Below are 72,089 nucleotides of genomic sequence, written 5' to 3'. Positions count from 1 at the left end.
GCTTGGTGCTCTGGTGGAGCGTGCGAGGTTGGGGGTGGCCTCTGTAGATGACGAAGACAAACAAAAACATGTCAAAAAGGTTTGTGAGGTCGGGCTAGACCGATAGTAGAGGTTAGAGAGGTTGGGCATGCTCACCGGTGAAACAAAACGGCGGTGAACTGCGATGGCTGGGGCGAGATCGGGACAGCGACGGCGCGAGCTATGGTGGGAGTTGGGGTAGAGTTTTTGGGGGGTTCGGAAGAGGAGGTCGAGGGGTTTATATAGGGCATAAGCGTGGGCGAGGGGTCGACTCGGGATCACGATCCTGAGAAGATCGCGGTGTCGGGCACGCTCTACGCGTGCTCCGCTGTGGCGTGTCGTGTGCGAGGGGAAAGAGAAAGGGTGGGGTCCCGGGTCAGTGAGAGGGAGAGAGGAGGCGGCGAGAGGTCCACCGAAGGGAGCGGGCATCGAGCGCTGGGCAGGCCGGCTCGGTCGCTGGTGGGTTGCGGCTCGGTGCTACTGGGCTTGCTAGCTCGGGCGTCGGTTGGGCCGGTTGGCCTGGCTCGCGCCTGGGTCTTTTCCTTTTTTTTATAAAGGCAGAGAGAAAAAGTTAAACTAAGAGAAAACTCTAATATCTTTATATAGGACATATATATATATATATATCAATAAAATCCGAAAAATAAATCCTACATCGTGAACATTTTCCAGAGGCAAAACAGAAACAAAAATAAAAACATTTTTTTGTAGATTCCAAATAAAACCAAATTTGAATTCAAACTTTTTTTGGCAATATTTTTCTTCTGACATTTTTCTTTGGAGTGTCATGTTTACTCCTCTCATACTTTTGCTCAAGTATTTGTCAGGTATTTTTGAAATAAATTTTAATTGCCAAAATCAAATTCAAATTCGAATAAAACTCAAATGCCTCTGAAATTTCCAAATGCCACTCAATTCAAACAAAATGCATAGATGCTTAGCTAATAATTGTAAAACATTCCAAATTGAAAATTTGGGATCTTACAAAGGGCCGAAGCCCATGTACACTCTCAACCCCTAGACAATATATACTCTCCTCCCACCTACGTTTTAGGGTTAGCCTTATGTTAGCTCATTTGTGAGATAGAGCTTCGCTCATCCATCCGGATCTACTCCGTGAGAGAGACCGCGACCCCTCTTCGGAGAAGATCCACTTGGATTCAAGACCCCTTTATGGGAAGATCCCCTTGTGGATTCAAGACCTCCTCACAAAGAAGTCCGGTTACCATTTGTATCGTCCCTTGTTGACTTTGGATCTTGTATCTCCTCTCGTGTTTCGAGGATCTAGCACATGTGTGACTTAATCTTGTTGGTTTGTGTGTTTCTCTTTGTGCCCCTTTGTGATTTCCCCTCGTGTTTCCCCTTGTGTTCTTCGTGTTCATCGCGGGATCCGCTCCTTTCGTGAAAGATCGGCCCCTGGGGTTTCCACCCTACATCAAAAGGGCTCGGGTAAGGGATAACCGAGGCACGCGGAGACGATGATGTATCCCGAAGTGCACACCCTTGTGGATGCTAATCTCTGTTTGCAGCGGTGTGGAGGCACAATGCTCCCCAAGAAGCCACTAGGGCCACCGTAATCTCCTCACACCCTCGCACAATGCAAGATGCCGTGATACCACTAAGGGACCCTTGAGGGTGGTCACCGAACCCGTACAAATGGAAACCCTTGGGGGCAGTCACCGAACCCGTACACTTTGTCAACCCTTGCGGGCGGTCATTGGTACCCGTCAAATTGCTCGAGGTGGTCTCCACAACCTAATTGGAGACCCCGACGCTTGCCCGGAGCTTTACACCACAATGATTGAGCTCCGAACACCACCAACCATCTAGGGCTCCCAAGCAACCAAGAGGAACAAGCTCAAGGGTACCAAGCACCCAAGAGTAATAAGCTTCTCAACTTGTAACTTCCACATATCACCATGGAGAACTCAAACCGATGCACCAAAATGCAATGGCAAGGGCACATAGAGTGCCCAAGTCCTTCTCCCAAATCCCACCAAAGCAACTAATGCTAGGGAGGAAAATGAGAGGAAGAACAAGAAGAAGAACACCAAGAACTCCAAGATCTAGATCCAAGGGGTTCCCCTCCCATAGAGGAGAAAGTGATTGGTGGAAATGTGGATCTAGATCTCCTCTCCCCCCCCCCCCAAAAAAACTAGCAAGAATCAATGGAGGCATTGAGAGATAGAAAGCTCGAAGAAGGTCAACAATGGGGGAAGAACACGAGCTGAAAGGATAAGGTTCATTAGGGAAGAAGACCCCCTTTTATAGGTGGGGAAAAATCCAACCGTTATGCTCACAGCCCGCATAGAGCGGTACTACTGCTCATGGGAGCGGTACTACCGCTAGGGCGGTGGAAGCCCTTTGAATAACAACAGCGAGGAGGCAAAAGGCCGGTAGAACCGCCGGAGCGGTACTACCGCTTGTCCTGATGGTACTACCGCTAGGGGTAGTGGTACTACCGCTAAGGGTAGCGGTACTACTGCTTGCGAGCGGTACAAAAAAATACATCTGTGCCTACCACCGCTAGACTTATGACAAGTTTTTGGTCCAGAGCAGAAGTAGCCACGGAGGTAGCCACGGTAGTAACTGATGCGGAGCATCCCAAGGTCATCCCCATGGACCTACCATCATCTCATCAAGTGCCTAGTGGACCCATGACTCGATCACGTGCAAGAGCTCTTGAAACCGAGGTGACATCTCTCCTCTCACAATTCCACTTCGATGCACATAAAGCATGGCTACTACCTCATATGGATACTTTGTGCATACTCAGGTACAATGGAGAAGCTAAGGGGTAAGGACAAGAAGAAGAGGAAGATGGACGAGAAGACGGAGAAGAAGGAGGGCTGCAGGAAAAGTCCCAGCCACCGGACGACCGGCCGAGACCGGACGTCCGGCGCGTGAAGCATCAGCCGAGTCCCAGCAAGCGGACGTCCGGTCCAGACCGGACGACCGGTGCCCCTGCACCTGAAGCAAATGAGCGGACGTCTGGTTCGGACCGGACGACCGGCGCCCCAGCATCCGAACCAACATCAGCGGAAGTCCGACGTTTCCGCACGTCTGGCACCCCCATCACAGAGCAGAATCAGCGGACGTCCGGAGGACACCGGACGAACAGCCGTTCCTGAGACACCGGACGACCGGCCACCAGCGGACGTCCGGTACCTCGCTACATCCAGATTCGTGCCCGAGGCCCATGTACCCCTACTTTCGCCCCCATTTGCACTTAGACTATAAATAGACCTATCCCACCTCCTTTCTAGGGTTAGAAAATGTTTAGCTCATATTTATGAGCGAGCTTTGCTCATCCACTTGGTTACCTTCTCCTCGGAGATTCGAGCCTCCACCGGAGAAGATCCCCCAAGCGGATTCAAGACCTCCTTGCGGAGAAGATCATCAAGACCCCCTCTTGGGCGGCCCCATCAAGACCTCCTCACGGAGAAGAACCGGTTACCGTGTATCGTCCTTAGTTGTCCGTGGATTCGTGTATCTCTACCTTTGTACTCGACGATCTAGCCCATGTGTCACTTATTCGTGTCGGTTTAGTGATTTCCTCTTATGTTTTCCCCTCCGTTCGTCCCCGTATTCTTCGTGATTTCCCCAGGATCCGCTCCTTTCGTGAAAGATCGGGCGATTAGGGTCTCTACCCTACATCATCTTGGTATCAGAGCAAGGTTGATCACGATTTCGGAGCACCCCTTTTCGTTTTCTAGCTTGATTTTGTTGTTTTTCGTCCTAATCCAAAAATCCCCACAAAAATAGCCCCAAAATTTTTTCTTGTGTTTTGTGAGTGTTGATGATGTTTTGTTGGTTTTGATCCAAGAATTTGTTGTGTTGCAAGTGGATCTAGCCTTCCCCCACCATCTCCACCTCGAAATCCATCCAAAAATCCACGAAATTCATATCAATTCTGCCCCCGACCCACCGGACGACCACAACTTACCGGACGTCCTGCGCCGCTGGAACCACCGGACGTCCGACCTTACCGGACGACCGGAACCTCTAAACCGAGCTGAAATTAGCGGTTCCCGACCCTACCGGACATCTGGCAACCAGACATCCGTCCACTTCCGGACGACCTCTACTTCCACCACATCATCCGCTACATCACCACCGACTTCCACAAACCTTTCCAATATCCCAACCCACACCACCATTTACCCGCTACCTACTCTGACGCTTTTTGTCGCACTTGGTTTTGAGAATCTGAGTTGCGGTACCGTATCCTTTTGTGTTTCAGATATCTAGGTACGGTTCGACATCGACATCACCGCCACTCATTGTCACCACGGACGCGTCATTAACAACGACCACCTCGACTACGACTTGGTATTCGTGCCACCATTTTGACACCATACCGGAAGCAAGACCGGTAACCTCATCTTGGTATTGGACATATCACTCTTGACATTACATTGATAGCCATCATGATGAGGACATCAATACCATTGTTACACCCACAGATCCTACTGTTACATATACTGGACCAATTACTAGAGCTCGCGCACGCCAATTAAATTACCAGGTACTTTCGTTTCTTGGTAATGATTCTAATGTTCATGAGATTATGATGCTGCCTAAATTGGATACATTTGTTTTGCTTACAAATGAAGGGCCTAGCTTGGAGAAGGATGAACATTGGAGCAAGAACACGCATGGAGTTGATGGCATGCGCAAGGGGATCAAGAACGGAGTTACAAGTGACGATTTCAGGACTTTGAAGCCGCCATGAAGAGTGCATGAAGCCTTGGACGAAATATACAAGATGCCACTTCATAATATTCGTCCATAGGCTATTCTAGGTGTTGCGTCACCTTATTAATGGGCCAGGCCCATGTAATTTCGAAATACTTAAGTATAGGCTATTTTTAGAGTCCGTATGTGTGGGGAAACAAGAGTTAGGGTTGGTTTCGGACCCCACCCTCAAGGGCCACGAAATTCCCCCCTCTTCCTCCATATATACAACCCTTAGGGCGTCGTTTAGACTTTGGGTTTTGTTTAGATTAAAAGTTCGCCATAGCTGCAACTTCGCGTACTTCGTTTGTGTCCAACGACCAGACCAAGACGTCACAGAACCCCACCTTGATCAATAAAGCTTTCATCTTATATTCGCAATATCCCGATTGCAATCTCAGTTTCTTGCTTGTTCTTCGTTTGCTCGCAGGAAACAGACCCTCGTGGTCAGGTTGATCATGCTCCGGCGTGGTCAATAACCCTCGGAAGTTGGTTTAGCGATTGCTAAGGCGCGACGTCTCGCACGTTCGTTGTCGGATCGTCAAGGTCGACTCCCACAGAAAACGATAGCCACCATCTCATCGAAACATCGGGACACCTTAGCCTCTATCAAGTGGTATCAGATTTCCAGGTTGCTCGGTGAGATTTTACAGTTTTTCGTTGATTAGATTGAGTCTGTTCTTCATACCTACAGTCCACGAAAAAGCCAGAAAATAAAATTAGGGTTAGTCCATCATATCCGAACCAATCTGAGCCTTTGCATAATCTTTTTAGGGTTTCTGCTTTGTTGAATTTGAGGTTGCATCGTCGTGTCAAGTTGCTGGTCTTAGAGTCTAGTCTTTTAGAGTTTCGAGTTCTGGTCATAAGTTGTCACGCCGCCGCCGCACCATCATCATCGCCCATCTACCACTTTTGCTTATCCGCCACCGCTCTGAATCCATATCCATATACCACCACCAATCTGTATCCATATACCACCACCAATCTGTATCCATATAGCACCACCGCTACCATATACCACCACCGCTGCCATATACCACAACCATATATCCACCACCAATCCGAGTTCTTCTCATATTAGGTTTGTTCTTGAGACCCCCGGGCAGTTTTTAGGCCAAAAATTTCCCTATCCTATTTTTAGGCTTTTCTGAGTCTTTTGAGCCACGTGCCATCATAGTGATTTTTTGTCTCACTTTTTCGTCGTCGCTGCCCTGATTTCCGAAAAAAAAGTGAAAAAAAAATTTCGTGCCCATCCTATCAGGTTGACAAGGGAAGAGTTTTGAGACACTCGCCATTATAGTGATTTTTCGCAAAAAAAAGGAGCGCAAAAAAGAAAAAAAGGAGCGCAAAAAAAGGAGCGCAAAAAAAAAAGAGCGAAAAAAAAAGTTCCAGAGTGTGCTTTTCCCTTATTTACGTGCAGCGCCGTGATTTTGTTAGTGTTCTCGGCTCGCGTCTCTAGCACGGTCTAGCCTAGGACCAGCACAGTACCGTCGTTGAGCGTTTATTCAACTTTGATCTCTGAATTGATTATTGCTGACCCTTTTTGCTACCATACTATAAGCCTTCCCAGCTCTACATACATCTACGTCGTGCGTTTGACTCTCCCTGGCAATCGCTCTATCCAAGCTTTTGAGAGTTTTGACTACAACGGTTGCCGATCACCGCCTGCTGCTGGGTAAGAACTGGTAAGAATTTGAGATTTGCTTGACGGATTTGTGACACCCGCCACCACCACCACTTGTTAGTAGTCTGTAGGATCATATTCTTGTGTGTTTCTATTGCTGCTAACCATGCCAGGATCACAAGTCCGACGAGACTGACTGGGAGAACTTGACGAACAAGGAGCTTCATGATACGTTTCAGCAAATGATGAGTGGACAGGTGCAAGATGTGATAAACAGATTTGAAGAGGCCATGGAGAAGATAGATGGCATGGAGAAGACGTTTGAAACAAAGCTCGATAACAAGTTTGCTGAATTGCTTTCGCGTTTTCCACCACCACCACCGGCTGCTCCTGCCGCACCTCTGCAACAACAGCAACAACATCGACTACCTCCACATCGGGAAACAGCCCTCCGCCGAGCGAGCCGTGTCCCTCTTCAGTCGGGCCAAACTGCTGGTGCTGCTGTTGATACTTCTGTGGCTCCTACTGCTGATGTGGAGGAGGATGATTATGTGGGAGATTATGAGGATGAGGTTGATCAAAATCAGAACTACGTGCCACCACTAGCACAGCAACCACCAGGTCGTCCACATGCAAATAATGGCAATGGTAGGGCTCACCCTCAGGTACGAGATCATGACCATCTCCCTAAACTAAAATTGAATATTCCACCATTTGAGGGTAGATATGTTCCTGATATATATCTTACTTGGGAGTTAGAAACTGAACAACGATTTACATGTTTACAATATCCCGAGGAGAGACGTGTTCCTGCTGCTGTTTGTGCATTCACTAGTTTTGCATGTGTTTGGTGGTCTGAGCATTGTAGATTATATCCTATTCCGGCTACTTGGGCTGCTTTGAAAACTGCTATGCGTACTCGTTGGGTTCCACCATATTATCAACGTGAATTACTTCAAAAATTGCAGCGCTTAAGACAGGGAAAAAATTCTGTAGAAGAATATTATCAGGAATTACAAACTGGCATGATTAGATGTGGTATTGTTGAGGAGAATGAAGCTATGCTTGCACGTTTTATGGGTGGATTAAATAGAGAGATTCAGACGATTCTAGAGTATAAGGAGTATACTAATATCACTCGTTTATTCCATCTTGCTTGTAAAGCTGAACGTGAAGTGCAGGATCGACAGGCATTGGCGCGGACTAACTTTTCTGCAGGTCGACCTTCATCATGGACACCACGTGCATCATCTACTTCCACACGTTCTGCTACACCGGCGCCTCCGTCGGCTGCCACCTCCAACCGTGATACAATAAAGCAGGCACAATCACCACTATCTGCCAAGAGCACACCTTCTGGGCCTGCAAAGAGCTCTTCTTCATCCATGGCATCAACAGGGCAAACACATGATATTATTTGTCGACGTTGCAAGGGTGGAGGTCATTATGCGAGAGAATGCCCATCTAAGCGTGTGATGATTGTTACTGAGGATGGTGGGTATGAGTCCGCTAGTGACTATGATGAGGAGACTTTGGCTCTTATTACACGTGAAGAACACGGTGGAGACGATTCTGATCATGAGACGCAATACATGGCTCCTGAAGATGCTGACAGGTATGAATGTTTAGTTGCTCAACGTGTTTTGAGTGTGCAGGTTACACAAGCTGAGCAAAATCAGAGGCATAATTTGTTCCATACAAAGGGAGTTGTGAAGGAACGTTCTGTTCGCGTGATCATAGATGGAGGGAGCTGCAATAACTTGGCTAGCATGGAGATGGTGGAGAAGCTATCTCTCACCACAAGACCACATCCACATCCTTACTACATCCAATGGTTCAACAACAGCGGCAAGGTTAAGGTAACACGTACTGTTCGTGTGCATTTTAGTATCTCTACATATGCTGATTATGTTGATTGTGATGTGGTACCTATGCAAGCATGTTCCTTATTACTTGGTAGACCATGGCAATTTGATAAAAATTCTGTACACCATGGTAGAAACAATCAGTATACTCTTGTTCATAACGATAAAAATATTACTTTGCTTCCTATGACTCCTGATTCCATTTTGAAAGATGATATTAATAGAGCTAATAAAGCAAAACAGGAGACAAATAAGAGTGAAAATCAGATTGTGGCAAAAGAATTTGAGCACCAAATGAAGCCTAATAATAAACCATCTACTGTTGTTTCTGAAATTAAATTGAAAAGTGCATGTTTACTTGCCACCAAATCTGATATTGATGAGCTAGATTTTAGCAAATCTGTTTGCTATGCTTTTGTGTGCAAAGAGGCATTATTTTCATTCGAGGACGTGCCTTCCTCTTTGCCCCCTGCTGTCACTAACATTTTGCAGGAGTTCGCTGACGTCTTTCCACAAGACGTGCCACCGGGATTACCACCTATTCGAGGGATTGAGCATCAAATTGACTTAATTCCCGGTGCTTCGCTACCCAACCGTGCACCATACCGTACCAATCCAGAGGAGACGAAGGAGATTATGCGTCAAGTACAAGAACTGCTCGACAAAGGTTATATACGCGAATCCCTTAGTCCTTGTGCTGTTCCTATCATTTTAGTGCCGAAAAAGGATGGTACGTCGCGTATGTGCGTTGATTGTAGAGGCATTAATAATATTACTATTCGTTATCGTCATCCTATTCCTAGGCTAGATGATATGCTTGATGAATTGAGTGGCTCTACAATATTCTCCAAAGTTGATTTGCGTAGTGGATACCATCAAATTCGTATGAAATTGGGAGATGAATGGAAAACAGCATTTAAAACTAAGTTTGGATTATATGAGTGGTTAGTCATGCCTTTTGGGTTAACTAATGCACCTAGTACTTTCATGAGGTTAATGAACGAAGTTTTACGTGCTTTCATTGGACGATTTGTGGTAGTTTACTTTGATGACATATTGATTTATAGCAAATCTTTGGAGGAACATTTGGAACATTTACGTGCTGTTTTTATTGCTCTACGTGATGCACGTTTGTTTGGAAACCTTGGAAAGTGCACCTTTTGCACCGACCGAGTATCTTTTCTTGGCTATGTTGTTACTCCACAGGGAATTGAAGTTGATAAAGCCAAGATTGAAGCTATTGAGAGTTGGCCGCAGCCCAAAACGGTCACACAAGTGAGGAGTTTCCTTGGCCTCGCTGGTTTCTATAGGCGTTTTGTGAGAGATTTCAGCACCATTGCTGCACCTCTCAACGAGCTTACAAAGAAGGATGTGCCTTTTGTTTGGGGTACCGCACAGGAAGAAGCCTTCACGGTATTGAAAGATAAGTTGACACATGCTCCTTTACTCCAACTTCCTAATTTCAATAAGACTTTTGAGCTTGAATGTGATGCTAGTGGAATTGGATTAGGAGGTGTGTTATTACAAGATGGAAAACCTGTTGCATACTTTTCTGAAAAATTGAGTGGGCCTAGTCTGAACTATTCTACTTATGATAAAGAATTATATGCTCTTGTTCGGACCTTAGAAACATGGCAACATTATTTATGGCCCAAGGAATTTGTTATACATTCTGATCATGAATCTTTGAAACACATTAAAAGTCAAGCAAAACTGAACCGTAGACATGCTAAATGGGTTGAATTCATTGAGACTTTCCCTTATGTCATTAAACACAAGAAGGGTAAAGAAAATGTTATTGCTGATGCCTTGTCTCGTCGTTATACTATGCTTTCACAACTTGACTTTAAAATATTTGGTTTGGAGACCATCAAAGATCAATATGTTCATGATGCTGAATTTAAAGATGTATTGCAGAATTGTAAGGAAGGGAGAACTTGGAACAAGTTCGTTCTTAACGATGGATTTGTGTTTCGTGCTAACAAGCTATGCATTCCAGCTAGCTCCGTTCGTCTTTTGTTGTTGCAGGAGGCGCATGGAGGAGGATTAATGGGACACTTTGGCGTCAAGAAGACGGAGGATATACTTGCTACACATTTCTTTTGGCCAAAGATGAGACGGGATGTTGAGCGTTTTGTTGCTCGCTGCACTACATGTCAAAGAGCTAAGTCACGACTCAATCCTCATGGTTTATATATGCCTTTGCCTGTACCTAGTGTTCCTTGGGAGGATATATCTATGGACTTTGTTTTAGGTTTACCTCGAACAAAGAAGGGGAGGGATAGCATATTTGTTGTCGTGGATAGGTTCTCGAAAATGGCACACTTTATACCATGTCATAAAAGCGATGATGCTGTTAATGTTGCTGATTTGTTCTTTCGTGAAATTATTCGCTTACATGGTGTGCCAAATACTATTGTTTCAGATCGTGATACTAAATTTCTTAGCCACTTTTGGAGATGTTTATGGGCTAAGTTGGGGACTAAGCTGCTTTTTAGTACTACTTGTCACCCCCAAACTGATGGACAAACTGAAGTAGTCAATAGAACATTGTCTACTATGCTTAGGGCTGTTTTGAAGAATAACAAGAAAATGTGGGAAGAATGCTTGCCTCATATTGAATTTGCTTATAATCGTTCATTGCATTCTACTACTAAGATGTGCCCTTTTGAAATTGTGTATGGTTTCCTACCTCGTGCACCTATTGATTTGTTGCCTCTTCCATCTTCAGAGAAGGTTAATTTTGATGCTAAAGAACGTTCTGAATTGATTTTAAAAATGCATGAGTTAACTAAGGAAAACATTGAGCGTATGAATGCTAAATATAAACTTGCTGGAGATAAGGGTAGAAAACATGTTGTGTTTGCGCCTGGAGATCTTGTTTGGTTACATTTGCGTAAAGATAGATTTCCTAATCTGCGCAAATCAAAGCTAATGCCACGTGCTGATGGTCCTTTTAAGGTGTTAGAGAAAATAAATGATAATGCATATAAACTTGAGCTACCTGTAGATTTTGGGGTTAGTCCCACTTTTAACATTGCAGATTTGAAGCCTTATTTGGGTGAGGAAGATGCGCTTCCGTCGAGGACGACTTCATTTCAAGAAGGGGAGGATGATGAGGACATCAATACCATTGTTACACCCACAGCCCCTACTGTTACATATACTGGACCAATTACTAGAGCTCGCGCACGCCAATTAAATTACCAGGTACTTTCGTTTCTTGGTAATGATTCTAATGTTCATGAGATTATGATGCTGCCTAAATTGGATACATTTGTTTTGCTTACAAATGAAGGGCCTAGCTTGGAGAAGGATGAACATTGGAGCAAGAACACGCATGGAGTTGATGGCATGCGCAAGGGGATCAAGAACGGAGTTACAAGTGATGATTTCAGGACTTTGAAGCCGCCATAAGGAGTGCATGAAGCCTTGGACGAAATATACAAGATGCCACTTCATAATATTCGTCCATAGGCTATTCTAGGTGCTGCGTCACCTTATTAATGGGCCAGGCCCATGTAATTTCGAAATACTTAAGTATAGGCTATTTTTAGAGTCCGTATGTGTGGGGAAACAAGAGTTAGGGTTGGTTTCGGACCCCACCCTCAAGGGCCACGAAATTCCCCCCTCTTCCTCCATATATACAGCCCTTAGGGCGTCGTTTAGACTTTGGGTTTTGTTTAGATTAAAAGTTCGCCATAGCTGCAACTTCGCGTACTTCGTTTGTGTCCAACGACCAGACCAAGACGTCACAGAACCCCACCTTGATCAATAAAGCTTTCATCTTATATTCGCAATATCCCGATTGCAATCTCATTTTCTTGCTTGTTCTTCGTTTGCTCGCAGGAAACAGACCCTCGTGGTCAAGTTGATCGTGCTCCGGCGTGGTCAATAACCCTCGGAAGTTGGTTTAGCGATTGCTAAGGCGCGACGTCTCGCACGTTCATAGTCGGATCGTCAAGGTCGACTCCCACAGAAAACGATAGCCACCATCTCATCGAAACATCGGGACACCTTAGCGTCTATCACATCATAGCCTTACTCCTTTGCGTTGCTTACCTATCGAGACTAGCCATTGAGTATTGCCGGCAACAAGACTTGTGCACATTAGTGATCATACATCAAAGAGCCAACCAAGCTTTCAAGCAAAGAGAAAAGTGCTCAAGCAAAGAGAAAAGAGCCAACCAACTAGCCATTGGTACCATCTCTTGTGTAACAAAGTTGTCATCGCATACTCACTTGCTATCTTGGTTCGTCAAGCATTGCATGAGAAAAGTGCTCAAACATCAAAGAGCCAACCAAGCTTTGAAGCAAAGAGGAAAGATAAGCAAATAGCTTTTAAGCAAGAACCATAGCATCATACAACATTAAGATTGGCATACTCGATCATCTTGGATCATATCATAACAACACCTTGCATAAAACATATTTGGGATAGAAGTCATTGCATTTTGCTAAGTAGGTTGTGCAGAAGTTCTTGTATCCGCCTATCATGCAATCGTGCTAGCGTCTCTCTAGTGTTGTGCAACAAGAGAATTTTTGTGGACTCCCCATTTTGTCTCACCCTTGGTTGCACAACCCCACTTTTTTTTGTGCGTGTGTTTCTGTGTACCTTATATGCTTGGTCTACTTGTTACATTGCATCTTGCGAATCTTCTCCAAATTTATTGAATCTTGCTTACATTCACATTAAAAATTGTGCCACCATCCTAACCGAGCTCCACCATAAGCTTTTACTTGTATAGGTGTGAGAAACCGACGAGAATTCGTACCAATTGGGCTATTTCCTTGTCCTACATTGGAGTGATCATTGATTCACTTTCAACTTCGGTCAAGGTACATTTGGTATTCGTTCTTCTCTTTCTACCACTCACATTTGTCTTGGAATGATGGATAGGCCAGGTACTTCTACCAACCCACTCTTCATGGAGCAAGACGACGACCTGAACTCCTTCATCACCAAGAGTCACCTCTTTGGTGCACAACGTGCTTTGCATCAAGAGCAACAAGCTATGAGTGAACGCATCGACAACCTTGCCGCCGACTTACGACTTTCCGAGCAACGTACAAGGGACTACTTCGACCACAAGCTCGACGATCACAAGCAAGAGAATGACGCAAGGATGGACGAGATTCACGCTTTGTTGCTCAACCGCTCTTCTTCCACTTCAAGAAGGAGCCGTTCAAGTAGACACTCCGACTTCACCCTCTCTGGCTCAAGTACACCGACATCGAACACTCTTCGTCGAGCCGTGTGCACCGACCGTCAAGCAAACCTCAATCCACTTCGAGACACCGACTCGCAAGAACATCGACGAACTCAAACCGAAGAAGCCTTTGCGCTAGCACTAGAACGACAACAACAACGCCAACATGAAGAGGAAGAACGTGCGCGTCTCCACCAACTTGCACAAGATGCCAAGACACAACGTCAAGAACAACAACTCTGTGACGCTCAAGCACTTGAGGCGCAACAAGCTCTACGCGATTCGAGTCGAGCCATTGCCGACCGAGGCCGACAAGCCGATGAACAAGAGGAAGCACTTCACGAAGAAATTCAAGAACGACGATTCCAAGCTTGCATGCATCGTCCAGTTCCTCCTCGAGCTCGACGCGCTCCTCCACAAGCACGCCAAGACCATCAAGTGCATCAAGAGCATGACGACAATGGGAATCCTCCGCGACAAGAGCAACACAAGGTTGACAACCCTCCGCGTCAAGAGCACCACGAGTTGAACAATCATCTACAACATGGGCGTCATCATCCCCGACCCCAACACAATGAAGAGCAACACTACGGCAAGCTCAAGTTCACCATGCCCAAGTTCAACGGAAGCAACGATGCCGAAGAATACCTTTCATGGGCATTGAAAGTTGACAAGATCTTTCGTTTGCACAATTATGAAGAAGAGAAGAAGATCACAATGGCATCCCTTGAGTTCCAAGACTATGTCCTCATTTGGTGGGAACAAATCATAGAGCGCCGCAAGGCAAGAGGTGAACCACCCATCACTACTTGGGCACAAATGAAGGATGTCATGAGAGCACGCTTCGTGCCTACCTACTACAACCGTGACCTCTTCAAGAAACTCCAACAACTCAAGCAAGGAACCAAGAGCGTTGAAGAATACTACAAGGAGATGGAGATTGCAATGATAAGAGCCAATGTGATGGAAGATGATGAGCAAACAATGGCACGTTTCTTGAATGGACTCAATCATCCTATAAAGAAGATCGCCGACTTCGAACCATACTCAAATCTCATCGAGCTAGTGCAACAAGCTACCAAAGCGGAATGCCAAGTGCAAGATGATTTCATGTACGCCAAGTTCTCATCCAAGTCCTACGGCTTCCCCAATAACCAAGCTTCAACGACTCCAACAACGACTACAAGACCCTCTACTTCCAACATCGACAAGTCGACTTCCAAGAAAGCTTCGCCAACTACAAACAATCCTCATACGAGCAACCTCAAGCCGAGAGCTTCATCACCATCAACCCCTACTGATGAGACCGTCAAGACGAGTTCCTTCAAGTGTTTCACTTGCGGCGGCCAAGGCCACAAGTCCTATGAGTGCACCAACAAGCGCACCATGATCTTCAACAACGATGACACTTATGATTCCATGAGCGAAGGGGAAATGGAAGCCCTTGAGCAAGTCGCCATGCACCGCCAAGTGAACAATGAAGAAGAACAAGTGTTTTGTGATGAAGACTCAAGTCCCGCACTTGTTGTCTCCAAAGTCTTGACTCTCCAACATCACCAAGAAGAAGACCAACAGTGCCACATATTCCACACAAAGTCCGGCATCAATGGACGATCCGTCAAGGTTATCATCCATGGAGGGAGTTGTCACAATCTCGCAAGTGAAGAACTTTGCTCCAAGCTCCAATTGCCCAAGACGAAGCATCCACATCCATACAAAGTGCAATGGCTTAGTGACTCCGGCACTATCCAAGTCGAGCACCGAGTACAAGTCTCCTTCAAAATCGGCGCCTACGAAGACACCTTGGAGTGCGACATCATCCCAATGACCGTTTGTCATCTTCTCCTTGGACGGCCATGGCAATTCGATAGAGGAGTCGTCCACAATGGGCGTACCAACCACTATATCTTCAAGATGCAAGGAAAGGAGTTTGTGTTACGCCCTATGTCTCCAAGCCAAGTGATCGCCGATAAGCAACACACCCATCATGGAGAGAATGGTGAGAGAGTGAGCCACCAAAAAGAGAGTGAGCGCCACAAGCCCAAATTGAGTGCCTCCACGATGAGCGAAAACAAGAACCTAGTTCTATTTGCCACCAAATGTGAGATAAGAGAAGTGTGTGAGAACCCATCTAGTGTCCTACACTACGTCCTCGTGTGCAAGGACAATGCACCACAAACGAACACTTCTCACACTCTTCCTCTAGTGTTGTCTTCTCTTTTCCAGGAATTTCAAGATATTTTCCCCGATGAGCTACCTCCCGGACTACCTCCACTACGAGGCATCGAGCACCACATCGACCTCATCCCCGGAGCACCGCTTTCGAACAAAGCTCCCTACCGCGTCAACCCCGAAGAAACCAAAGAAATTCAAAGGCAAGTAAAGCATCTCATAGACCATGGACATGTGCGTGAAAGTTTGAGCCCTTGTGTCGTACCTGATGAGGACATCAATACCATTGTTACACCCACAGCTCCTACTGTTACATATACTGGACCAATTACTAGAGCTCGCGCACGCCAATTAAATTACCAGATACTTTCGTTTCTTGGTAATGATTCTAATGTTCATGAGATTATGATGCTGCCTAAATTGGATACATTTGTTTTGCTTACAAATGAAGGGCCTAGCTTGGAGAAGGATGAACATTGGAGCAAGAACACGCATGGAGTTGATGGCATGCGCAAGGGGATCAAGAACGGAGTTACAAGTGACGATTTCAGGACTTTGAAGCCGCCATAAGGAGTGCATGAAGCCTTGGACGAAATATACAAGATGCCACTTCATAATATTCGTCCATAGGCTATTCTAGGTGCTGCGTCACCTTATTAATGGGCCAGGCCCATGTAATTTCGAAATACTTAAGTAAGTCTATTTTTAGAGTCCGTATGTGTGGGGAAACAAGAGTTAGGGTTGGTTTCGGACCCCACCCTCAAGGGCCACGAAATTCCCCCCTCTTCCTCCATATATACAGCCCTTAGGGTGTCGTTTAGACTTTGGGTTTTGTTTAGATTAAAAGTTCGCCATAGCTGCAACTTCGCGTACTTCGTTTGTGTCCAACGACCAGACCAAGACGTCACAGAACCCCACCTTGATCAATAAAGCTTTCATCTTATATTCGCAATATCCCGATTGCAATCTCAGTTTCTTGCTTGTTCTTCGTTTGCTCGCAGGAAACAGACCCTCGTGGTCAGGTTGATCGTGCTCCGGCGTGGTCAATAACCCTCGGAAGTTGGTTTAGCGATTGCTAAGGCGCGACGTCTCGCACGTTCGTAGTCGGATCGTCAAGGTCGACTCCCACAGAAAACGATAGCCACCATCTCATCGAAACATCGGGACACCTTAGCCTCTATCAAGTGGTATCAGATTTCCAGGTTGATCGGTGAGATTTTACAGTTTTTCGTAGATTAGATCGAGTCTGTTCTTCATACCTACAGTCCACGAAAAAGCCAGAAAAAAAAATTAGGGTTAGTCCATCATATCCGAACCAATCTGAGCCTTTGCATAATCTTTTTAGGGTTTTTGCTTTGTGAATTTGCGGTTGCATCGTCGTGTCAAGTTGCTGGTCTTAGAGTCTAGTCTTTTAGAGTTTCGAGTTCTGGTCATAAGTTGTCACGCCACCGCCGCACCATCATCATCGCCCATCTACCACTTTTGCTTATCCGCCACCACTCTGAATCCATATCCATATACCACCACCAATCCGTATCCATATACCACCACCAATATGTATCCATATACCACCACCGCTACCATATACCACCACCGCTGCCATATACCACAACCATATATCCACCACCAATCCGAGTTCTTCTCATATTAGGTTTGTTCTTGAGGTCAATCTAAATTCCGTTTCGTGTTTCCTTGCCTGCGTAGGTCTCGGAAAAAAAATTAAATTGAAAAGTGCATGTTTACTTGCCACCAAATCTGACATTGATGAGCTAGATTTTAGCAAATCTGTTTGCTATGCTTTTGTGTGCAAAGAGGCACTATTTTCATTTGAGGACGTGCCTTCCTCTTTGCCCCCTGTTGTCACTAACATTTTGCAGGAGTTCGCTGACGTCTTTCCACAAGACGTGCCACCGGGATTACCACCTATTCGAGGGATTGAGCATCAAATTGACTTAATTCCCGGTGCTTCGCTACCCAACCGTGCACCATACCGTACCAATCCAGAGGAGACGAAGCAGATTATGCGTCAAGTACAAGAACTGCTCGACAAAGGTTATATACACGAATCCCTTAGTCCTTGTGCTATTCCTATCATTTTAGTGCCGAAAAAGGATGGTACGTCGCGTATGTGCGTTGATTGTAGAGGCATTAATAATATTACTATTCGTTATCGTCATCCTATTCCTAGGCTAGATGATATGCTTGATGAATTGAGTGGCTCTACAATATTCTTCAAAGTTGATTTGCGTAGTGGATACCATCAAATTCGTATGAAATTGGGTGATGAATGGAAAACAGCATTTAAAACTAAGTTTGGATTATATGAGTGGTTAGTCATGCCTTTTGGGTTAACTAATGCACCTAGTACTTTCATGAGGTTAATGAACGAAGTTTTACGTGCTTTCATTGGATGATTTGTGGTAGTTTACTTTGATGACATATTGATATATAGCAAATCTTTGGAGGAACATTTAGAACATTTACATGCTGTTTTTATTGCTCTACGTGATGCACGTTTGTTTGGAAACCTTGGAAAGTGCACCTTTTGCACCGACCGAGTATCTTTTCTTGGCTATGTTGTTACTCCACAGGGAACTGAAGTTGATAAAGCCAAGATTGAAGCTATTGAGAGTTGGCCGCAGCCCAAAACGGTCACACAAGTGAGGAGTTTCCTTGGCCTCGCTGGTTTCTATAGGCGTTTTGTGAGAGATTTCGGCACCATTGCTGCACCTCTCAACGAGCTTACAAAGAAGGATGTGCCTTTTGTTTGGGGTACCGCACAGGAAGAAGCCTTCACGGTATTGAAAAATAAGTTGACAAATGCTCCTTTACTCCAACTTCCTAATTTTAATAAGACTTTTGAGCTTGAATGTGATGCTAGTGGAATTGGATTTGGAGGTGTGTTATTACAAGATGGAAAACCTGTTGCATACTTTTCTGAAAAATTGAGTGGGCCTAGTCTGAACTATTCTACTTATGATAAAGAATTATATGCTCTTGTTCGGACCTTAGAAACATGGCAACATTATTTATGGCCCAAGGAATTTGTTATACATTCTGATCATGAATCTTTGAAACACATTAAAAGTCAAGCAAAACTGAACCGTAGACATGCTAAATGGGTTGAATTCATTGAGACTTTCCCTTATGTCATTAAACACAAGAAGGGTAAAGAAAATGTTATTGCTGATGCCTTGTCTCGTCGTTATACTATGCTTTCACAACTTGACTTTAAAATATTTGGTTTGGAGACCATCAAAGATCAATATGTTCATGATGCTGAATTTAAAGATGTATTGCAGAATTGTAAGGAAGGTAGAACTTGGAACAAGTTCGTTCTTAACGATGGATTTGTGTTTCGTGCTAACAAGCTATGCATTCCAACTAGCTCCGTTCGTCTTTTGTTGTTGCAGGAGGCGCATGGAGGAGGATTAATGGGACACTTTGGCGTCAAGAAGACGGAGGATATACTTGCTACACATTTCTTTTGGCCAAAGATGAGACGGGATGTTGAGCGTTTTGTTGCTCGCTGCACTACATGTCAAAGAGCTAAGTCACGACTCAATCCTCATGGTTTATATATGCCTTTGCCTGTACCTAGTGTTCCTTGGGAGGATATATCTATGGACTTTGTTTTAGGTTTACCTCGAACAAAGAAGGGGAGGGATAGCATATTTGTTGTCGTGGATAGGTTCTTGAAAATGGCACACTTTATACCATGTCATAAAAGCGATGATGCTGTTAATGTTGCTGATTTGTTCTTTCGTGAAATTATTCGCTTACATGGTGTGCCAAATACTATTGTTTCAGATCATGATACTAAATTTCTTAGCCACTTTTGGAGATGTTTATGGGCTAAGTTGGGGACTAAGCTGCTTTTTAGTACTACTTGTCACCCCCAAACTGATGGACAAACTGAAGTAGTCAATAGAACATTGTCTACTATGCTTAGGGCTGTTTTGAAGAATAAGAAGAAAATGTGGGAAGAATGCTTGCCTCATATTGAATTTGCTTATAGTCGTTATTTGCATTCTACTACTAAGATGTGCCCTTTTGAAATTGTGTATGGTTTCCTACCTCGTGCACCTATTGATTTGTTGCCTCTTCCATCTTCAGAGAAGGTTAATTTTGATGCTAAAGAACGTTCTGAATTGATTGTAAAAATGCATGAGTTAACTAAGGAAAACATTGAGCGTATGAATGCTAAATATAAACTTGCTGGAGATAAGGGTAGAAAACATGTTGTGTTTGCGCCTGGAGATCTTGTTTGGTTACATTTGCGTAAAGATAGATTTCCTAATCTGCGCAAATCAAAGCTAATGCCACGTGCTGATGGTCCTTTTAAGGTGTTAGAGAAAATAAATGATAATGCATATAAACTTGAGCGACCTGTAGATTTTGGGGTTAGTCCCACTTTTAACATTGCAGATATGAAGCCTTATTTGGGTGAGGAAGATGCGCTTCCGTCGAGGACGACTTCATTTCAAGAAGGGGAGGATGATGAGGACATCAATACCATTGTTACACCCACAGCTCCTACTGTTACATATACTGGACCAATTACTAGAGCTCGCGCACGCCAATTAAATTACCAGGTACTTTCGTTTCTTGGTAATGATTCTAATGTTCATGAGATTATGATGCTGCCTAAATTGGATACTTTTGTTTTGCTTACAAATGAAGGGCCTAGCTTGGAGAAGGATGAACATTGGAGCAAGAACACGCATGGAGTTGATGGCATGCGCAAGGGGATCAAGAACGGAGTTACAAGTGACGATTTCAGGACTTTGAAGCCGCCATAAGGAGTGCATGAAGCCTTGGACGAAATATACAAGATGTCACTTCATAATATTCGTCCATAGGCTATTCTAGGTGCTGCGTCACCTTATTAATGGGCCAGGCCCATGTAATTTCGAAATACTTAAGTATAGGCTATTTTTAGAGTCTGTATGTGTGGGGAAACAAGAGTTAGGGTTGGTTTCGGACCCCACCCTCAAGGGCCACGAAATTCCCCCCTCTTCCTCCATATATACAGCCCTTAGGGCGTCGTTTAGACTTTGGGTTTTGTTTAGATTAAAAGTTCGCCATAGCTGCAACTTCGCGTACTTCGTTTGTGTCCAACGACCAGACCAAGACCTCACAGAACCCCACCTTGATCAATAAAGCTTTCATCTTATATTCGCAATATCCCGATTGCAATCTCAGTTTCTTGCTTGTTCTTCATTTGCTCGCAGGAAACAGACCCTCGTGGTCAGGTTGATCGTGCTCCGGCGTGGTCAATAACCCTCGGAAGTTGGTTTAGCGATTTCTAAGGCGCGACGTGTCGCACGTTCGTAGTCGGATCGTCAAGGTCGACTCCCACAGAAAACGATAGCCACCATCTGATGAGGACATGACTACCTTGGATATGACCAAAAATATTGCATATATGCATATTTGTCAGGTGATTTCTAGTGCAAACTATTCAATAATCTATTTATGTTATCCAGAACAAAAATACTTCACACACTTTTGTGTTTTGTCTAATTGCAGGTGTATGGGACATTTGTACAATCCACATATGAAGATAAGGAAGAAAGAGATGTTTATTTGCTGTCCAAAAAGTTCTCTCATGTCACTTTTGGCCCAAGAGAAGATAGAGTCCAAGTCTCTCACGTTCTGGATTCAGATTCGGACTGCACAGACATACCTGACTCAAAACGCACACAAGTTTTTCATACGGACTCCAAATTGGGTGATTCTTTTTTTGTTGGAAACTAGATTTCGTGCACTTTCCAACCCAATTGGAATCACCTTCAAATTCGTCCGGAGCGTTGAGTTGTGGACGAAACAATCTCATGCTGCAGCAGAATCCGAGTCAAACTACAAGTCCAAAGGTGTTACATCACCTCCACTTGGGCCCATTGGCCTTGTACGACCTAGATTTAGTTTTAGGCTGCCTTGGGACGTCTTCCCACCTCCTTGGCCGTCACCCCTTGCTCCTATATAAGTAGATCCATCTAGTAGCTTTTCCTTGGGATTTGTTTAGTTAAAAGTTAGCCATTGCAACTTCGTGTACTTTGTTTGTGTCCAACGACCAGACCAAGACCGTTTACGGATCCCCACCATTATCAATACCTCATATATATTTGCAATATTCAGATTGCTTTATCATATTCTTGCTCGTTCTTCAATTGCTTGCAGGAATAGACCTTCGTGGTCAGGTTGACCGTGCTTCCGGCATCGTCAGTAACCTCAGGAGATTGGTTTAGCGATTGCTAAGGCGCAACGTCGTGCACGTTTGTAGTCGGATTGACAAAGTCGTCTCCACCAAATCGATAGTTATCATCTCATCGAAAGATCGGGATCCCCGCCTCTATCACCATCTCATCGTAACATCGGGACACCTTAGCCTCTATCAGTACCGGTCATTCTTGTGCCAAAACGTGACGGTAGTTTTCGCATGTGCTCCGACTGTAGACCTATCAATGCTATCACCATTCGTTATAGGTATCCAATTCCACGCCTAGATGATATGCTAGATGAGCTTAGTGGTGCCACTATATTTTCCAAAATTGATCTTAAGAGTGGTCACTATCAAATCCGCATATAAGAGGGTGATGAATGGAAAACCGCATTCAAAACCAAGTTTGGTTTGTATGAGTGGTTAGTCATGCCTATGGGTCTCTCGGAAGCACCGGGCACTTTTATGCACCTTATGCATCATGTCTTTCGTCCTTATATTGGTGAGTTTGTTGTGGTTTACTTGGATGACATTCTTGTGTTTAGCAAATCTATCAAAGAGCATGTCACCCATGTTCGCACCGTTTTGCAAACTCTTCAAAAAGAGCGCGTCTATGCTAATATGGAGAAATTCCTTTTTGGTGTTGATAAGCTCGTTTTCTTGGGTTTTGTCGTTTCTTCTAAGGGTGTTCATGTAGATGAGTCCAAGATCAATGCTATTAAGACTTGGCCGCAACCAACCAACTTGCATCAAGTGCGTAGTTTCCTTAGTCTTGCGGGTTTCTATCGTCGTTTTGTGAAGGATTTTAGCACCATTGCTTCGCCTTTGCATGCTTTGAGCAAGAAGAAGGCGCTGTTTATTTGGGGACCATCCCAAGATACCACATTTAATGAGCTTAAGAATTTGCTTACTCATGCTCCCGTGCTTGCTTTACCCAACTTCGACAAGCCTTTTGAGATCCATTGCGATGCTAGCGGTAATGGCATAGGAGGTGTGTTAACGCAAGAGAAGCGCCCCATAGCTTACTTTAGTGAGAAACTTTCCGGAGCGCAACTAAACTATCCCATCTATGACAAAAAGCTATATGCTTTAGTCCGCGTTTTACATGAATGGGAACATTACCTTCGTCCCCATGAGTTTATCATTCATACCGATCATGAGACTCTCAAGTATCTTAAGGGTCAAACTAAGTTGAACAAGCGTCATGCTAAATGGAGTGAATTCATTGAGTCTTTTCCCTATGTCATCAAGTACATCAAGGGTAAAGAAAACATCATAGCGGATGCTCTTTCCCGCATATGCATGCTAGTCACACAACTTGAGTTAGATGTCATTGGCTTCGAGCATATCAAAGAATTGTATGAGCATGATGAAACTTTTGCCACTCCTTATGCCAAGTGTTTGTCGAACACATCTTGGGAACGCTATTACATCAAAGATGGCTATCTTATGAGAGCTAACAAACTTTGCATCCCCAAGTCGTCCCTTCATTTGTTGCTTTTGCAGGAATCACATGGAAGAGGCTTAATGGGACATTTTGGACCCGACAAGACGTTCGCCACGCTCTCGAAGAGCTACTTCTGGCCAAAGATGTTTCGAGACGTCAATCACTTCACCAACCGATGTTCGACATGCCACAAAGCTAAGTCCAAAGGTCAATCTCATGGCCTCTACATGCCTCTACCGATTCCATACCAACCATGGGAAGACATTAGCATGGACTTTGTACTTGGTTTGCATAGGACTCGCAATGGGAAAGATTTCATATTTGTCGTTGTGGACCGTTTCTCCAAAAATGGCACATTTTATTCCTTGTCACAAGATAGACGATGCTTCACATATTGCTAATCTCTTTTGTAGGGAAATATTGCGTGACGTCAAGTTCCTTAGCTACTTTTGGAAGACCCTATGTGCCAAGCTCGGAATCAAGCTACTCTTCTCCACGGCGTACCATCCTCAAACCGACGGCCAAACGGAGGTGACAAACCGCACACTCTCCGCTCTACTTCGAGTACTCATCAAGAAGAACATCAAGGAGTGGGAGGAGTGCCTACCTATCGCCGAGTTCGCCTACAACCGAGCAAGACACTCAACAACCGGCAAGTCTCCTTTCGAGGTCGTTTACGGATTCAACCCATTGTCACCATTGGACATTCTTCCTCTACCACTCCAAGAGCGCATCAATTTGGACGCAAGTGCGCGTGTGACACATCTCAAGAAGATGCATGAAGATACAAGAAACACCATCGAGCGCCAAGTTCAACGCCTTGCTACCAAGATCAACTTCAACAAGCAACCTATGGTCTTCAACATTGGTGATCGAGTGTGGCTACACCTTCGCAAGGACCGCTTCCCACAAGAACGCAAATCCAAGCTTCGACCACGAGCGGATGGACCCTTCAAGGTGCTTGCACGCTACAACGACAACGCTTACAAGATCGACCTCCCGCGCGACAAGTACACCGTGAGCGACATCTTCAACGTCAAAGAACTCTCTCCCTTCCATGGTGATGAAGAATTTGATCCCAGGTCGGATCTTCCTCAAGGGAGGGGAGATGATGCGGAGCATCCCAAGGTCATCCCCATGGACCTACCATCGTCTCACCAAGTGCCTAGTGGACCCATGACTCGATCACGTGCAAGAGATCTTGAAACCGAGGTGACATCTCTCCTCTCACAATTCCACTTCGATGCACATGAAGCATGGCTACTACCTCATATGGATACTTTGTGCATACTCAGGTACAATGGAGAAGCTAAGGAGCAAGGACAAGAAGAAGAGGAAGATGGACGAGAAGACGGAGAAGAAGGAGGGCTGAAGGAAAAGTCCCAGCCACCGGACGACCGGCCGGGACCGGACGTTCGGCGCCTGAAGCATCAACCGAGTCCCAGCGAGCGGACGTCCGGTCCAGACCGGACGACCGGTGCCCCTACACCCGAAGCAAACGAGCGAACGTTCGGTCCGGACCGGACGACCGGCGCCCCTGCATCCGAACCAACATCAGCAGAAGTCCGATGTTTCCGGACGTCTGGCAACCCCATCACAGAGCAGAATCAGCGGACGTCCGGAGGACACCGGACGACCGGCCGTTCCTGAGACACCGGACGACCGGCCACCAGCGGACCTCCGGTACCTGGCTGTGTCCAGATTCGGGCCCGAGGCCCATGTACCCCTACTTTCGCCCCCATTTGCACTTAGACTATAAATAGACCTCTCCCACCTCCTTTCTAGGGTTAGCAAATGTTTAGCTCATATTTGTGAGAGAGCTTTGCTCATCCACTTGGTTACCGTCTCCTTGGAGATACGAGCCTCCACCGGAGAAGATCCCCCAAGCGGATTCAAGACCTCCTTGCGGAGAAGATCATCAAGACCCCCTCTTGGGCGGCCCCATCAAGACCACCTCACGGAGAAGAACCGGTTACCGTGTATCGTCCTTAGTTGTCCGTGGATTCGTGTATCTCTACCTTTGTACTTGAGGATCTAGCCCATGTGTGACTTATTCGTGTCGGTTTAGTGATTTGCTCTTGTGTTTTCCCCTCCGTTCTTCCCCGTGTTCTTCGTGATTTCCCCGGGATCCGCTCCTTTCGTGAAAGATCGGGCAATTAGGGTCTCTACCCTACATCAGTAATGCTCCTAAGAGCGCTAGTAAAAAATTACATCCCCTCCAAGCGGTAGTACCGCTCCCATGGGCGGTAGTACTGCTGCAGCCTTTTTAAGGACACCAAAAAGGACACAACTTCTGCAAACGGACTCCGAATTCAACAAAACCCAGTTTGTTGGAAAGCTAGTGACAAGGGATAACACAATCTTGATAGAAATAACAATAAGAAGGAAATTAAAAGTCCCAAGATAAAATGGTGAGAACCCTTCCTTGAATAAGACCGATAAAACCTCCAACACCGAAAATGCAATAGAAGAAGCATGAGAACTCCGTTTTCGATGAACTCGAGCTTGTCATCAAGATGACCATAAGCTCTAAAACTCACAAAGAGAACCAAACAAGAACCAAGAAATATGATGCAAGGATGCAATGGTTTGAGCTCTTTGCGAATGATACGATCAAGCTACTCATCAAGATCCCTCCTTGATAGTACGGCAATCGGTCCTATAACCCTGTCTCCCAACTACCACCACGGGACCGGTAAAATAGAAAACCTATCAAGGGCAAACCTTTGCCTTTCACAAAGTCCACTTGAGCTAGATATAGACGATCTTGACTTCCTCAACTTGGACCACCTTTCTTGATTGCGTTGGCTTGGTGAAGACTAGTAGATTGCTCCCCCATACTCCCACTATGGGTGAGCGACTCTTCGGCACATCTTCACAAGTCCATTGTCACCAGAATGGACGGAAAGCTTCAAGCACTTGACCTCTTCGTGATGCATCACTTGAGCTTGCACACGGCAAGCTAACCCCACAAAGAACTCTCACGAAGACCATGGGTTAGTACACAAAGTGTAATTGACAATGCCTACCATACCATGGGATCACTTGGTCCCTCTCGGTACATCTTCTATGCTTTGTGTGTCGATCAACTTGATTCACTCTTTGATTTAGTCTTGATCAACCTCTCACAAGACCAATCTTTAGGTAATTCCTTGAATAGCACCTTGGTCGACGCAAACTCTCCTGGAAACCAACACATGTACTACAAGAAAAGCCTATGAACAAAACCTTCAAATATAACTCAAGGCAACCATTAGTCCATAGAGATTGACATCAATTACCAAAACCAAACATGGGGGCACCGCATGTTCTTTCAGTAGGGCTGTGTGATTTGACAGCGAGCTACTACTGGACAGGTGGGGCCCTGTGATTTGACTTGCCATTACCATTTTAACTGCGGTGCTACGACCGACGTGAGTCTCCTGATTCCTGACCACCTCCATGGTATACAGGTGCCTCTTCCAGTGCTCCACCATGTAGAGCATGGTTAATAGCATAGCCAGCTGTTGGCTATATAAACATGCCATGTCATCAAAAGTTAGTATTATTTATTAGTCATACAATAGGGTTGGCTATAAGGATACAACTTTTTCTCACTTTCTCTCTATTTGTGTCCTTGTATTAAATGCTTTCGTCTAGGAGCACGTGTAGTGGCTGGTTCTTGCATAAGAGCCCACTCCTTCACTTTTTCCTTGCCTCTCTCCTCCACATATGCAAAAATGCCATGTAAGCGGGCTTATAGCCCACTATTGTACTTGCTCGTACATGTGCTAAGCCTGCCACGTAGGCATAAAGTCTGATGTGGCAAGTTAATTAAGAGGAGAGAGACTAGTTTGGACCCCAGGAAGAAATGGTACTAAGTACGTGTACCTAGGTGAAAAGACAATTTTGAGTCTATAGCTAATTAAATGAAGCAAGCTTAGCAACAAAAAAACTAAGCACCTATGCATTGGGGACTTGAGTTGGTAAGCCATTTAATGCCCATAACACCTCATCTAAGCACCATTTCATTGGAAGAGGTCACTCCTTGGCAAATGCAATAAATACTACGAAGAAAGAGATTGAGATAAGTAAAAAAAATACTCTCTATAGCCAACCTTATAGCTAACCTTGTTGTATGAGTGACTATGTGATGACTATGTATGACACGCCAACATCAGATAGCCTAACGCACCTAGAGGGAGGAAGTAGTTTCATGCATGCGAAGTAGGAAAAAAATGCTCATTTATAGTTGTCTGAAATCTCCAAGGGCGGGACCGCGCGAGCGAGGCAACGGTCGTGGTAGGCGCTCCCATGATACGGGCTGCTGACAGCCCTTGGATCTGAGATCGAACGGTCGCATGCTAAGCTGCTGAAACTTCGCAGAATAACCCTCCAGGATAGGAGATTCACCCATAGGTCTAGAATCACGCCATGTAACCATTCGATCTCATATCCAAGGGCTCTCGGAAGCCCGTATCATGGGAGCATGGAAAGCTTTGTATCACCTGTAATTTTCAAGACGCTTGACGTGCGAACACGCAGATGCATGAAGCCATTTAATTGGGCATCTAGTATAGACATGACATCTAATTGGGCCCCCATAGTACTGTGCATGAATCCATTTATCCACCGGGCAAGCCACTACTCTGCCGTTCGCATGCCTCACTCAACATTTTTACAATCGGAAAACCGCTAGTTGTTCGCTTCTACTCGTCCCCAGCCGTCCTTTAACATGATGGCAGTTCGCTCCTAGTCGTCCCGTCCTTTCACATTACAACAGTTCCACTAATCCTAACCCTCCCTCAAGTAGCGGTGGCAAAGACATGAGCTTCGGTTGCTCTGGAGGCATCGGGTGGGCGTCGGATGGCGTCCTGGAGCTCTGCAGGGTACCTCGAGGTGTCAAAGAAACGGGCAACTGAGTGGGCGTTCTAGCGGAACAAGCGGCGCAATCTGGGACGTCCTTACAGTGACAGAAACGGCCGGCGAAGAAGACGGACTTGGAGCTCCTCCGGGGAGATCCAAACAAGCTCGGGCAAGGCGTGAGGCAGCAACAGGGGTCGGGAAGGGGTTGCGGGGTCTCCCCTAGGGCTTTGCCTCACGTGCGGTGTCCCTGGTGCAGACGGGGTGGACTAGGAGCACGAGGTTGATCTGGCTCGGCCTCGGATGGGCGTGCGGGGCGCGTGCGGTCCGACTAGAGGAAGGGGATGGGTGTGGTACGGGTCCCGCTGGCAGAGGCAGAGGCGGCGGCAGGTTACAAGCACAAGTCGGGCGCTGTTGCAGTGTGGCTGATGGTGTACCGCTTCGCTGGCTACTGGGCCACGGGTGAGAGTTGGCCTACTAGCTGCCCGACCGGCTAGTTTTTTTTAACAAAAACAACAGCAGTAAAATAACTAAAGTAAAAACAAATGAATAAAATCTAAAGAAATATATATAAACACACGGTAAAAATAACCCTACTTATATAAACTACAGGAACTCTAACTCCACCTATAATGCAATTTTGAAAAGATAGTTTTTATGCAATAGGCCACATAAACAACAACAAAACACTCGAATAATTTTTTTTGGAGATTATGAAAAATACCAGAACATATCAGATAAACTGGAAATAATATTATGTACATTACGAACATTTTTAAAACAAGGGAGAAGTCATGTTATCTCCGCTCCAATAAATTACCTTTAGTTGCATAATGATTTGAATATTTTAGAAAAACAATTAATGCAATAAAAATATGAGATGCATATGAACAATCTATTAACATCCTAATTTAGGAAAATTGGGATGTTACACTATAGTGTGGTATTTATTCATAATTTGGTTGCCAAATTTGATGCGTGCAATGCACGGGTACTTTACAAGTACTTTCAGTATGTGCAAAACACGTAAATTAGAATTGAATGGCATGCTACACAGTATCTCTCCCTTTTTCAGTTCATGAAGCTATGTGGCACATGTGGAGGCGTTGTCGCGACCTCCTTGTGTGGATTGATCCCCATGACATGTTGCTGGCTCCAGAAGAATGTACTCGTCCTCTCTCACGCACACGGCTAGTACATGCACGAAGCGAAGATGTGCACACGCACACTCATTCCCTCGCACGCACACGCAGGTACACGGTGGGACGCATTTTTGTATGAAGATCCACCCCATGTGATAATTTGACACGTGTAAAGTCCTTCACTTCATTGATGGTCAATTAATACAGAGCATGCAAATTGAGTGGACGTGAGGGAGGAAGTAGTTGAGTAAGACACTACTACTCCACTGCATGCATGCGAGCAGTTAAATCATGTGTTGCTACTTCCATTGGTCTCCTTCGTATTTTGTGCCAATTTTTGACCATATTTTTAAGTAACATAATATTTATGCATGTCATAGAAAGTGGCACAAAAAATAGGGGCCAATAAACCAGGTGACGTGGAGCATCCTACGATCATCCCCATGTAAACTCAAGCATATGCCTTTGGACCTAAGGTGAGCTTGCTCCTTTCTGAATCTTCCCTTTCCGCATGTAAGACATGGATGCTACTTCAAGCGCGGACCTTGTGCATACTCAGGTACACCCGAGGAGTCCAAGAAGAGCCCAAGGACCAAGGCCAAGCGTGCGTGGGAGCGAAAGAAGGAGAAGGAAGAAGAGTCTGCTGCTACAGCAGCTGGACATCCGGCCATGGCCCAGACATCCGGCCCTTCACGAGTCGCCGGACATCCGGCCCAGGTCCCAGAAATCCGGACACCGCCGAACCCGAGAGCAACAAGACCAACCCCGCCAACCCGGACATCCGACCCCTCCAGCCCGGACATCTGGCCCTCCGCGAACGCCCGGACATCCGGCCTTCCCTGCCTGCGTGCAGTGCATCTGGGCCGAGGCCCATGTACCCCTTCGCCCCTTAGACTATATATACTCCCCCTCCACGTTTTAGGGTTAGCATTGGTTTAGCTCATTTGAGAGATAGAGCTACGCTCATCCATATCGGATCTACTCCATGAGAGAGACCGCGGCCTCTACGGAGAAGATCCACCTTGGATTCAAGACCTCCTTGCGGAGAAGATCATCAAGACCCCCTCTTGGGCGGCCCCCTCAAGACCTCCTCACAGAGAAGACCATTACCTCTTGTATCGTCCGTTGTTGACTTTGGATCTTGTATCCCTCTTTGTGTTTCGAGGATCTAGCACATGTGTGATCATTCTTGTTTGTTTTAGTGTTTCTCTCGTGTTTCCCCTCGCGATTCCCCTCGCTTTCCCCTTGTGTTCCTCATGTTCTTCGCGGGATCCGCTCCTTTCGTGAAAGATCGGGTGACTAGGGTTCTACCCTACATCACCAGGACGCAGGCAGCATGATCAATTTTTGCCTGGGCTACTCTTGGTGGCCTTTGTATTTAATTATGGGCGGAGTGGAGTAGTACTATCTTTGTCTTAACCCCGTAGGGCTCTCCTAGTGCCTAGGCTAGCCTCCCTGCCTCGCCCACCGGATCCCGCCATGGATAATCCCTTGGATCCCAGGATCCCGCGGGCTGCCCTCTCGCTGCGGCCCGCAGCACTGCCACCTTTGAGCGAAACCCACATGTGTTTCAGAGGGGATACATTGCTCTGGAATCACAGATCGGTGGCGTCGGAGGACATGCCAGGGCTGCGATTCAGGTGGTTGGAAGCAATGGCAAATCAGATCGAGGAAGCATCACATCAATTGGAGAGAAGTTTGAAGGAGCTACGCCTAGCGCAGCACAAGGTGGAGGCGCAAGTCGATCTCAGGGGAGAGATGCTGAGGGATGTCAACATCTGGCAATGTCGCGTTGATTTCGAGCTAGGGCTAATGGCAGAGATCTTATTCACAGAGTCAACTGTGGAGGAAAGAATGTGCATGCCTGCGGAATGGCATGAGCAACCGGTGCAATTGTTCAAATGGCCGATAGGAGAGGCCAAATCGCGGGATCAGCGGCAGCGACGCCACTGGGCATGCATCATAGGCGAGGTGAGCTGCCCTCCTTCTCCGCCAGTGATGCAATGACCTACTCGGTTGCTGCTGCTGTGAACTTGTGGCGCCATGGCGGTTTGGAACCATGACAATCACTACTCTATATGTATTGTATTACTGTGAAAATACTTCGTCGTTTGGAAAAAGATGGTAATTGATTTATCACTAGTTTTTGAATGCTTGGTCGTGACAATCACCCGAAGCCATAACCAGAAGTCTCCATCGCGTAATACTTACCGTCGGTCGCACCAATAGACGAACGGTCGGACCCGTGACACGCATCGGCTTGGTCTGACATGTACGACCAGTTACATCACTGACTTGTGCGACTGCATTTGAGCAGTAGTACTTGAAATTTGTGTTCTAGGAAACTCATTGGGAGCCGTTCCGGGCCTCGAAACCAAAACCATCAATTAATCTTTAGCTTGTTCCCATCACATTCCAAAGTGTATAGTATAATTAAGTGCAAACCTTCTCAAACCTAGTACGTATCAAACCTGAACGTGTTCCCACTATGCGGGTTTTAGTACTAGTGCTAGTACTAGGTTATAAAAAGGGGAACTAGTACCTACCCGAAAATCACTCTACCTCTTCCTCCTCATAAGTCTTTCTTGTTCGTCCATCCTTGCCATGGCCGGTGTGTAGAGCTCTAGGTCGAGAACAACTCGTAACAAGGGAGTGGAAACCAAGGCCGCGGAAAAAATAAAGAGCTCGCCGCCTGGCATAGACCTCGAAAGATCTCTCATAGGCAGGCGAGGGCTCCCAGGAGTGCCCTAGCCATGGAGGCGAGTGCTCCCAGGAGCGCCCTAGCCGCGAAGGCCAGGGCTCCCAGGAGCGCCCTACCGCGGAGGCGAACATGCCGAGCTGGCGGCGCTGGAGTCATTATCCCTCGACGACATGCCCAATCAGCTCATTAAGTAGGAGGAGTTCATCGACGGCTTGGTGGAGCTGCTGAAGGAGAGCCTCGAAGACATGCCCACTAAGATCAATGAGCAGGGGGAGTTGACCGCCGGCTTGGTGATGCTGCTGAAGAAGAGCACTACCTAGGATAAGAAGGCGACCGGCGAAATCCTGCAACTTTAGGAGGACAAGGCGAAGCTCTGCCATGAGCTCGACCTGCTGAAGGAGGAGAACGCCGGCTGGAAGAAGCTACATGAGAAGTGTAGTTCCTTGATGAAGATGCTGCAGGCCCTCGTCATGGACTAGAAGGAGTTGGGGAAGCTCCACATCAAGCACCCGGCTGCTGTCAAGGTACGTAATGCAGTCGTGGAACAGATGATGAAGGCTCGCGTCGTGAAATCCCGCGTCATGGACAGAATGAAGAAGATGGCAGAGGAGAGGTGCAAGGAGATGGAGGTCGTGGAGGCAATGAAGAAGTAGTTACAACTCCGCGGGCAATAACCCTTCCTGTAGTAGAGGGCAGCGCCCTAGACTTGTGTGTGCGTCTTCCTTCTTTTGGGGGGGGGGGATAATCTTCCTTCTTGTTTTGCTCATGTGTTTCTTCTTTTGCTTCGGCCATTTCGCCACATGTGTCATGTTCTCTACGAGACATGAATAGAACAATGCTAGCGATGAGCGGCGTCGTGGGATCGACGACTAGCAAATTAGATCATTTTTTATCGCCATATCGCACTTGGCTGCCGTGTTTCGTGCTCCTCCGTCGTACTAGTACTCTAGTGGAAAACTTGAGTATACCGCATGGTTCTTTGCTCCACCTCAGGTCGTCGGCAACATTTATACGAGCAGTCAAATCACAAGGCCCCACCTTCCAACAGTAATGAGTTGTCAAATCACAAAGGCCCTCGCCTCTCGTGAAACCGACCAAGCGAGACTGCCCCGCCCTCTAGCCTTTTAAATGTATACTTTTGTATATGATGCGGAGCATCCCAAGGTCACTCCCATGGACCTACCATCATCTCATCAAGTGCCTAGTGGACCCATGACTCGATCACGTGCAAGAGCTCTTGAAACCGATGAGACATCTCTCCTCTCACAATTCCACTTCGATGCACATGAAGCATGGCTACTACCTCATATGGATACTTTGTGCATACTCAGGTACAATGGAGATGCTAAGGAGCAAGGACAAGAAGAAGAGGAAGATGGACGAGAAGACGGAGAAGAAGGAGGGCTGAAGGAAAAGTCCCAGCCACCGGATGACCGGCCGGGACCGGACGTCCGGTGCCTGAAGCATCAGCCGAGCCCCAGCGAGCGGATGTCCGGTCCAGACCAGACGATCGGTGCCCCTGCACCTGAAGCAAACGAGCGGACGTCCGGTCCGGACCGGACGACCGGCGCCCCTGGATCCGAACGAACATCAGTGGACACCCGACGTCTCCGGATGTCCGGCACCCCCATCACAGAGCAGAATCAGCGGACGTCCGGAGGACACCGGACGACAGGCCGTTCCCGAGACACCGGACGACCGGCCACCAGCGGACGTCCGGTACCTGGCTGTGTCCAGATTCGGGCCCGAGGCCCATGTACCCCTACTTTCGCCCCCATTTGCACTTAGACTATAAATAGACCTTTCCCACCTCCTTTGTAGGGTTAGCAAATGTTTAGCTCATATTTGTGAGAGGGCTTTGCTCATCCACTTGGTTACCTTCTCCTCGGAGATTCGACCCTCCATCGGAGAAGATCCCCCAAGCGGATTCAAGACCTCCTTGCGGAGAAGATCATCAAGACCCCCTCTCGGGCGGCCCCATCAAGACCTCCTCACGGAGATGAACCGGTTACTGTGTATCATCCTTAGTTGTCCGTGGATTCGTGTATCGTTCTATGTACTCGAGGATCTAGCCCATGTGTGACTTATTCGTGTCGGTTTAGTGATTTCCTCTTGTGTTTTTCCTTCGTTCGTCCCCGTGTTCTTCGTGATTTCCCCGGGATCCGCTCCTTTTGTGAAAGATAGGGCAATTAGGGTCTCTACCCTACATCATCTTGGTATCTAGAGCAAGGTTGGTCACGATTTCGGAGCCCCCTCTTTGTTTTCTAGCTTGATTTTGTTGTTTTTCGTCCTAATCCGAAAATCCCCACAAAAATAGCCCCAATTTTTTTGTGTGTTGTGAGTTTTGATGATGTTTTGTTGGTTTTGATCCGTGAATTTGTTGTGTTGCAAGTGGATCTAGCCTTCCCCCACCATCTCCACCTTGAAATCCATCCAAAAATCCACGAAATTCATATCAATTTTGCCCCCGACCCACCGGACGACCGCAACGTTCAGACGTCCGGCGCCGCTAGAACCACCAGACGTCGGACCAATACCGGACGACCGGAACCTCTAACCCGAGCTGCACTTAGCGGATTTCCGACCCTACCGGACGTCCGGCGACCGGATTTCCGTCCACTTCCGGACGACTGCTACTTCCACCACCTCATCCGCTACACCACCTCCGACTTCCACAAACCGTTCCAATATCCCAACCCACACCACCACTCACCCGCTACCTAATCCGACGCTTTTTGTCGCATTTGGTTTTGAGAATTTGAGTTGTGGTACCGTATCCTTTCGTGTTTCGGCTATCTAGGTACGGTTCGACATCGCCATCACCGCCGCTCATTTTCGCCATGGACGCGTCATCAACAACGACCACCTCGACTATGACTTGGTATTCGTGCCACCATTTTGACACCATACCAGAAGCAAGACCGGTAACCTCATCTTGGTATTGGACATATCACTCTTGCCATTACATTGATAGCCATCATAGCCTTACTCCTTTGTGTTGCTTACCCATCGAGACTAGCCATTGAGTATTGCCCGCAATGAGACTTGTGCACATTAGTGATCATACTTCCCATAGCATACATACATACATCATTGTTTCCTATATTGGTATCATCTCTTGTGTCACAAAGTTGTCATCGCATACTCACTTGTTATCTTGGTTCGTCAAGCATTGCATGAGAAAAGAGCTCAAACATCAAAGAGCCAACCAAGCTTTTAAGCAAAGAGGAAAGATAAGCAAAGAGATTTTAAGCAAGAACCATAACATCATACAACATTAAGATTGTCATACTCAATCATCTTGGATCATATCATAGCAACACCTTGCATAAAACATATTTGGGATAGAAGTCGTTGCATTTTTGCTAAGTAGGTTGTGCACAAGTTCTTGTATCCGCCTATCGTGCAATCGTGCTAGCGTCTCTCTAGTGTTGTGCAACAAGAGCATTTTTGTGGATTCCACATTTTGGCTCACCCTTGGTTGCACAACCCCACTTATCTTTTTGCGCGTGTGTTTCCGTGTACCTTATATGCTTGGTCTACTTGTTACATTGCATCTTGTGAATCTTCTCCAACATTATTGAATCTTGCTTACATTCACATTAAAAATTGTGCCACTATCCTAACCAAGCTCCACCATAAGCTTCTATTTGTGTAGGTGTGAGAAACCGACGAGAATTCGTACCAATTGGGTTATTTCCTTGTCCTACATTGGAGTGATCATCGATTCACTTTCAACTTCGGTCAAGGTACATTTGGTATTCGTTCTTCTCTTTCTACCACTCACAATTGTCTTGGAATGATGGATAGGCCAAGTACTTCTACCAACCCACTCTTCATGGAGCAAGACGACGATATGAACTCCTTCATCACCAAGAGTCATCTCTTTGGTGCACAACGTGCTTTGCATCAAGAGCAACAAGCTATGAGTGAACACATCGACAACCTTGCTGCCGACTTGTGACTTTCCGAGCAACGTACAAGGGACTACTTCGACCACTAGCTCAATGATCACAAGTAAGAGAATGATGCAAGGATGGACGAGATTCGCGCTTTGTTGCTCAACCGCTCTTCTTCCACTTCAAGAAGGAGTCGTTCAAGTCGCCACTCCGACTTCACCCTCTCCAGCTCAAGTACACCGACATCGAACACTCTTTGTCGAGCCACGCGCACCGACCGTCAAGCAAACCTCAATCCACTTCGAGACACCGACTCTCAAGAACATCGACGACGTCAAGCCGAAGAAGCATTTGCACTAGCACGAGAACGGCAACAACAACGCCAACATGAAGAGGAAGAACGTGCGCGTCTCCACCAACTTGCACAAGATGCCGAGACACAACGTCGAGAACAACAACTCCGTGACGCTCAAGCTCTGGCGGCGCAACAAGCTCTACGTGATTCGAGTCGAGCCGTTGCCGACCGAGGCCGACAAGCCCGTGAACAAGAGGAAGCACTTCGCGAAGAAATTCAAGAACGACGATTTCAAGCTCGCATGCATCGTCCAATTCCTCCTCAAGCTCGACGCGCGCCTCCACAAGCTCGCCAAGACCATCATGTTCATCAAGAGCATGACGACAATGGGAAACCTCCGCGACAAGAGCAACATGAGGTTGACAACCCTCCGCGTCATGAACACCACGAGTTGAACAATCATCTACAACATGGGCGTCGTCATCCCCGACCCCAACACAATGAAGAGCAACGCTACGGCAAGCTCAAGTTCACCATGCCCAAGTTCAATGGAAGCAACGATCCCGAAGAATACCTTTCATGGGCATTGAAAGTTGACAAGATCTTCCGTTTGCACAATTATGAAGAAGAGAAGAAGATCACAATGGCATCCCTTGAGTTCCAAGACTATGTCCTCATTTGGTGGGAACAAATCATAGAGCGCCGCGAGGCAAGAGGTGAACCACCCATCACTACTTGGGCACAAATGAAGGATGTCATGAGAGCACGCTTCGTGCCTACCTACTACAACCGCGACCTCTTCAAGAAACTCCAACAACTCAAGCAAGGAACCAAGAGCGTTGAAGAATACTACAAGGAGATGGAGATTGCAATGATAAGAGCCAACGTGACGGAAGATGATGAGCAAACAATGGCACGTTTCTTGAATGGACTCAATCATCCTATCAAGAAGATCGCCGACTTCCAACCATACTCAAATCTCATCGAGCTAGTGCACCAAGCTACCAAAGCGGAACGCCAAGTGCAAGATGATTTCAAGTATGCCAAGTTCTCATCCAAGTCCTACGGCTTCTCCAATAACCAAGCTTCAACGACTCCAACACCGACTACAAGACCCTCTACTTCCAACATCGACAAGTCGACTTCCAAGAAAGCTTCGCCAACTACAAGCAATCCTAATACGAGCAACTTCAAGCCGAGAGCTTCATCATCATCAACCCCTACCGATGAGACCGTCAAGACGAGTTCCTTCAAGTGTTTCACTTGCGGCGGCCGAGGCCACAAGTCCTATGAGTGCACCAACAAGCGCACCATGATCTTCAACGACGATGGCACTTATGATTCCATGAGCGAAGGAGAAATGGAAGCCCTTGAGCAAGTCGCCATGCACCGCCAAGTGAACAATGAAGAAGAACAAGTCTTTTGTGATGAAGACTCAAGTCCCGCACTTGTTGTCTCCAAAGTCTTGACTCTCCAACATCACCAAGAAGAAGACCAACGATGCCACATATTCCACACCAAGGCCGGCATCAATGGACGATCCGTCAAGGTCATCATCAATGGAGGGAGTTGTCACAATCTCGCAAGTGAAGAACTTTGCTCCAAGCTCCAATTGCCCAAGACGAAGCATCCACATCCATACAAAGTGCAATGGCTTAGTGACTCCGGCACTATCCAAGTCGAGCACCGAGTACAAGTATCCTTCAAAATGGGCACCTATGAAGACACCTTGGAGTGCGACGTCATCCCAATGACCGTTTGTCATCTTCTCCTTGGACGGCCATGGCAATTCGATAGAGGAGTCGTCCACAATGGGCGTACCAACCACTATAGCTTCAAGATGCAAGGAAAGGAGTTTGTGTTACGCACTATGTCTCCAAGCCAAGTGATTGCCGATAAGCAAGCCACCCATCGTGGATAGAATGGTGAGAGAGTGAGCCACCAAAAAGAGAGTGAGCGCCACAAGCCCAAATTGAGTGCCTCCACGATGAGCGAAAACAAGAACCTAGTTCTATTTGCCACCAAACGTGAGATGAGAGAAGTGTGTGAGAACCCATCTAGTGTCCTACACTACGTCCTCGTGTGCAAGGACAATGCACCACAAACTAACACTTCTCACACTCTTCCTCTAGTGTTGTCTTCTCTTTTGCAGAAATTTCAAGATGTTTTCCCCGATGAGCTACCTCCGGGACTACCTCCACTACGAGGCATTGAGCACTGCATCGACGTCATCCCCGGAGCACCGCTTCTGAACAAAGCTCCCTACCACGTCAACCCCGAAGAAACCAAAGAAATTCAATGGCAAGTAAAGCATCTCATAGACCATGGACATGTGCGTGAAAGTTTGAACCCTTGTGCCATACCAGTCATTCTTGTGCCAAAACGTGACGGTAGTTTTCGCATGTGCTCCAATTGTAGACCTATCAATGCTATCACCGTTCGCTATAGGTATCCCATTCCACGCCTACATGATATGCTAGATGCGCTTAGTGGTGCCACTATATTTTCCAAAATTGATCTTAAGAGTGGTTACTATCAAATCCTCATACAAGAGGGTGATGAATGGAAAACCGCACTCAAAACCAAGTTTGGTTTGTATGAGCGGTTAGTCATGCCTATGGGTCTCTCGGAAGCACCGGGCACTTTTATGCGCCTTATGCATCATGTCTTTCGCCCTTATATTGGTGAGTTTGTTGTGGTTTACTTCGATGACATTCTTGTGTTTAGCAAATCTATCAAAGAGCATGTCACCCATGTCCGCACCATTTTGCAAACTCTTCGAAAAGAGCGCCTCTATGCTAATATGGAGAAATGCCTTTTTGGTGTTGATAAGCTCGTTTTCTTGGGTTTTATTGTTTCTTATAAGGGTGTTCATGTAGATGAGTCCAAGATCAATGCTATTAAGACTTGGCCGCAACCAACCAACTTGCATCAAGTGCGTAGTTTTCTTGGTCTTGCGGGTTTCTATTGTCACTTTGTGAAGGATTTTAGCACCATTGCTTCACCTTTGCATGCTTTGAGCAAGAAGAATGCGCCGTTTGTTTGGGGACCATCCCAAGATACCACATTCAATGAGCTTAAGAATTTGCTTACTCATGCTCCCGTGCTTGCTTTACCCAACTTCGACAAGCCTTTTGAGATTCATTGCGATGCTAGCGGTATGGGATAGGAGGTGTGTTAACGCAAGAGAAGTGCCCCATAGCTTACTTTAGTGAGAAACTTTCCGGAGCGCAACTCAATTATCCCATCTATGACAAAGAGCTATATGCTTTAGTCCGTGTTTTACATGAATGGGAACATTACCTTCGTCCCCATGAGTTTATCATTCATACCGATCATGAGACTCTGAAGTATCTTAAGGGTCAAATTAAGTTGAACAAGAGTCATGCAAAATGGAGTGAATTCATTGAGTCTTTTCCCTATGTCATCAAGTACATCAAGGGTAAAGACAACATCGTCGCGGATGCTCTTTCCCGCATATGCATGCTAGTCACACAACTTGAGTTAGACATCATTGGCTTCGAGCATATCAAAGAATTGTATCCGCACGATGAAACTTTTGCCGCTCCTTATGCCAAGTGTTTGTCGAATACATCGTGGTAACACTATTACATCAAAGACGGCTATCTTATGAGAGCTAACAAACTTTGCATCCCTAAGTCGTCCCTTTGTTTGTTGCTTTTGCAGGAATCACATGGAGGAGGCTTAATGGGACATTTCAGACGAGACAAGATGTTCGCCACACTCTCGAAGAGCTACTTTTGGCCAAAGATGTTTCGGGATGTCAATCGCTTCACCAACCGATGTTCGACATGCCGCAAAGCTAAGTCCAAAGCTCAATCTCATGGCCTTTATATGCCTCTTCCGATTCCATACCAACCATGGGAAGACATTAGCATGGACTTTGTACTTGGTTTGCCTAGAACTCGCAATGGGAAAGATTCTATATTTGTCGTTGTGGACCGTTTCTCCAAAATGGCACATTTTATTCCTTGTCACAAGATAGACGATGCTTCACATGTTGCTAATCTCTTTTGTAGGGAAATATTTCCTCTCCATGGTGTGCCAAAGACAATTGTCTCGGACCGCGACGTCAAGGTCCTTAGCTACTTTTGGAAGACCCTATGCGCCAAGCTCGGAATCAAGCTACTCTTCTCCACGGCATACCATCCTCAAACCGATGGCCAAACGGAGGTGACAAACCGCACACTCTCCGCTCTACTTCGAGTACTCATCAAGAAGAATATCAAGGAGTGGGAGGAGTGCCTACCTATCGCCGAGTTCGCCTACAACCGAGCAAGACACTCAACAACCGGCAAGTCGCCTTTCAAGGTCGTTTACGGATTCAACCCATTGTCACCATTGGACATTCTTCCTCTACCACTCCAAGAGCGCATCAATTTGGACGCAAGTGCGCATGTGACACATCTCAAGAAGATGCATGAAGATATAAGAAACACCATCGAGCGCCAAGTTCAACGCCTTGCGACCAAGCTCAACTTCAACAAGCAACCTATGGTCTTCAACATTGGTGATCGAGTGTGGCTACACCTTCGCAAGGACCGCTTCCCACAAGAACGCAAATCCAAGCTTCGACCACGAGCGGATGGACCCTTCAAGGTGCTTGCACGCTACAACGACAACGCTTACAAGATCGACCTCCCGCACGACAAGTACAACGTGAGCGACATCTTCAACGTCAAAGATCTCTCTCCCTTCCATGGTGATGAAGAATTTGATCCGAGGATGGATCTTCCCCAAGGGAGGGGCGATGATGCGGAGCATCCCAAGGTCATCCCCATGGACCTACCATCGTCTCATCAAGTGCCTAGTGGACCCATGACTCGATCACGTGCAAGAGCTCTTGAAACCGAGGTGACATCTCTCCTCTCACAATTCCACCTCGATGCACATGAAGCATGGCTACTCAGGTACAATGGAGAAGCTAAGGAGCAAGGACAAGAAGAAGAGGAAGATGGACGAGAAGACGGAGAAGAAGGAGGGCTGAAGGAAAAGTCCAAGCCACCGGACGACCGGTCGGGACCGGACGTCCGGCGCCTGAAGCATCAGCCGAGCCCCAACGAGCGGACGACCGGTCAGGACCGGACGACCGGTGATGAGGACATCAATACCATTGTTACACCCACAGCCCCTACTGCTACATATACGGGACCAATTAGTAGAGCTCGCGCACGCCAATTAAATTATCAGGTACTTCCGTTTCTTGGTAATGATTCTAATGTTCATGAGAATATGATGCTGCCTAAATTGGATACATTTGTTTTGCTTACAAATGAAGGGCCTAGCTTGGAAAAGGATGAACATTGGAGCAAGAACAAGCATGGAGATGATGCCATGCGCAAGGGGAACAAGAACGGAGTTACAAGTGATGATTTCAGGACTTTGAAGCCACCATAATGGGTGCATGAAGCCTTGGATGAAATATACAAGATGCCACTTCATATATTTCGTCCCGAGGCTATTATAGGTGCTGCGTCACCTTTTTATTGGGCCGGGCCCATGTAATTTCGAAATACATAGGTATAGGCTATTTTTAGAGTCCGTATGTGTGGGGAAACAAGAGATAGGGTTGATTTCGGACCCCTCCACCAAGGGCCACGAAATTCCCCCTCTCTTCCTCCATATATACAACCCTTAGGGCACCGTTTAGACTTTGGGTTTTGTTTAGATTAAAAGTTCGCCATAGCTGCAACTTCGCGTACTTCGTTTGCGTTCAACGACCAGACAAAGGCGTCACAGAACCCCACCTTGATCAATAAAGCTTTCATCTTATATTCGCAATATCCAGATTGCAATCTTAGTTTGTTGCTTGTTCTTTGTTTGCTCGCAGGAAACAGACCCTCGTGGTCAGGTTGATCGTGCTCCGGCGTGGTCAATAACCTCTCGGAGTTGGTTTAGCAATTGCTAAGGCGCGACGTCCTCGCATGTTCGTAGTCGGATCGTCGAAGTCGACTTCCACCAAAGCGATATCCATCATCTCATCGAAAGACGGGACACCTTTGCCTCTATCAAGTGGTATCAGATTTCCAGGTTGCTCAGTGAGATTTTACAGTTTTTCGTAGTTTAGATCGAGTCTGTTCTTCATACCTATAGTCCACGAAAAAGCCAAAAAAAATTAGGGTTAGTTCATCCCATCCGAACCAATCTGAGCCTTGCATAATCTTTTCTGTATTTGCTTTGTTGAATTTGCGGTTGCATCATGGTGTCCAGTTGCTGGTCTTAGCGTCTAGTCTTTTAGAGTTTCGAGTTCTGTTCACAAGTTGTCACGTCGCCGCTGCCATATATCACCACCGCATCATCATCGTCGCTGTTCCTTCCGTCGAGCAAGCCGTGTTCCTCTTGCGTTTGGCCAAACTGTTGGTGCTGCTGTTGATACTTCTGTGGCTCCTGCTGCTGATGCGGAGGAGGATGATTATGTGGGAGATTATGAGGATGAGGTTGATCAAAATCAGCACTACGTGCAGCCACTTGTACCACCACCAGCAGGTCGACCTCAGGTATATATTCGTAATGGTAGGCCTGCACCACCACCTCAGGTACGAGATGATGTCCATATTCCTAAACTGAAATTGAATATTCCACCATTTGAGGGTAGATATGTTCCTGATATATATCTTACTTGGGAGTTAGAAAGTGAACAACGATTTACATGTTTACAATATCCTGAGGAGAGACGAGTTGCTGCTGCTGTTTGTGCTTTCACTAGTTTTGCATGTGTATGGTGGTCTGAACATTGTAGATTATATCCTATTCCAACTACTTGGGCTGCTTTGAAAACTGCTATGCGTACGCGTTGGGTTCCACCATATTATCAACGTGAATTGCTTCAAAAATTGCAGCGTTTAAGACAAGGGAAAAATTCTGTAGAAGAATATTATCAGGAATTACAAACTGGCATGATTAGATGTGGTATTGTTGAGGAGAATGAAGCTATGCTTGCACGTTTTCTGGGTGGATTAAATAGAGAGATTCAGACCATTCTAGACTATAAGGAGTATACTAATATCACTCGTTTATTCCATCTTGCTTGTAAAGCTGAACGTGAAGTGCAGGATCGACAAGCATTGGGGCGAACTAACTTTTCTGCAGGCCGACCTTCATCATGGACACCACGTGCATCTTCTACTTCAACTGCACCAGCACCTCCATCCGGTGCCACCTCCAGCCGTGATACAAGAAAACAGGCACAACCACCATTATCTGCCAAGAGCGCACCTGCGGGGCCTGCACAGCGTTCTTCTTCTTCCATGGCATCAACAGGGCACACAAGTGGTATTATTTGTCATCATTGTAAGGGAGGAGGTCATTATGCGAGAGAATGCAAATCTCCGCGTGTGATGATTGCTACCGCGGATGGTGGATATGAGTCTGCTAGTGACTATGATGAGGAGACTTTGGCTCTTATTACACGTGAAGAACATGGTGGAGATGATTCTGATCATGAGACGCAATACATGGCTCCTGAAGACGCTGACAGGTATGAATGTTTAGTTGCTCAACGTGTTTTGAGTGTGCAGATCACACAAGCTGAGCAAAATCAGAGGCACAATTTGTTCCATACCAAGGGAGTTGTGAAGGAACGTTCTGTGCGCGTCATCATAGACGGAGGGAGCTGCAACAACTTGGCTAGCATGGAGATGGTGGAGAAGCTTTCTCTCACCACAAGACCACATCCACATCCTTACTACATCCAATGGTTCAACAACAGCGGCAAGGTTAAGGTAACACGTACTGTTCGTGTGCATTTTAGTATCTGTACATATGCTGATTATGTTGATTGTGATGTGGTACCTATGCAAGCATGTTCCTTATTACTTGGTAGACCATGGCAATTTGATAAAAATTCTGTACACCATGGTAGAAACAATCACTATACTCTTGTTCATAAGGATAAAAATATTACTTTGCTTCCTATGACTCCTGATTCCATTTTGAAAGATGATATTAATAGAGCTAATAAAGCAAAACAGGAGACGAATAAGAGTGAAAATCAGATTGTGGCAAAAGAATTTGAGCAACAAATGAAGCCTAATAATAAACCATCTAGTGTTGCTTCTGAAATTAAATTGAAAAGCGCATGTTTATTTGCCACCAAATCTGATATTGATGAGCTAGATTTCAGCAAATCTGTTTGCTATGCTTTTGTGTGCAAAGAGGCATTATTTTCATTCGAGGACGTGCCTTCCTCTTTGCCTCCTGCTGTCACTAACATTTTGCAGGAGTTCGCTGACGTCTTTCCACAAGACGTGCCACCGGGATTACCGCCTATTCGAGGGATTGAGCATCAGATTGACTTAATTCCCGGTGCTTCACTGCCAAACCGTGCACCATACCGTACCAATCCAGAGGAGACGAAGGAGATTATGCGTCAAGTACAAGAGCTTCTCGACAAAGGTTATATACGCGAATCCCTTAGTCCTTGTGCTGTTCCTATTATTCTAGTGCCGAAAAAGGATGGTACATCACGTATGTGCGTTGATTGTAGAGGCATTAATAATATTTCTATTCGTTATCGTCATCCTATTCCTAGGCTAGATGGTATGCTTGATGAATTGAGTGGCTCTACAATATTCTCCAAAGTTGATTTGCGTAGTGGATACCATCAAATTCGTATGAAATTGGGAGATGAATGGAAAACAGCATTCAAAACTAAGTTTGGATTATATGAGTGGTTAGTCATGCCTTTTGGGTTAACTAATGCACCTAGTACTTTCATGAGATTGATGAACGAAGTTTTACGTGCTTTCATTGGACGATTTGTGGTAGTTTACTTTGATGACATATTGATTTATAGCAGATCTTTGGAAGAACATTTGGAACATTTACGTGCTGTTTTTATTGCTCTACGTGATGCACGTTTGTTTGGTAACCTTGGGAAGTGCACCTTTTGCACCGACCGAGTATCTTTTCTTGGCTATGTTGTTACTCCACAGGGAATTGAAGTTGATAAAGCCAAGATTGAAGCTATTGAGAGTTGGCCGCAACCCAAAACGGTCACACAAGTGAGGAGTTTTCTTGGCCTCGCTGGATTCTATAGGCGTTTTGCGAGAGATTTCAGCACCATTGCTGCACCTCTCAATGAGCTTACAAAGAAAGATGTGCCTTTTCTTTGGGGTACCACACAGGAAGAAGCCTTCTCGGTATTGAAAGATAAGTTGACACATGCTCCTTTACTCCAACTTCCTGATTTTAATAAGACTTTTGAGCTTGAATGTGATGCTAGTGGAATTGGATTAGGCGGTGTGTTATTACAAGATGGCAAACCTGTTGCATACTTTTCTGAAAAATTGAGTGGGCCTAGTCTGAATTATTCTACTTATGATAAAGAATTATATGCTCTTGCTCGGACTTTAGAAACATGGCAACATTATTTATGGCCCAAAGAATTTGTTATACATTCTGATCATGAATCTTTGAAACATATTAAAAGTCAAGCTAAACTGAATCGTAGACATGCTAAATGGGTTGAATTCATTGAGACTTTTCCTTATGTCATTAAACACAAGAAGGGAAAAGAAAATGTTATTGCTGATGCATTGTCTCGCCGCTATACTATGCTTTCACAACTTGACTTCAAAATATTTGGTTTGGAGACCATCAAAGATCAATATGTGCATGATGCTGATTTTAAAGATGTAATGCAGAATTGTAAAGAAGGAAGAATGTGGAACAAGTTCGTCGTTAACGATGGATTTGTGTTTCGTGCTAACAAGCTATGCATTCCAGCTAGCTCCGTTCGTCTTTTGTTGTTGCAGGAGGCGCATGGAGGAGGATTAATGGGACACTTTGGCGTGAAGAAGACGGAGGACGTACTTGCTACACATTTCTTTTGGCCAAAGATGAGACGGGATGTTGAGCGTTTTATTGCTCGATGCACTACATGTCAAAAAGCTAAGTCACGACTCAATCCTCATGGTTTATACATGCCTTTGCCTGTACCTAGTGTTCCTTGGGAGGATATATCTATGGACTTTGTTTTAGGTTTACCTCGAACAAAGAAGGGGAGGGATTGCATATTTGTTGTCGTGGATAGATTCTCGAAAATGGCACACATTATACCATGTCATAAAAGCGATGATGTTGTTAATGTTGCTGATTTGTTCTTTCGTGAAATTATTCGCTTGCATGGTGTGCCAAATACTATTGTTTCAGATCATGATACTAAATTTCTTAGCCACTTTTGGAGATGTTTATGGGCTAAGTTGGGGACTAAACTGCTTTTTAGTACTACTTGTCACCCCCAAACTGATGGACAAACTGAAGTAGTCGATAGAACGTTGTCTACTATGCTTATGGTTGTTTTGAAGAATAATAAGAAAATGTGGGAGGAATGCTTGCCTCATATTGAATTTGCTTATAATCGTTCATTGCATTCTACTACTAAGATGTGCCCTTTTGAAGTTGTGTATGGTTTCCTACCTCGTGCACCTCTTGATTTGTTGCCTCTTCCATCTTCGGAGAAGGTTAATTTTGATGCTAAACAACATGCTGAATTGATTTTAAAAATGCATGACTTAACTAAGGAAAACATTGAGCGTATGAATGCTAAAAATAAACTTGCTAGAGATAAGGGTAGAAAACATGTTGTGTTTGCACCTTGAGATCTTGTTTGGTTACATTTACGTAAGGATAGATTTCCTGATTTGCGCAAATCAAAGCTAATGCCACGTGCTGATGGTCCCTTTAAGGTGTTAGAGAAAATAAATGATAATGCATATAAACTTGAGCTGCCTACAGATTTTGGGGTTAGTCCCACTTTTAACATTGCAGATTTGAAGCCTTATTTGGGTGAGGAAGATGAGTTTCCGTCGAGGACGACTTCATTTCAAGAAGGGGAGGATGATGAGGACATCAATACCATTGTTACACCCACAGCCCCTACTGCTACATATACGGGACCAATTACTAGAGCTCGCACACGCCAATTAAATTATCAGGTACTTCCGTTTCTTGGTAATGATTCTAATGTTCATGAGAATATGATGCTGCCTAAATTGGATACATTTGTTTTGCTTACAAATGAAGGGCCTAGCTTGGAGAAGGATGAACATTGGAGCAAGAACAAGCATGGAGATGATGCCATGCACAAGGGGAACAAGAACGGAGTTACAAGTGATGATTTCAGGACTTTGAAGCCACCATAATGGCTGCATGAAGCCTTGGACAAAATATACAAGATGCCACTTCATGAATTTCGTCCCGAGGCTATTATAGGTGCTGCGTCACCTTTTTATTGGGCCAGGCCCATGTAATTTCGAAATACATAGGTATAGGCTATTTTTAGAGTCCGTATGTGTGGGGAAACAAGAGATAGGGTTGATTTCGGACCCCTCCACCAAGGGCCACGAAATTCCCCCTCTCTTCCTCCATATATACAACCCTTAGGGCACCGTTTAGGCTTTGGGTTTTGTTTAGATTAAAAGTTCGCCATAGCTGCATGATGAGGACATCAATACAATTGTTACACCCACAGCCCCTGCTGCTATACATACTGGACCAATTACTAGAGCTCGTGCACGCCAACTAAATTACCAGGTACTTTTGTTTCTTGGTAATGATTCTAATGTTCATGAGAATATGATGCTGCCTAAATTGGATACATTTGTTTTGCTTACAAATGAAGGGCCTAGCTTGGAGAAGGATGAACATTGGAGCAAGAACAAGCATGGAGATGATGGCATGCGCAAGGGGAACAAGAACGGAGTTACAAGTGATGATTTCAGGACTTTGAAGCCACCATAATGGGTGCATGAAGCCTTGGACTAAATATACAAGATGCCACTTCATAAATTTCGTCCCGAGGCTATTTTAGGTGCTGCGTCACCTTATTATTGGGCCAGGCCCATGTAATTTCGAAATACATAAGTATAGGCTATTTTTAGAGTCCGTATGTGTGGGGAAACAAGAGATAGGGTTGATTTCGGACTCCTCCACCAAGGGCCACGAAATTCCCCCTCTTCCTCCATATATACAGCCCTTAGGGCATCGTTTAGACTTTGGGTTTTGTTTAGATTAAAAGTTCGCCATAGCTGCAACTTCGCGTACTTCGTTTGTGTTCAACGACCAGACAAAGGCGTCACAGAACCCCACCTTGATCAATAAAGCTTTCATCTTATATTCGCAATATCCAGATTGCAATCTTAGTTTCTTGCTTGTTCTTCGTTTGCTCGCAGGAAACAGACCCTCGTGGTCAGGTTGATCGTGCTCCGGCGTGGTCAATAACCTCTCGGAGTTGGTTTAGCGATTGCTAAGGCGCGACGTCCTCGCACGTTCGTAGTCGGATCGTCAAAGTCGACTTCCACCAAAGCGAAATCCACCATCTCATCGAAAGACGGGACACCTTTGCCTTTATCAAGTGGTATCAGATTTCCAGGTTGCTCGGTGAGATTTTACAGTTTTTTAGTAGTTTAGATCGAGTTTGTTCTTCATACCTATAGTCCACGAAAAAGCCACAAAAAAAATTAGGGTTAGTTCATCATATCTGAACCAATCTGAGCCTTGCATAATCTTTTTAGGGTTTTGCTTTGTTGAATTTGCGGTTGCATCGTCGTGTCTAGTTGCTGGTCTTAGAGTCTAGTCTTTTAGAGTTTCGAGTTCTGGTCATAAGTTGTCACGCCGCCGCCGCACCATCATCATCGCCCCTGCCATCTACCACCACCGCTCCGAATCCGCATCCATATACCACCACCAATCCGTGTCCATATACCACCACCGATCCATATCCATATACTACCACCGCTACCACCACTGCTGCCATATACCACCACCATATATCCACCACCAATCCGAGTTCCTTGCTTATTAGGTTTGTTTTCGGGATCCATCTAGATTCCGATTCGTGTTTCCTTACCGGAGTAGGTTTCGGAAAAAAAAAAAAGAGTCGGGTAGCCACGCTCCGTTTAGGCCCAAAATTTTTCGAAAACGCATTTTTCGAAAAAATTTCTGGCTATCCTATTTTTAGGTGTTTCTGAGTGTTTTGAGACAGGTGCCATTATAGGAAGTTTTTTTTGACCCGTTTCCAGTTTTTGGGTCCGGGCAGTCGAAAAAAAAAAATTGGTCGAAAAAATTTCGTGCCCATCCTGTCAGTTTGAGCTAGGAAGAGTTTTGAGACACTCGCCATTATAGTGATTTTTCGCAAAAAAAAAGCAGCGCAAAAAAAAGAGCGCAAAAAAAAAAAAAGAGCGAAAAAAAAATTCAGAGTGTGCTTTTCCCTTGTTTACGTGCCGCGCCGTGATTTTGTTAGTGTTCTAGGCTCGCGTCTCTAGCACAGTCTAGCCTAGGACCAGCACAGTACCGTCGTTGAGCGTTTATTCAACTTTGCATCTCTGAATTGATTATTGCTGACCCTTTTTGCTACCATATTATAAGCCTTCCCAGCTCCACATACATCTACGTCGTGCGTTTGACTCTCCCTGGTAATCGCTCTATCCAAGCTTTGAGAGTTTTTGACTACAACGGTTGCCGATCACCGCCTGCTGCTGGGTAAGAACTGGTAAGAATTTGAGATTTGCTTGACGGATTTGTGACACCCACCACCACCACTTGTTCGTAGTCTGTAGGATCATATTCTTGTGTGTTTCTATTGCTGCTAACCATGCCAGGATCACAAGCCGACGAGATTGACTGGGAGAATTTATCGAACAAGGAGCTTCATGATAAGTTTCAGCAAATGATGACTGAACAGGTGCAAGATGTGCTGAACAATTTTGAAGAGGCCATGGAGAAGATCACTGGCCTTGAGAAGACGTTCGAAACAAAGCTCGATAACAAGTTTAATGAATTGCTCGCGCGTCTTCCACCACCACCACCCGCTGCACCTAACGCACCTCTCCAACAACAACAACAACGACTACCTCCACGTCGCGAAGCAGACCTCCGCCGAGCAAGCCGTGTTCCTCTTGCGTTTGGCCAAACTGTTGGTGCTGCTGTTGATACTTCTGTGGCTCCTGCTGCTGATGCGGAGGAGGATGATTATGTGGGAGATTATGAGGATGAGGTTGATCAAAATCAACACTACGTGCAGCCACCTGTACCACCACCAGCAGGTCGACCTCAGGTATATATTCGTAATGGTAGGCCTGCACCACCACCTCAGGTACGAGATGATGTCCATATTCCTAAACTGAAATTGAATATTCCACCATTTGAGGGTAGATATGTTCCTGATATATATCTTACTTGGGAGTTAGAAACTGAACAACGATTTACATGTTTACAATATCCTGAGGAGAGACGAGTTGCTGCTGCTGTTTGTGCTTTCACTAGTTTTGCATGTGTATGGTGGTCTGAACATTGTAGATTATATCCTATTCCAACTACTTGGGCTGCTTTGAAAACTGCTATGCGTACGCGTTGGGTTCCACCATATTATCAACGTGAATTGCTTCAAAAATTGCAGCGTTTAAGACAAGGGAAAAATTCTGTAGAAGAATATTATCAGGAATTACAAACTGGCATGATTAGATGTGGTATTGTTGAGGAGAATGAAGCTATGCTTGCACGTTTTCTGGGTGGATTAAATAGAGAGATTCAGACCATTCTAGACTATAAGGAGTATACTAATATCACTCGTTTATTCCATCTTGCTTGTAAAGCTGAACGTGAAGTGCAGGATCGACAAGCATTGGGGCGAACTAACTTTTCTGCAGGCCGACCTTCATCATGGACACCACGTGCATCTTCTACTTCAACTGCACCAGCACCTCCATCCGGTGCCACCTCCAGCCGTGATACAAGAAAACAGGCACAACCACCATTATCTGCCAAGAGCGCACCTGCGGGGCCTGCACAGCGTTCTTCTTCTTCCATGGCATCAACAGGGCACACAAGTGATATTATTTGTCGTCGTTGTAAGGGAGGAGGTCATTATGCGAGAGAATGCAAATCTCCGCGTGTGATGATTGCTACCGCGGATGGTGGATATGAGTCCGCTAGTGACTATGATGAGGAGACTTTGGCTCTTATTACACGTGAAGAACATGGTGGAGATGATTCTGATCATGAGACGCAATACATGGCTCCTGAAGACGCTGACAGGTATGAATGTTTAGTTGCTCAACGTGTTTTGAGTGTGCAGGTCACACAAGCTGAGCAAAATCAGAGGCACAATTTGTTCCATACCAAGGGAGTTGTGAAGGAACGTTCTGTGCGCGTCATAATAGACGGAGGGAGCTGCAACAACTTGGCTAGCATGGAGATGGTGGAGAAGCTTTCTCTCACCACAAGACCACATCCACATCCTTACTACATCCAATGGTTCAACAACAGCGGCAAGGTTAAGGTAACACGTACTGTTCGTGTGCATTTTAGTATCTCTACATATGCTGATTATGTTGATTGTGATGTGGTACCTATGCAAGCATGTTCCTTATTACTTGGTAGACCATGGCAATTTGATAAAAATTCTGTACACCATGGTAGAAACAATCACTATACTCTTGTTCATAAGGATAAAAATATTACTTTGCTTCCTATGACTCCTGATTCCATTTTGAAAGATGATATTAATAGAGCTAATAAAGCAAAACAGGAGACGAATAAGAGTGAAAATCAGATTGTGGCAAAAGAATTTGAGCAACAAATGAAGCCTAATAATAAACCATCTAGTGTTGCTTCTGAAATTAAATTGAAAAGTGCATGTTTATTTGCCACCAAATCTGATATTGATGAGCTAGATTTCAGCAAATCTGTTTGCTATGCTTTTGTGTGCAAAGAGGCATTATTTTCATTCGAGGACGTGCCTTCCTCTTTGCCTCCTGCTGTCACTAACATTTTGCAGGAGTTCGCTGACGTCTTTCCACAAGACGTGCCACCGGGATTACCGCCTATTCGAGGGATTGAGCATCAGATTGACTTAATTCCCGGTGCTTCACTGCCAAACCGTGCACCATACCGTACCAATCCAGAGGAGACGAAGGAGATTATGCGTCAAGTACAAGAGCTTCTCGACAAAGGTTATATACGCGAATCCCTTAGTCCTTGTGCTGTTCCTATTATTCTAGTGCCGAAAAAGGATGGTACATCACGTATGTGTGTTGATTGTAGAGGCATTAATAATATTACTATTCGTTATCGTCATCCTATTCCTAGGCTAGATGATATGCTTGATGAATTGAGTGGCTCTACAATATTCTCCAAAGTTGATTTGCGTAGTGGATACCATCAAATTCGTATGAAATTGGGAGATGAATGGAAAACAGCATTTAAAACTAAGTTTGGATTATATGAGTGGTTAGTCATGCCTTTTGGGTTAACTAATGCGCCTAGTACTTTCATGAGACTAATGAACGAAGTTTTACGTGCTTTCATTGGACGATTTGTGGTAGTCTATTTTGATGATATACTGATTTATAGCAGATCTTTGGAAGAACATTTGGAACATTTACGTGCTGTTTTTATTGCTCTACGTGATGCACGTTTGTTTGGTAACCTTGGGAAGTGCACCTTTTGCACCGACCGAGTATCTTTTCTTGGCTATGTTGTTACTCCACAGGGAATTGAAGTTGACAAAGCCAAGATTGAAGCTATTGAGAGTTGGCCGCAGCCCAAAACGGTCACACAAGTGAGGAGTTTTCTTGGCCTCGCTGGATTCTATAGGCGTTTTGTGAGAGATTTCAGCACCATTGCTGCACCTCTCAACGAGCTTACAAAGAAGGATGTGCCTTTTGTTTGGGGTACCGCACAGGAAGAAGCCTTCACGGTATTGAAAGATAAGTTGACACATGCTCCTTTACTCCAACTTCCTGATTTTAATAAGACTTTTGAGCTTGAATGTGATGCTAGTGGAATTGGATTAGGAGGTGTGTTATTACAAGATGGCAAACCTGTTGCATACTTTTCTGAAAAATTGAGTGGGCCTAGTCTGAATTATTCTACTTATGATAAAGAATTATATGCTCTTGTTCGGACTTTAGAAACATGGCAACATTATTTATGGCCCAAAGAATTTGTTATACATTCTGATCATGAATCTTTGAAACATATTAAAAGTCAAGCTAAACTGAATCGTAGACATGCTAAATGGGTTGAATTCATTGAGACTTTCCCTTATGTCATTAAACACAAGAAGGGAAAAGAAAATGTTATTGCTGATGCATTGTCTCGTCGCTATACTATGCTTTCACAACTTGACTTCAAAATATTTGGTTTGGAGACCATCAAAGATCAATATGTGCATGATGCTGATTTTAAAGATGTAATGCAGAATTGTAAAGAAGGAAGAATGTGGAACAAGTTTGTCGTTAACGATGGATTTGTGTTTCGTGCTAACAAGCTATGCATTCCAGCTAGCTCCGTTCGTCTTTTGTTGTTGCAGGAAGGCGCATGGAGGAGGATTAATGGGACACTTTGGCGTGAAGAAGACGGAGGACGTACTTGCTACACATTTCTTTTGGCCAAAGATGAGACGGGATGTTGAGCGTTTTATTGCTCGATGCACTACATGTCAAAAAGCTAAGTCACGACTCAATCCTCATGGTTTATATATGCCTTTGCCTGTACCTAGTGTTCCTTGGGAGGATATATCTATGGACTTTGTTTTAGGTTTACCTCGAACAAAGAAGGGGAGGGATAGCATATTTGTTGTCGTGGATAGATTCTCGAAAATGGCACACTTTATACCATGTCATAAAAGCGATGATGCTGTTAATGTTGCTGATTTGTTCTTTCGTGAAATTATTCGCTTGCATGGTGTGCCAAATACTATTGTTTCAGATCGTGATACTAAATTTCTTAGCCACTTTTGGAGATGTTTATGGGCTAAGTTGGGGACTAAACTGCTTTTTAGTACTACTTGTCACCCCCAAACTGATGGACAAACTGAAGTAGTCAATAGAACGTTGTCTACTATGCTTAGGGCTGTTTTGAAGAATAATAAGAAAATGTGGGAGGAATGCTTGCCTCATATTGAATTTGCTTATAATCGTTCATTGCATTCTACTACTAAGATGTGCCCTTTTGAAGTTGTGTATGGTTTCCTACCTCGTGCACCTATTGATTTGTTGCCTCTTCCATCTTCGGAGAAGGTTAATTTTGATGCTAAACAACGTGCTGAATTGATTTTAAAAATGCATGAGTTAACTAAGGAAAACATTGAGCGTATGAATGCTAAATATAAACTTGCTGGAGATAAGGGTAGAAAACATGTTGTGTTTGCACCTGGAGATCTTGTTTGGTTACATTTGCGTAAGGATAGATTTCCTGATTTGCGCAAATCAAAGCTAATGCCACGTGCTGATGGTCCCTTTAAGGTGTTAGAGAAAATAAATGATAATGCATATAAACTTGAGCTGCCTGCAGATTTTGGGGTTAGTCCCACTTTTAACATTGCAGATTTGAAGCCTTATTTGGGTGAGGAAGATGAACTTCCGTCGAGGACGACTTCATTTCAAGAAGGGGAGGATGATGAGGACATCAATACAATTGTTACACCCACAGCCCCTGCTGCTATACATACTGGACCAATTACTAGAGCTCGTGCACGCCAACTAAATTACCAGGTACTTTCGTTTCTTGGTAATGATTCTAATGTTCATGAGAATATGATGCTGCCTAAATTGGATACATTTGTTTTGCTTACAAATGAAGGGCCTAGCTTGGAGAAGGATGAACATTGGAGCAAGAACAAGCATGGAGATGATGGCATGCGCAAGGGGAACAAGAACGGAGTTACAAGTGATGATTTCAGGACTTTGAAGCCACCATAATGGGTGCATGAAGCCTTGGACGAAATATACAAGATGCCACTTCATAAATTTCGTCCCGAGGCTATTTTAGGTGCTGCGTCACCTTATTATTGGGCCAGGCCCATGTAATTTCGAAATACATAAGTATAGGCTATTTTTAGAGTCCGTATGTGTGGGGAAACAAGAGATAGGGTTGATTTCGGACCCCTCCACCAAGGGCCACGAAATTCCCCCCTCTTCCTCCATATATACAGCCCTTAGGGCATCGTTTAGACTTTGGGTTTTGTTTAGATTAAAAGTTCGCCATAGCTGCAACTTCGCGTACTTCATTTGTGTTCAACGACCAGACAAAGGCGTCACAGAACCCCACCTTGATCAATAAAGCTTTCATCTTATATTCGCAATATCCAGATTGCAATCTTAGTTTCTTGCTTGTTCTTCGTTTGCTCGCAGGAAACAGACCCTCGTGGTCAGGTTGATCATGCTCCGGCGTGGTCAATAACCTCTCGGAGTTGGTTTAGCGATTGCTAAGGCGCGACGTCCTCGCACGTTCGTAGTCGGATCGTCAAAGTCGACTTCCACCAAAGCGAAATCCACCATCTCATCGAAAGACGGGACACCTTTGCCTTTATCACTGCAACTTCGCGTACTTCGTTTGTGTTCAACGACCAGACAAAGGCATCACAGAACCCCACCTTGATCAATAAAGCTTTCATCTTATATTCGCAATATCTAGATTGCAATCTTAGTTTCTTGCTTGTTCTTCGTTTGCTCGCAGGAAACAGACCCTCGTGGTCAAGTTGATCGTGCCCCGGTGTGGTCAATAACCTCTCGGAGTTGGTTTAGCGATTGCTAAGGCGCGACGTGCTCCCACGTTCGTAGTCGGATCGTCAAAGTCGACTTCCACCAAAGTGATCCATCATCTCATCGAAAGACGGGACACCTTTGCCTCTATCAACCGGTGCCCCTGTACCTGAAGCAAACGAGCGGACGTCCGGTCCGGACCGGACGACCGGCGCCCCTGTATCCGAACCAACATTAGCAGACGTCCGGCACCCCCATCACAGAGCAGAATCAGCGGATGTCCGGAGGACACCGGACGACCGGCCGTTCCTGAGACATCGGACGACCGGCCACCAGCGTGATAGAGGCAAAGGTGTCCCGTCTTTCGATGAGATGATGGATATCGCTTTGGTGGAAGTCGACTTTGACGATCCGACTACGAACGTGCGAGGACGTCGCGCCTTAGCAATCGCTAAACCAATTCCGAGAGGTTATTGACCACGCTGGAGCACGATCAACCTGACCACGAGGGTCCTGTTTCCTGCGAGCAAACGAAGAACAAGCAAGAAACTAAGATTGCAATCTGGATATTGCGAATATAAGATGAAAGCTTTATTGATCAAGGTGGGGTTCTGTGACGCCTTTGTCTGGTCGTTGAACACAAACGAAGTACGCGAAGTTGCAGCTATGGCGAACTTTTAATCTAAACAAAACCCAAAGTCTAAACGATGCCCTAAGGGCTGTATATATGGAGGAAGAGGGGGGGAATTTCGTGGCCCTTGGTGGAGGGGTCCGAAATCAACCCTATCTCTTGTTTCCCCACACATACGGACTCTAAAAATAGCCTATACTTATGTATTTCGAAATTACATGGGCCTGGCCCAATAATAAGGTGACGCAGCACCTAAAATAGCCTCGGGACGAAATTTATGAAGTGGCATCTTGTATATTTCGTCCAAGGCTTCATGCACCCATTATGGTGGCTTCAAAGTCCTGAAATCATCACTTGTAACTCCGTTCTTGTTCCCCTTGCGCATGCCATCATCTCCATGCTTGTTCTTGCTCCAATGTTCATCCTTCTCCAAGCTAGGCCCTTCATTTGTAAGCAAAACAAATGTATCCAATTTAGGCAGCATCATATTCTCATGAACATTAGAATCATTACCAAGAAACGAAAGTACCTGGTAATTTAGTTGGCGTGCACGAGCTCTAGTAATTGGTCCAGTATGTATAGCAGCAGGGGCTGTGGGTGTAACAATTGTATTGATGTCCTCATCATCCTCCCCTTCTTGAAATGAAGTCGTCCTCGACGGAAGTTCATCTTCCTCACCCAAATAAGGCTTCAAATCTGCAATGTTAAAAGTGGGACTAACCCCAAAATCTGCAGGCAGCTCAAGTTTATATGCATTATCATTTATTTTCTCTAACACCTTAAAGGGACCATCAGCACGTGGCATTAACTTTGATTTGCGCAAATCAGGAAATCTATCCTTACGCAAATGTAACCAAACAAGATCTCCAGGTGCAAACACAACATGTTTTCTACCCTTATCTCCAGCAAGTTTATATTTAGCATTCATGCGCTCAATGTTTTCCTTAGTTAACTCATGCATTTTTAAAATCAATTCAGCACGTTGTTTAGCATCAAAATTAACCTTCTCCGAAGATGGAAGAGGCAACAAATCAATAGGTGCACGAGGTAGGAAACCATACACAACTTCAAAAGGGCACATCTTAGTAGTAGAATGCAATGAACGATTATAAGCAAATTCAATATGAGGCAAGCATTCCTCCCACATTTTCTTATTATTCTTCAAAACAGCCCTAAGCATAGTAGACAACGTTCTATTGACTACTTCAGTTTGTCCATCAGTTTGGGGGTGACAAGTAGTACTAAAAAGCAGTTTAGTCCCCAACTTAGCCCATAAACATCTCCAAAAGTGGCTAAGAAATTTAGTATCACGATCTGAAACAATAGTATTTGGCACACCATGCAAGCGAATAATTTCACGAAAGAACAAATCAGCAACATTAACAGCATCATCGCTTTTATGACATGGTATAAAGTGTGCCATTTTCGAGAATCTATCCACGACAACAAATATGCTATCCCTCCCCTTCTTTGTTCGAGGTAAACCTAAAACAAAGTCCATAGATATATCCTCCCAAGGAACACTAGGTACAGGCAAAGGCATATATAAACCATGAGGATTGAGTCGTGACTTAGCTTTTTGACATGTAGTGCAGCGAGCAATAAAACGCTCAACATCCCGTCTCATCTTTGGCCAAAAGAAATGTGTAGCAAGTACGTCCTCCGTCTTCTTCACGCCAAAGTGTCCCATTAATCCTCCTCCATGCGCCTCCTGCAACAACAAAAGACGAACGGAGCTAGCTGGAATGCATAGCTTGTTAGCACGAAACACAAATCCATCGTTAACAACAAACTTGTTCCACATTCTTCCTTCTTTACAATTCTGCATTACATCTTTAAAATCAGCATCATGCACATATTGATCTTTGATGGTCTCCAAACCAAATATTTTGAAGTCAAGTTGTGAAAGCATAGTATAGCGACGAGACAATGCATCAGCAATAACATTTTCTTTTCCCTTCTTGTGTTTAATGACATAAGGGAAAGTCTCAATGAATTCAACCCATTTAGCATGTCTACGATTCAGTTTAGCTTGACTTTTAATATGTTTCAAAGATTCATGATCAGAATGTATAACAAATTCTTTGGGCCATAAATAATGTTGCCATGTTTCTAAAGTCCGAACAAGAGCATATAATTCTTTATCATAAGTAGAATAATTCAGACTAGGCCCACTCAATTTTTCAGAAAAGTATGCAACAGGTTTGCCATCTTGTAATAACACACCTCCTAATCCAATTCCACTAGCATCACATTCAAGCTCAAAAGTCTTATTAAAATCAGGAAGTTGGAGTAAAGGAGCATGTGTCAACTTATCTTTCAATACCGTGAAGGCTTCTTCCTGTGCGGTACCCCAAAGAAAAGGCACATCTTTCTTTGTAAGCTCATTGAGAGGTGCAGCAATGGTGCTGAAATCTCTCACAAAACGCCTATAGAATCCAGCGAGGCCAAGAAAACTCCTCACTTGTGTGACCGTTTTGGGCTGCGGCCAACTCTCAATAGCTTCAATCTTGGCTTTATCAACTTCAATTCCCTGTGGAGTAACAACATAGCCAAGAAAAGATACTCGGTCGGTGCAAAAGGTGCACTTCCCAAGGTTACCAAACAAACGTGCATCACGTAGAGCAATAAAAACAGCACGTAAATGTTCCAAATGTTCTTCCAAAGATCTGCTATAAATCAATATGTCATCAAAGTAAACTACCACAAATCGTCCAATGAAAGCACGTAAAACTTCGTTCATTAATCTCATGAAAGTACTAGGTGCATTAGTTAACCCAAAAGGCATGACTAACCACTCATATAATCCAAACTTAGTTTTAAATGCTGTTTTCCATTCATCTCCCAATTTCATACGAATTTGATGGTAGCCACTACGCAAATCAACTTTGGAGAATATTGTAGAGCCACTCAATTCATCAAGCATATCATCTAGCCTAGGAATAGGATGACGATAACGAATAGTAATATTATTAATGCCTCTACAATCAACACACATACGTGATGTACCATCCTTTTTCGGCACTAGAATAATAGGAACAGCACAAGGACTAAGGGATTCGCGTATATAACCTTTGTCGAGAAGCTCTTGTACTTGACGCATAATCTCCTTCGTCTCCTCTGGATTGGTACGGTATGGTGCACGGTTTGGCAGTGAAGCACCGGGAATTAAGTCAATCTGATGCTCAATCCCTCGAATAGGCGGTAATCCCGGTGGCACGTCTTGTGGAAAAACGTCAGCGAACTCCTGCAAAATGTTAGTGACAGCAGGAGGCAAAGAGGAAGGCACGTCCTCGAATGAAAATAATGCCTCTTTGCACACAAAAGCATAGCAAACAGATTTGCTGAAATCTAGCTCATCAATATCAGATTTGGTGGCAAATAAACATGCACTTTTCAATTTAATTTCAGAAGCAACACTAGATGGTTTATTATTAGGCTTCATTTGTTGCTCAAATTCTTTTGCCACAATCTGATTTTCACTCTTATTCTTCTCCTGTTGTGCTTTATTAGCTCTATTAATATCATCTTTCAAAATGGAATCAGGAGTCATAGGAAGCAAAGTAATATTTTTATCCTTATGAACAAGAGTATAGTGATTGTTTCTACCATGGTGTACAGAATTTTTATCAAATTGCCATGGTCTACCAAGTAATAAGGAACATGCTTGCATAGGTACCACATCACAATCAACATAATCAGCATATGTAGAGATACTAAAATGCACACGAACAGTACGTGTTACCTTAACCTTGCCGCTGTTGTTGAACCATTGGATGTAGTAAGGATGTGGATGTGGTCTTGTGGTGAGAGAAAGCTTCTCCACCATCTCCATGCTAGCCAAGTTGTTGCAGCTCCCTCCGTCTATGATGACGCGCACAGAACGTTCCTTCACAACTCCCTTGGTATGGAACAAATTGTGCCTCTGATTTTGCTCAGCTTGTGTGACCTGCACACTCAAAACACGTTGAGCAACTAAACATTCATACCTGTCAGCGTCTTCAGGAGCCATGTATTGCGTCTCATGATCAGAATCATCTCCACCATGTTCTTCACGTGTAATAAGAGCCAAAGTCTCCTCATCATAGTCACTAGCGGACTCATATCCACCATCCGCGGTAGCAATCATCACACGCGGAGATTTGCATTCTCTCGCATAATGACCTCCTCCCTTACAACGACGACAAATAATATCACTTGTGTGCCCTGTTGATGCCATGGAAGAAGAAGAACGCTGTGCAGGCCCCGCAGGTGCGCTCTTGGCAGATAATGGTGGTTGTGCCTGTTTTCTTGTATCACGGCTGGAGGTGGCACCGGATGGAGGTGCTGGTGCAGTTGAAGTAGAAGATGCACGTGGTGTCCATGATGAAGGTCGGCCTGCAGAAAAGTTAGTTCGCCCCAATGCTTGTCGATCCTGCACTTCACGTTCAGCTTTACAAGCAAGATGGAATAAACGAGTGATATTAGTATACTCCTTATAGTCTAGAATGGTCTGAATCTCTCTATTTAATCCACCCAGAAAACGTGCAAGCATAGCTTCATTCTCCTCAACAATACCACATCTAATCATGCCAGTTTGTAATTCCTGATAATATTCTTCTACAGAATTTTTCCCTTGTCTTAAACGCTGCAATTTTTGAAGCAATTCACGTTGATAATATGGTGGAACCCAACGCGTACGCATAGCAGTTTTCAAAGCAGCCCAAGTAGTTGGAATAGGATATAATCTACAATGTTCAGACCACCATACACATGCAAAACTAGTGAAAGCACAAACAGCAGCAGCAACTCGTCTCTCCTCAGGATATTGTAAACATGTAAATCGTTGTTCAGTTTCTAACTCCCAAGTAAGATATATATCAGGAACATATCTACCCTCAAATGGTGGAATATTCAATTTCAGTTTAGGAATATGGACATCATCTCGTACCTGAGGTGGTGGTGCAGGCCTACCATTACGAATATATACCTGAGGTCGACCTGCTGGTGGTGGTACAGGTGGCTGCACGTAGTGTTGATTTTGATCAACCTCATCCTCATAATCTCCCACATAATCATCCTCCTCCGCATCAGCAGCAGGAGCCACAGAAGTATCAACAGCAGCACCAACAGTTTGGCCAAACGCAAGAGGAACACGGCTTGCTCGGCGGAGGTCTGCTTCGCGACGTGGAGGTAGTCGTTGTTGTTGTTGTTGTTGGAGAGGTGCGTTAGCTGCAGCGGGTGGTGGTGGTGGAAGACGCGCGAGCAATTCATTAAACTTGTTATCGAGCTTTGTTTCGAACGTCTTCTCAAAGCCAGTGATCTTCTCCATGGCCTCTTCAAAATTGTTCAGCACATCTTGCACCTGTTCAGTCATCATTTGCTGAAACTTATCATGAAGCTCCTTGTTCGATAAATTCTCCCAGTCAATCTCGTCGGCTTGTGATCCTGGCATGGTTAGCAGCAATAGAAACACACAAGAATATGATCCTACAGACTACGAACAAGTGGTGGTGGTGGGTGTCACAAATCCGTCAAGCAAATCTCAAATTCTTACCAGTTCTTACCCAGCAGCAGGCGGTGATCGGCAACCGTTGTAGTCAAAAACTCTCAAAGCTTGGATAGAGCGATTACCAGGGAGAGTCAAACGCACGACGTAGATGTATGTGGAGCTGGGAAGGCTTATAATATGGTAGCAAAAAGGGTCAGCAATAATCAATTCAGAGATGCAAAGTTGAATAAACGCTCAACGACGGTACTGTGCTGGTCCTAGGCTAGACTGTGCTAGAGACGCGAGCCTAGAACACTAACAAAATCACGGCGCGGCACGTAAACAAGGGAAAAGCACACTCTGGAATTTTTTTTTCGCTCTTTTTTTTTGCGCTCTTTTTTTTGCGCTGCTTTTTTTTTTTGCGAAAAATCACTATAATGGCGAGTGTCTCAAAACTCTTCTTAGCTCAAACTGACAGGATGGGCACGAAATTTTTTTGACCAATTTTTTTTTTTGACTGCCCGGACCCAAAAACTGGAAACGGGTCAAAAAAAACTTCCTATAATGGCACCTGTCTCAAAACACTCAGAAACACCTAAAAATAGGATAGCCAGAAAATTTTTCGAAAAATGCGTTTTCGAAAAATTTTGGGCCTAAACGGAGTGTGGCTACCCGACTCCGAATAAATGCGTTTTTTTTTCCGAAACCTACTCCGGCAAGGAAACACGAATCGGAATCTAGATGGATCTCGAAAACAAACCTAATATGACAAGAACTCGGATTGGTGGTGGATATATGGTGGTAGATGGCAGCGGTGGTGGTATATGACAGCTGTGGTGGTATATGGATACGGATTCGAAGCGGTGGCGGATAAGCGGTGGTGGTAGATGGCAGGGGTGATGATGATGGTGCGGCGGCGGCGTGACAACTTATGACCAGAACTCGAAACTCTAAAAGACTAGACTCTAAGACCAGCAACTAGACACGACGATGCAACCGCAAATTCAACAAAGCAAAACCCTAAAAAGATTATGCAAAGGCTCAGATTGGTTCGGATATGATGAACTAACCCTAATTTTTTTTGTGGCTTTTTCGTGGACTGTAGGTATGAAGAACAGACTCGATCTAAACTACGAAAAACTGTAAAATCTCACCGAGCAACCTGGAAATCTGATACCACTTGATAGAGGCAAAGGTGTCCCGTCTTTCGATGAGATGATGGATATCGCTTTGGTGGAAGTCGACTTTGACGATCCGACTACGAACGTGCGAGGACGTCGCGCCTTAGCAATCGCTAAACCAACTCCGAGAGGTTATTGACCACGCCGGAGCACGATCAACCTGACCACGAGGGTCTGTTTCCTGCGAGCAAACGAAGAACAAGCAAGAAACTAAGATTGCAATCTGGATATTGCGAATATAAGATGAAAGCTTTATTGATCAAGGTGGGGTTCTGTGACGCCTTTGTCTGGTCGTTGAACACAAACGAGTACGCGAAGTTGCAGCTATGGCGAACTTTAATCTAAACAAAACCCAAAGTCTAAACGATGCCTAAGGGCTGTATATATGAGGAAGAGGGGGGGAATTTCGTGCCCTTGGTGGAGGGGTCCGAAATCACCCTATCTCTTGTTTCCCCACACATACGGACTCTAAAAATAGCCTATACTTATGTATTTCGAAATTACATGGGCCTGGCCCAATAATAAGGTGACGCAGCACCTAAATAGCCTCGGGACGAAATTTATGAAGTGGCATCTTGATAGAGGCAAAGGTGTCCCGTCTTTCGATGAGATGGTGGATTTCGCTTTGGTGGAAGTCGACTTTGACGATCCGACTACGAACGTGCGAGGACGTCGCGCCTTAGCTATCGCTAAACCAACTCCGAGAGGTTTTGACCACGCTGGAGCAGATCAACCTGACCACGAGGGTCTGTTTCCTGCGAGCAAACGAAGAACAAGCAAGAAACTAAGATTGCAATCTGGATATTGCGAATATAAGATGAAAGCTTTATTGATCAAGGTGGGGTTCTGTGACGCCTTTGTCTGGTCGTTGAACACAAACGAAGTACGCGAAGTTGCAGCTATGGCGAACTTTTAATCTAAACAAAACCCAAGGAAAAGCTACTAGATGGATCTACTTATATAGGAGCAAGGGGTGGCGGCCAAGGAGGTGGGAGGACGTCCCAAGGCAGCCTAAAACTAAATCTAGGTCGTACAAGGCCAATGGGCCCAAGTGGAGGTGATGTAACACTTTGGACTTGTAGTTTGACTCGGATTCTGCTGCAGCATCAGATTGTTTCGTCCACAACTCAACGCTCCGGACGAATTTGAAGGTGATTCCAATTGGGTTGGAAAGTTCACGAAATCTAGTTTCCAACAAAAAAAAGAATCACCCAATTCGGAGTCCGTATGAAAAACTTGTGTGCGTTTGAGTCAGGTGTGTCTGTGAGTCCGAATCTGAATCCAGAACGTGAGAGACTTGGACTCTATCTTCTCTTGGGCCAAAAGTGACGTGAGAGAACTTTTTGGACAGCAAATAAACATCTCTTTCTTCCTTATCTTCATATGTGGATTGTACAAATGTCCCATACACCTGCAATTAGACAAAACACAAAAGTGTGTGAAGTATTTTTGTTCTGGATAACATAAATAGATTATTGAATAGTTTGCACTAGAAATCACCTGACAAATATGCATATATGCAATATTTTTGGTCATATCCAAGGTAGTCATGTCCTCATCATCCTCCCCTTCTTGAAAATAAAGCCGTCCTCGGCGTTGCTTAATCTGAAATGTGGCTAACAAAAGAGACAAGGTGTACATGTTGTATATGTATATGTCATCCATTTTTACTTCCCTTGATTTTTGCATATATGACACATGAATAGATGAGTAACTTGCATAGTTCATAAAATCTAAAGCCAAAAAATTAGCACAAGAAGTAGAAGGCATGAAAATATTGCAACTCAGTTTGCACATATAAGTGAAGCTCTTATTCATTTCAAAAGATTGACAATGTTCATCATTAAACCATCCCAACATTGGTGAATAAACCTTACTTGCATCAAATTTACATGCTACAACATGCTTAAATAAGCAAACATGCAATAAGTCATTCAACACAGAATCATCACCAAGATTAGAGGTCATATCAAAATGATTAAACATTGGTTCTTTTGCATCAATAGTTAATTCAATGGGTGCACTCAAAATTGTTGGTATTTCAGTTGTTTGATCACATGGCAAAGTCAAATTATCAACGTAGTCCTCTAAAATAGGTGGTGTGATCAAAGTAGTGGGTAGCTCATCAGATGGTGCATTCAAATTGACAAGGCATTCATCATTCTCATGTAGAGATGGAAGATCAGTACCTTTGTCATTACCTCTTATGATCAACTCAGATGATGTAGCCACTCTCGGGGGCGATGTGTCACATGGTGGAGGTGATGTAGTCCTGACAACAACGGATGTGGTTGTCATAGTATGCCTAGTAGTTGAAGGAACAATCATATCAACTCTTGGAATGTGCACCGTGCGCTTGTTCTCCTCGTGGCCAACACGTCGTTTTATTTCCTGTTCAGCTTTGCAAGCAAGATGAAACAAATGGTCCATAGGATAACACTCTTCATGAATTAGTATCTCTTGAATATCACGGTTTAATCCTCCCCAAAATCTATCCATAAAATCATCTTCACTTTCTTCTAAAGAGGAATGCAACAAGGTAGTTTGTAAATCATCATAATATTTTGTTACAGTTTCACTACCTTGTTTTAAGTGTTGCAACTTCTTAATCATGTCACGAGTATAATAAGCAGGGACGAAAGTATGTCGCATGGCAAGTTTCAAATCATCCCAAGTAGTAGGTATATAATCAGGGTGTAACCGACAATATTCACTCCACCAAACCAAAGCATAACCAGTGAAAGAACCAACCGCAACCTTAACCTTTTTATGTTCATCGAAATTATGGGAAGCAAATATATTTTTTATGTCGAACTCCCATTCAATATATAAAGCAGGTTTAAAACGGCCATTAAATGGTGGTATAGATACATTAACCTGATCATGTGCATTTGGATGTTTGTGCACCTCTCGTGACGGTTGTGGTATTTGCAAAGGTGGTGGCACGTCTCCCGCGATCGACAAAGCCCATGAATTGACTCTGGATCCTGTCATGATTAGTAGAACAAGAAACAAAACCCAAAAATAATGTTCCTATAACTACTAGGATGTGGTGGTAAAACGCTCACAGTAAAGCAAATATCAATGTCTTACAAGTTCTTACCATGCAGCAGGCGGTGATCGGCAACCAGCGGTGTCAAGTAACTCCGAATATTGAGTAAAGCGATTGCCAGGGGAGCGTACGTATACACGGTGTAGAAATATGTGGAGCTGGGTTGGCTATATATGGTAGCAAAAGATTAGCAATAATCAATTCAAAGATGCAATGTTGAATAAACGCTCAACGACGGTACTGTGCTGGTCCTAGGCTAGACCGGACTAGAGACGCGAGCCTAGAACACTAATGAGGTCACGGCGTAGCACAACTAGCATCAATGAAGGATACTAAGTAGCTCTTGACAGCAAGATATAAGTGAAGATCACAACAGCAGTGAAGATAATGAGGTGAAACAACAGCCAAGCAGGATATATCAACAACTTTGTCTCCAACTTTCCTCTGAAAAAGTTTGTGCCGATTTTTTTGTTTTTTTTTCTTCTCTCTTTTTTTTCCTCACACTTTTTTTTCTTTCTCTCCTTTTTTTTCTCTGACTTTTTTTTCCTTTTTTTCTCTCGTTTTTTTCTCTCTTTTTTTCTCCCTCTTTCCAAAACAAACTAGATAAGATGCAGATTGGATCAAGTGAAGATGTGAACGATCTCAACTATTATTATGACAATGAATGGTGGGTAGCACGTGGTGGAAATTGATGGATGGGTGGTGGACAGCGGAAGAGATAATGATGCAGCGGTGGCGTGACTAATGTGAACAGAACTCGAAACTCTAAACGAACTAGACACTAAGACCAGCAACTCGACACGACGATGCAATCGATAATTCAACTATGCAATCAATGAAAAGAAAATTGCAAAGGCTCAGACTGGCTTGGACCAAGGATGAATAGATCTAACTCTTTTTTGTGGCTTTTTCTTGGACAATAGGTAAGAAAGTAAATCTAATCTAGGAAAACTGGAAATTCTCACCGAGCAACCTGAAAACTGATACCACTTGATAGAGGCGAGGTGTCCCGATCTTTCGATGAGATGATAACTATCGATTTGGTGGAGACGACTTTGACGATCCGACTACAAACGTGCACGACGTTGCGCCTTAGCAATCGCTAAACCAACTCCGAGAGGTTATTGACCACGCCGGAGCACATCAACCTGACCACGAAGGTCTATTCCTGCAAGCAATCGAAGAACAAGCAAGAGAAATAAGCAATCTGAATATTGCGAATATATATGAAGTATTGATAAGGTGGGGATCCGTAAGCGGTCTTGGTCTGGTCGTTGGACACAAACGAAGTACACGAAGTTGCAATGGCTAACTTTTAACTAAACAAATCCCAAGGAAAAGCTACTAGATGGATCTACTTATATAGGAGCAAGGGGTGGCGGCCAAGGAGGTGGGAGGACGTCCCAAGGCAGCCTAAAACTAAATCTAGGTCGTACAAGGCCAATGGGCCCAAGTGGAGGTGATGTAACACCTTTGGACTTGTAGTTTGACTCGGATTCTGCTGCAGCATCAGATTGTTTCGTCCACAACTCAACGCTCCGGACGAATTTGAAGGTGATTCCAATTGGGTTGGAAAGTGCACGAAATCTAGTTTCCAACAAAAAAAGAATCACCCAATTCGGAGTCCGTATGAAAAACTTGTGTGCGTTTTGAGTCAGGTGTGTCTGTGCAGTCCGAATCTGAATCCAGAACGTGAGAGACTTGGACTCTATCTTCTCTTGGGCCAAAAGTGACGTGAGAGAACTTTTTGGACAGCAAATAAACATCTCTTTCTTCCTTATCTTCATATGTGGATTGTACAAATGTCCCATACACCTGCAATTAGACAAAACACAAAAGTGTGTGAAGTATTTTTGTTCTGGATAACATAAATAGATTATTGAATAGTTTGCACTAGAAATCACCTGACAAATATGCATATATGCAATATTTTTGGTCATATCCAAGGTAGTCATGTCCTCATCATCCTCCCCTTCTTGAAAATAAAGCCGTCCTCGGCGTTGCTTAATCTGAAATGTGGCTAACAAAAGAGACAAGGTGTACATGTTGTATATGTATATGTCATCCATTTTTACTTCCCTTGATTTTTGCATATATGACACATGAATAGATGAGTAACTTGCATAGTTCATAAAATCTAAAGCCAAAAAATTAGCACAAGAAGTAGAAGGCATGAAAATATTGCAACTCAGTTTGCACATATAAGTGAAGCTCTTATTCATTTCAAAAGATTGACAATGTTCATCATTAAACCATCCCAACATTGGTGAATAAACCTTACTTGCATCAAATTTACATGCTACAACATGCTTAAATAAGCAAACATGCAATAAGTCATTCAACACAGAATCATCACCAAGATTAGAGGTCATATCAAAATGATTAAACATTGGTTCTTTTGCATCAATAGTTAATTCAATGGGTGCACTCAAAATTGTTGGTATTTCAGTTGTTTGATCACATGGCAAAGTCAAATTATCAACGTAGTCCTCTAAAATAGGTGGTGTGATCAAAGTAGTGGGTAGCTCATCAGATGGTGCATTCAAATTGACAAGGCATTCATCATTCTCATGTAGAGATGGAAGATCAGTACCTTTGTCATTACCTCTTATGATCAACTCAGATGATGTAGCCACTCTCGGGGGCGATGTGTCACATGGTGGAGGTGATGTAGTCCTGACAACAACGGATGTGGTTGTCATAGTATGCCTAGTAGTTGAAGGAACAATCATATCAACTCTTGGAATGTGCACCGTGCGCTTGTTCTCCTCGTGGCCAACACGTCGTTTTATTTCCTGTTCAGCTTTGCAAGCAAGATGAAACAAATGGTCCATAGGATAACACTCTTCATGAATTAGTATCTCTTGAATATCACGGTTTAATCCTCCCCAAAATCTATCCATAAAATCATCTTCACTTTCTTCTAAAGAGGAATGCAACAAGGTAGTTTGTAAATCATCATAATATTTTGTTACAGTTTCACTACCTTGTTTTAAGTGTTGCAACTTCTTAATCATGTCACGAGTATAATAAGCAGGGACGAAAGTATGTCGCATGGCAAGTTTCAAATCATCCCAAGTAGTAGGTATATAATCAGGGTGTAACCGACAATATTCACTCCACCAAACCAAAGCATAACCAGTGAAAGAACCAACCGCAACCTTAACCTTTTTATGTTCATCGAAATTATGGGAAGCAAATATATTTTTTATGTCGAACTCCCATTCAATATATAAAGCAGGTTTAAAACGGCCATTAAATGGTGGTATAGATACATTAACCTGATCATGTGCATTTGGATGTTTGTGCACCTCTCGTGACGGTTGTGGTATTTGCAAAGGTGGTGGCACGTCTCCCGCGATCGACAAAGCCCATGAATTGACTCTGGATCCTGTCATGATTAGTAGAACAAGAAACAAAACCCAAAAATAATGTTCCTATAACTACTAGGATGTGGTGGTAAAACGCTCACAGTAAAGCAAATATCAATGTCTTACAAGTTCTTACCATGCAGCAGGCGGTGATCGGCAACCAGCGGTGTCAAGTAACTCCGAATATTGAGTAAAGCGATTGCCAGGGGAGCGTACGTATACACGGTGTAGAAATATGTGGAGCTGGGTTGGCTATATATGGTAGCAAAAGATTAGCAATAATCAATTCAAAGATGCAATGTTGAATAAACGCTCAACGACGGTACTGTGCTGGTCCTAGGCTAGACCGGACTAGAGACGCGAGCCTAGAACACTAATGAGGTCACGGCGTAGCACAACTAGCATCAATGAAGGATACTAAGTAGCTCTTGACAGCAAGATATAAGTGAAGATCACAACAGCAGTGAAGATAATGAGGTGAAACAACAGCCAAGCAGGATATATCAACAACTTTGTCTCCAACTTTCCTCTGAAAAAGTTTGTGCCGATTTTTTTGTTTTTTTTTCTTCTCTCTTTTTTTTCCTCACACTTTTTTTTCTTTCTCTCCTTTTTTTTCTCTGACTTTTTTTTCCTTTTTTTCTCTCGTTTTTTTTCTCTCTTTTTTTCTCCCTCTTTCCAAAACAAACTAGATAAGATGCAGATTGGATCAAGTGAAGATGTGAACGATCTCAACTATTATTATGACAATGAATGGTGGGTAGCACGTGGTGGAAATTGATGGATGGGTGGTGGACAGCGGAAGAGATAATGATGCAGCGGTGGCGTGACTAATGTGAACAGAACTCGAAACTCTAAACGAACTAGACACTAAGACCAGCAACTCGACACGACGATGCAATCGATAATTCAACTATGCAATCAATGAAAAGAAAATTGCAAAGGCTCAGACTGGCTTGGACCAAGGATGAATAGATCTAACTCTTTTTTGTGGCTTTTTCTTGGACAATAGGTAAGAAAGTAAATCTAATCTAGGAAAACTGGAAATTCTCACCGAGCAACCTGAAAACTGATACCACTTGATAGAGGCAAAGGTGTCCCGTCTTTCGATGAGATGGTGGATTTCGCTTTGGTGGAAGTCGACTTTGACGGTCCGACTACGAACGTGCGAGGACGTCGCGCCTTAGCAATCGCTAAACCAACTCCGAGAGGTTATTGACCACGCCGGAGCACGATCAACCTGACCACGAGGGTCTGTTTCCTGCGAGCAAACGAAGAACAAGCAAGAAACTAAGATTGCAATCTGGATATTGCGAATATAAGATGAAAGCTTTATTGATCAAGGTGGGGTTCTGTGACGCCTTTGTCTGGTCGTTGAACACAAACGAAGTACACGAAGTTGCAATGGCTAACTTTTAACTAAACAAATCCCAAGGAAAAGCTACTAGATGGATCTACTTATATAGGAGCAAGGGGTGGCGGCCAAGGAGGTGGGAGGACGTCCCAAGGCAGCCTAAAACTAAATCTAGGTCGTACAAGGCCAATGGGCCCAAGTGGAGGTGATGTAACACCTTTGGACTTGTAGTTTGACTCGGATTCTGCTGCAGCATCAGATTGTTTCGTCCACAACTCAACGCTCCGGACGAATTTGAAGGTGATTCCAATTGGGTTGGAAAGTGCACGAAATCTAGTTTCCAACAAAAAAAGAATCACCCAATTCGGAGTCCGTATGAAAAACTTGTGTGCGTTTTGAGTCAGGTGTGTCTGTGCAGTCCGAATCTGAATCCAGAACGTGAGAGACTTGGACTCTATCTTCTCTTGGGCCAAAAGTGACGTGAGAGAACTTTTTGGACAGCAAATAAACATCTCTTTCTTCCTTATCTTCATATGTGGATTGTACAAATGTCCCATACACCTGCAATTAGACAAAACACAAAAGTGTGTGAAGTATTTTTGTTCTGGATAACATAAATAGATTATTGAATAGTTTGCACTAGAAATCACCTGACAAATATGCATATATGCAATATTTTTGGTCATATCCAAGGTAGTCATGTCCTCATCACATCTTGTATATTTCGTCCAAGGCTTCATGCACCCATTATGGTGGCTTCAAAGTCCTGAAATCATCACTTGTAACTCCGTTCTTGTTTCCCTTGCGCATGCCATCATCTCCATGCTTGTTCTTGCTCCAATGTTCATCCTTCTCCAAGCTAGGCCCTTCATTTGTAAGCAAAACAAATGTATCCAATTTAGGCAGCATCATATTCTCATGAACATTAGAATCATTACCAAGAAACGAAAGTACCTGGTAATTTAGTTGGCGTGCACGAGCTCTAGTAATTGGTCCAGTATGTATAGCAGCAGGGGTTGTGGGTGTAACAATTGTATTGATGTCCTCATCACAGCGGACTTCCGGTACCTGGCTGTGTCCAGCTTCGGGCCCGAGGCCCATGTACCCCTACTTTCGCCCCCATTTGCACTTAGACTATAAATAGACCTCTCCCACCTCCTTTCTAGGGTTAGCAAATGTTTAGCTCATATTTGTGAGAGCGCTTTGCTCATCCACTTGGTTACCTTCTCCTCGGAGATTCGAGCCTCCACCGGAGAAGATCCCCCAAGCGGATTCAAGACCTCCTTGCGGAGAAGATCGTCAAGACCCCCTCTCGGGCGGCCCCATCAAGACCTCCTCACGGAGAAGAAC

Source organism: Triticum aestivum, chromosome 5A (assembly GCF_018294505.1).
Source record: "Triticum aestivum cultivar Chinese Spring chromosome 5A, IWGSC CS RefSeq v2.1, whole genome shotgun sequence".
NCBI classification, from domain to species: Eukaryota; Viridiplantae; Streptophyta; class Magnoliopsida; order Poales; family Poaceae; genus Triticum; species Triticum aestivum.
The sequence above is the reverse complement of the archived record's forward strand: the minus strand, read 5'-3'. Positions refer to the sequence as shown.